This window comes from Equus przewalskii, unplaced genomic scaffold (genome assembly GCF_037783145.1).
Source record: "Equus przewalskii isolate Varuska unplaced genomic scaffold, EquPr2 ChrUn-1, whole genome shotgun sequence".
NCBI classification, from domain to species: Eukaryota; Metazoa; Chordata; class Mammalia; order Perissodactyla; family Equidae; genus Equus; species Equus przewalskii.
The window spans coordinates 155,699-216,646 of NW_027228758.1; the positions used below are offsets into that span (position 1 = coordinate 155,699).

A 60,948-nucleotide genomic window follows, 5' to 3' on the forward strand; every position below is an offset into this window, starting at 1 on the left:
GTAGGGAGAATAACGGCCTTCCAAAGATGTCCACATCCTAACCCTGTGATCTGTGAATATATTGCCTTACATGGAATAAAGTTTGCAGATTAAATTAGGGCGACTAATCTGCTGACTTTAAAATAGGGAGATAATTCTGGATTATCTCGGTGGGCCCAATGTATCCACAAGAGTCCTGAAGTGGAGGAAGCAGCCAGAAGAGATCAGAGAGATGCCATGTGAAAGGACTCCACTCAGTATTGTTGACTTTGAAGATGGAGGAAAGGGCACGACCAGGGAATGTGGGAAGTCTAGAGACTGGAAAAGGCTGGGGAACAAATCTCCCCCTAGAGCCTCCAGAAAGGAGCTGGGCCCTGCCCACATGTTGACGTTCAGCCCAGTGAGACCTGTGTCACACTTCTGACCTACATGACAAATCTGTGTTTTTGTAAGCCACTAAACTTGTGGTAATTTGTCACAACAGCAATAGGTAGCTAATAGAATTTGAATTCTGTATACAGTGTGAGGTGGTTTTTTGTTTTGTTTAATTTGTTGTTGTTTTGTTTTGTTTTTGCAAATGATTATTTAGTTGTTCCAGTACAATTTATTGAAAATTTTATTTTTCCCCATTGAATTGCCTGTGTACCCTTTTTGAAAATCAATTGGCCGTGTATGTGTGAGTCTATTTCTGGGCTCAGTTCTGTTCTATTGATTCAAACGCCTGTCTTTATGCCAACACCATACTGTCTTGATTAATGTAGCTTTATAATATATCTTGAACTTAGATAGTATAAATCTTCCAATTTTTTCTTTTTTTCCAAAACTATTCTGGCTATTCTAGATCTTTTCCATTTCCATATAAACTTCTGCAAAAAGCCTGCTGGGACTTTGATTAGAATCATGACTCTAGATCACTTTGGGAAGAACTGACAACAATATTGGCTCTTCCAATCTATTGTGATATTATAATTCATTTCTTATTACAAATATTTGGTTCTCCTCCCCTTTTCTGGTACAAAGCTCCTATAACCCTTGGAATTTCCTAAGCAATGAGAGTGACAAAGATGTCTTTTGTTGTGTTAATTAAGTGACTTTGGGACCCCTACCTGAGGATGGGGCTGGTTGCCAGGAGAACAAACTAAGTGATTAGAGGTTTGGAACGCAGAGTCCCTCCACCTGCCTTCTGGGGAAGGAGAGGGGTTGGAGATTGAGTTTAATCACCCATGGGCAATGATTTAATCAACCGTGACGAGGGAATGAAGCCTCTGGAAAACCCCAAAAGGGCGGGTCTGGAGGGCTTCCTGGTTGGTGAACACGTGGAGATTTCCGCTTGTGGAGAGTGGTGTGCTCCGAGAGGGCGTGGACGCTCGGTGCTCTCTCCCCATACCTTGCCCTGTGTATCGCTTCCATCTGGGCCTTCCTGAATTATAACCTTTTATAACAAACCCATAATCTAGTGAGTAAGTGAGTTTCCTGAGTTCTGTAAGCTGCTCTAGCAAAGTTTTTTTTATTTTTAAGATTTTATTTTTCCTTTTTCTCCCCAATGCCCCCCGGTACATAGCTGTGTGCTTTTAGTTGTGGGTCCTTCTAGTTGTGGCATGTGGGACGCCGCCTCAGCATGGCCTGATGAGAAGCACCATGTCTGCACCCGGGATCCGAACTGGTGAAACCCTGGGCCACCGAAGCAGAGCGCGTGAACTTAACCACTCGGCCACGGGGCCGCCCGAGCTCTAGCAAACTAACCAAATCCAAACAGGGAGTTGTGGGAACCTCTGATTTATAGCCAGTCAGAAGTACAAGTAACAACCTGGATTTGCGATTGGTATCCTAAGTTGGAGAGGGTCATTTGAATCTCTAATCTATGGCCAGTCTGTCAAAACAATAGGTGACAACCACGGTTCACAACTGGCATCTCAAGTGGTAGGGGGGAGAGTCCTGTGGGACTGAGGCATTAACCTGTGGAATCTGATGTTATCTCCAGATGGATAGTGTCAGAATTGAGATGCCGTGTAGAACACCCAACTGGTATCTGAGAATTGCTTGCTGTCGGTGTGGGGAGCCCCCACCCCACAGTGAAATTGGGTCCTAGAACCCCAAATATCCATTAATAGGTATATTTCTCCATTTCTTTGGGCCCTGTTTTTAGTTCTCTAAGCCATGTTTTGTAGTGTTGAGTTTAAAGGTCTTACACATATTTTGTCTAATTTATCCCTAGTTCATATTTTTATGCTATTATAAATGGTAATTTTAAAATTTCAACTTCTAATTGCTTGATGCTAATATATAGAAATATACTTGGTTTCACCTTGTATCGTGCAATCTTGCTAAACTCATTCCAAAATTCTAGTAGCCTTTTTTGTAGATTCCCTCGGATATTTCTACACAGAATATCATGTCATTTTAGAAGGGAGTTTTACTTCTTTCTTTCCAATCTATGTTTCATCTCTTTTTCTTTTCTCTTTGCATTGACTAGCACCAAACTGTTGAATTTATTGCCATAAAGTCATTCATAATATTCCCTTATCAACACATTGATATCTGTAGGATCTGTAGTGCTGTCCTCTCCCTCACTGTTGACATTGGTAATTTGTGTCTTCTCTGTTATTTTCCTCATCAATCCAGCTAGAGAGTTATCAACTTTATTGATCTTTTCCAAGAATTGGCTTTACTCCAATGATTTTTCTTTATTGTGTTTTGGTTTTGTGTTTGTTTTCTGCTCTTATCTTTATTTCCTTTCTTCTGCTTTGGGTTTAATTTGTCTTTTTCCATAATTCCTTAAGGTGGAAGTTGATATCATTTGATATTGTAAATCTGTATACCTTTCTAATATTAGTGTGTAATACTATAAATTTTCCTCTAAACATTGCTTTAGCTACACTCCACATATTTTTATATGTCGTGTTTTCATTTCTATCCTGATCAAAGTACTTTTTAATTTCCTTTGTGAATTTTTCTTTGACGTAGTGGTTTTTAGAAGTGTATTGCTTAATTTCCAAATACTTGGAGATTTTTCCAATATTTTTCTATTCCTAATATCTAATTTAATTTCTTTGTGGCCAGAGAACATATTTTGTATGATGTGAATCATTTGGAGTTTATTGTGACTTGCTTGGCCTAGATTGTCTATCTTGGTAAATGTTCCACGGGCCCTGGAAAATGCTGTGTATTCTGCTGTTACAAGACAGAGTGTTTTCAAAATGTTAGTTAGGTCCAGCTGGTTAATAGGCTTGTTCAATTCTACTATATTCTTGCTATGTTCTGTCTATTTGTTCTTGTTTTTTTTTATTGGCACCTGAGCTAACAACTGTTGCCAATCTATTTTTTTATATTCTGCTTTATCTCCTCAAATCCCCCCAGTACATAGTTGTATATTTTAGTTGTGGGTCCTTCTAGCTGTGTCATGTGGGACGCCACCTCAACATGGCCTGACAAGCAGTGCCATGTCTGCGCCCAGGATCCGAACCAGCAAAACCCTGGGCTGCTGCAGTGGAGTGTGAGAATTTAACCACTTGGCCACGGGGCCGGCCCCTGCTTGTTCTATCAATTATTGAAATGGCAGTGTTGAAATCTCCAGCTATAATTGTGGACTCATCTATTTCTCCTTGTGTTTCTATCAGTTTTTCTTTCACGTATTTTAAAGCTCTAATATTAGGTGTATAAATATCTTAGGATTAATGTGTCTTCTTGAGAAATTGACCTCTTTATCACTATGAAATGATCCTCTTTTTTCCTGGTGTTATTTCTTGTTCTGAAATCTACTCTGTCTGATATTGGTATAGTCACTAAGCTTTCCTTTGATTAATATTAACACAATATATCATTTCCATCCTTTTATTTTTAATCTGTCTTTGCCTTTTTATTTAACTTAAAGACGGAAAATAATTGTTTTTTAATGCAATCTGTCAATCTCTGCATTTTGATCAGAGTGTTGAGACTAGTTGTTTAATGTGGCTGATGACGTGGTTGAGCTTAAATCTATCACCTTGCTGTTTATGTTCTATTTGTCTCATCTTTTCTTCATTTTCCTCATCCTTTTTTTTCTGTCTTCTTGTTGGTTAATTATTTTTATGATTCTTCTTTATCCATTTTGTTAGCTTACTAGCTATACGTCTTTGCATTGTGCCTTTTGACTGTTGCCTTAGAGTTAATAACTTATACAGTCTACCTTCGAGTAATATTTTACCACTCATGTTAAATGTAAGATTCTTAGGGGCCGGCCCCATGGCTGAGTGGTTAAGTTCACTCACTCCAATTTGGCGACCCAGGGTTTCACCAGTCTGGATCCTGGGTGTGGGCGTCGCACTGCTCATCAGGCCATGCTGAGGCGGCGTCCCACATAGCACAACCAGAGGGAACTACAACTAGAATACACAACTATGTACAGGGGGGCCTTGGGGAGAAGAAGAAGAAGAAAAAAGAAGATTGGCAACAGATGTTAGCTCAGGTGCCAATCTTGAAATATATATATATATATAAGATTTTTACAAAGTATATTTGCATTTCTTCTCTCCCAATTTTGGTGCTATTGTTGTCATACATTTTACTTCTATGTATGCTGTAAACCTTATAATACATCATTATAATTTTTGCATTAGCCAGTAGATTATTCTTTAAAGATATTTTTAAATTATTTAAATTTTGTTATATGGAACAACAAAAGACCTCAAATAGCCAAAGCAATCCTGAGAAAAAAGAAAAAAGCTGGAGATATCACAAGCCCTGACTTCAAAATATACTACAAAGCTGTAGTAATCAAAATAGTATGGTGGGGCTGGCCTTGTAGAGAAGTGGTTAAGTTCACACACTCTGCTTCAGGGGCCGGGGGTTTTGCTGGTTCAGATCCTGGGTGCAGACATGGCACTGCTCATCAGGCCACGCTGAGGTGGCATCCTACATAGCACAACCAGAGGCACTCACAACTAGAATCTACAACTATGTACTGGAGGCTTTGGGGAAAAGAAGAAGGAAAAAAGAAAAAAACAGCAACAGCAGCCTGATACTGGCAGAAAAACACACACAGATCAATGGAACAGAACTGAGAGCCCGGAAATAAAACCACACATCTACGGACAGCTAATCTTTGACAAAGGAGCTAAAAATACACAATAGAGAAAAGATCTTAAGTCTCTCCAATAAACGGTGTTGGGAAAACTGGACAGTCATGTGCAAAAGAATGGAAGTAGACCATTATCTTACACCATACACAAAAACTAACTGAAAATAGATTAAAGACTTGAATGTAAGACCTGAAACCATAAAACTCCTACAAGAAAATATAGGCAGTACACTCTTTGACATCAGCCTTAGCAGCATCTGTTTTGAATACCATGTCTACTCAGGCAAGGGAAACAAAAGAAAAAATAAGCAAATGGGACTTCATCAGACTAAAAAGCTTCTGCAAGGCAAAGGAAACCAGGAACAAAATGAAAAGACAACCCACCAGCTGGGAGAAAGTATTTGCAAATCATACATCCGACAAGGGATTAATCTCCAAAATATATAAACTCACACAACTCAACAACAACAAAAACAACCCCTGGGGCTGGCCCGGTTGTGTAGTGGTTTAATTCACATGCTCTGCTTCGGCAGCCCAGGGTACATTGGTTCAGATCTCAGGCATGGACCTAGCATCACTCATTAGGCCACACTGAGGTGGCATCCCACATAATTTTCCTCTATTTAGAGGAAGATTGGCAACAGATGCTAGCTCAGGGCCAATCTTCCTCATAAAAAGAAAACAGGCACATGAAAAGATGTTCAACATCACTAATTAACAGGGAAATGCAAATCAAAACTACAATGAGATATCGCCTTACACTCGTCAGAATGGCTATAATAAGACAAGAAATAACAAATGTTGAGAGGATGTAGAGAAAAGCGAGCCCTCATACACTTTGGCGAGAATGCACCTGGTGCAACCACTATGGAAAACAGTATGGAGATTCCTTAAAAAATTAAGAATAGAACTACCATATGATCCAGCTATTCCACTACTGGGTGTTTATCCAAAGAACACAAAGTCAACAATTCAAACAGATTTATGCATCGCCATGCTTGCTGCGCATTATTCTCAACAGCCAAGTCATGGAAGGAACCCAAGGGCCCATCAGTGTGTGAATGGATAAAGAAGATGTGGTATATACACACAATATACAATATCAGCCATAAAAAAAGACAAAGTCATGTCATTTGCTACAACAAGGATGGACTTTGAGGGTAGTATGCTAAGTGAAATAAGCCAGAAGGAGGAAGACAAACACCATATGATCTCACTCATATGTGGAAGATAAACAAACACACGGATAAGGCGAACAGATTAGAGGTTACCAGAGGGGAAGGGGGTGAGGGGAGGGCAAAAGGGGTAAAGGGGCACATGTGTATGGTGATGGATAAAAACCAGACTATTGGTGGTGAACATGAGGTAGTCTACACAGAAACTGATATAATAATGTACACTGAAATTTACACAGTGTTATAGGCCAATATGACCTCAATAAAATAATTTTTAAAAATAAAATACACATTAAATGTACAGGTAATACCTGTCAGTATAGTATTACTGGAGAAATTGTCTTACAAAAAGAATTTTACAAGACAGTAATGTTTCAGGATACGTAGACATAGAAAAATACCAAGGAAGTTGCACATCCTGACAACAGCCTTGATTTCTCTGAAATGTTTGCTTATGAGGAATTTTAAGTTTTCTCATCCAAATTTACTGTATTTAAAAAATCATATTTGGGGCTGGCCCGGTGGCATAGTGGTTCAGTTCCCATGCCCCGCATCAGCGGCCCAGGGTTCGTGGGTTCGGATCCCAGACGTGGGCCTAGCCCTGCTTGTGAAGTCACACTGTTGCAGCGTCCCACATGGAAATAGAGGAAGACTGGCACAGATGTTAGCCCAGTGACCATCATCCTCAAGCAAAAAGAGGAATATCGACAACAATTGTTAGCTCAGGGCCAGTTTTTCTCACACACACACACACACAAAACATATTTTACTCTTTAAAAGAAAAAATATATATAAATTTTATATTTACCCACATGTTTACCATTTCCAGTCATTTCTTTTATTCTTTCATGTAGATCCAGATTTCCATCTGGTACCATTTTCCTTTTGCACAGAGAATTTCCTTGGGGCTTGCCCCGTGGCCGAGTGGTTAAGTTCACACGCTCTGCTTCGGCGGCCCAGGGCTTCACTGGTTCAGATCCTGGGCGCGGATGTGGCACCACTCATCAAGCCATGCTGAGGTGCCGTCCCACATGGCACAAACAGAGGCACTCACAACTAGAATATACAACTATGTACTGGGGAGGTTTGGGGAGAAGAAGAAGAAGAAGGAAAAAAAAAGATTGACAACAGTTATTAGCTCAGGCTCCAATCTTTAAAAAAAAATAATAATTTCCTTTTTTTCCTTTGATAAGAAATGTTAATTTCTTATACTGCCAGTCTACTGGCGAGTTTCTGTCTTTGCTTTAAGACTTCCTCTTTATCACTAGTTTTTGGCAATTTAATTATATGTCTTGATGTAGTTTTCTTCATATTTCTTTGGCTCAGGGTTCATTGAGCTTCACAGAACTGTAGATCTACAAAATTGTAAATCTCAAATTCAGAAAATTTGCTTTCTTCAAATTCAGATAATTTTTAGTCATTATTTCTTTAAATACGTTTTCTTCTCCTCTTTTCTGGGACTCTCGTTACATGAATATTATGCAGGTTGATGTCCCTCAGTTCACTGATGCTCTGTTCATAGTTTTTCAGACTTTCATAGTTCTATTTCTAATTATTTCTATCGCTATGTCTTCAAGTTTACTAATCTTTTCCTCTATGGTGTCTGACATGCTGTCAATCTCATCTAGCATATTTTTCATCTATAGAATTTGATTAGGTATTTTTTATGGCCTCCATATCTCTCCTTATCAAGTACCTGTATTCTTCTACATTCTTGAACACATGGAGTGTACTTATCATCACTGTTTTAATGTTCTGGTCCACTTAGTTCTATCATGTGTGTCATTTCTGAGTCTGTTTCAGTCTATTTATTTTCTTTTCATTAAAGGTTATATTTTCCTGCCTCTTTGTGTGCCTGGTATGTTTTTTGCCCTTATTTTTTAAATTGAAGTGTAATTGACCTATAATATTATATCTGTTTCAAGCATACAATGTAGTGACTCAATATTTGTAGATATTGCAAAATGTTCACCACAATAAGTCTATTTAACATTCATCACCATACATAGTAGCAAAATTTTTTCTTTGTGATGAGAACTTTTAAGATCAACTGTCAGTAATTGTCAAATATTCAATACATGCTATTGTCGCCATGGTGTACATTACATCCCCAGGACTTATTTATTTATTTTACAAATCAATCATCAGTGAATCCTGTCAGCTATACCTCAAGTTCAATCCTTCTTCACCACCTCTACCAGTACCACTCTAGTCTAAGCCACCACCAGATCTTCCAATAATTTCTTATCTCACACAGAGGAGATTCAAAAGTCTTTGTCATGGCTCACAAGGCCATTCATGACCAGACACTCCTGCTAATTCTCTGACTTCATCTCCTACTCTCCCACCCTCACTCTGATTCCACCACCCTGACCCCTCGCACACCCACTCCTTGTTCACTTGCACTTGCTATTTCTTCTTTCTGGAGCACTGTTCCCCTTGGCTTCTCCCTCTCTTCACTTGGGTCTGTGCTCAGATGTCACCTTATCAAAGAGATTCTATCACCTGTCTTGATTTAGTCATCTTTAAACATTTATAACCACTGGCCATGTTATTGATTAATTAATTATCTGTTTCAGCCCTACTTCCCACCCCCACTAGAATGTACCATGACTGAGAACTACTGCCACCAGCCAGATAATAAAATTATTTAAAAAATAATAACAGTAGCAGAGGAGAGTGACCAGCTGGATCCAATGCATTAGAGAAGTCCACACTGGTGAGTACTGAAAATTGTCTATTATAGTAGGCAATTGGGAGGACTGGCAACCTTGAGGGCAGTTTTTCCAGTTTGTTGGGTGGAGACACCAGATCGCAGTGGGTTGAGCACTTCTTCTCCCTTACAATCTCCTGATTCTTCCCTCAAAGAGCTCCTTATTCTTTGCAACTGTCAATCCTTGTAGTTACACAGTCACACTTATGTGCTAAACATTCCCCATGTGTCCTTGTCGGTCACTGCCTTGCAGCAGGGCACAGTCTGATGGAGGAGGGCTCAGGGAGCTCCGAATCAGATGGGGTATATATGTAGAAATAATCATCATTATAATCATCAAATCAAATCAAAATAATAATCATTGAAAAACAGCAAAAGTAAGAAAGCAAAGCAGGAATTCACCTAATGCGCAATAAATGCTTGCTAAAGGGGTGCCAGGGAGGAGGCAGACACAGGGAAGGAAGGCAGAACGCCCTCTGTGGCTCTGCAGCACAGGACTGACTGGGATGCGACATTCATAATGCATAGCCCATCAACCCTGGAGTGCCCGGCGCTCTGACCCCTGTGGAAACCGCCCTCCTCTCTGACAGCTGAGCCCGTCTCGGTGGACGCCTAGGGCAGGAAGGTTTCTGTGCGAGACGGACTCTGGTGCCCTGCAGCCAGGATGATGGATGAGGAGGCAAGAGCTGCTCAGGGCAGCTGAGGGCCATGGGGCCGAGCAGAAATAAATATATGGCAGCAAACACAGTTCCATGTGTAGAGTGCTGAAGGCAGAAGGACAGAACTCTGGGAGCACCAAGCACATAAAGGGTGGCTCACCAAGGGGAGTGCACGAAGAAAGCAGAGAAAGGCTTTCAGTGAAAAGTGGAGAAAACGAGAAGTGTGATGCGTCATGGAAGCCAAGACAGAGGACAGCTTCGCCGTGAGAGGGGACACCAACTGTGACTCCCGAATGTTCCGGAGAGGTCCCTGCCATAAGACCTGGGAAAACCTCCTCTGGACTTGATCATTAGGAGGCCCCTGGAGAGGTTGGGGAGAGCAGTCCCAGTGGAGAGGAAGAGGCAGAAACCAGGTTTCAATGGGCTGGGCAGCAAGTGGAAAGTGAGGAAGGGGTACAAGGCTAGTGGGGTTGCAGATTAGCAAACAAGAATATAGGATGTCCAGTTAAATTTGCATTCATCTGACACTTGAATTTCAGGTAAACAATAGTTTTTTTTTTATTAAGTTCATAATAGTTTACACTGGGGCCGGCCCAGTGGTACAGCAGTTAAGTTCACACGTTCCGCTTCGGTGGCCCGGGGTTCACCAGTCCGGATCCCAGGTGCGGACATGGCACTGCTTGGCAGGCCATGCTGTGGTAGGCGTCCAACATATAAAGTAGAGGAAGATGGGCATGGACGTTAGCTCAGGGCCCGTCTTCCTCAGCAAAAAGAGGAGGATTGGCAGATGTTAGCTCAGGGCTAATCTTCCTCAGAAAAAAACAAAACAAAACATAATAGTTTACATTATTGTGAAATTTCAGGTGTACATTATTTCTTGTCTGTCAGCACATAAGTGCTCCCCTTCAGCCCCTGTGCCCAACCCCCACCACCTTCCCCTGATGTGAGGCCACAAGCCCAGCTCGGCTAGGGCGGTGGGGTATCGTGCCGAGAGACCAAAGAAACGACCCGGAGACTGCAAACGAGACATATAGGTTTATTGGGTCCTACTTACGGGAGCGTGTCCAGTGGCGGCCGGGTGGACGGAAATGTGCACCCACAACCACCCCCCAAGAGAAGCTTCCTTAAGTAGGCAGAGGAACAAAGGCTGCATGCTTGCCAACGGGCTGTCCTCGGTGCGACCAGCATTCCCAGAACAGGAGCTCACACGGAGGGGCTTTGTGTCCCTGTAAGACACGCTGTTCTTCTCGTGGGATGAAGGAGGATCCTGGCCAGCCAGGCCCAGATCGTTACAAATCCCGGTAGTTGGGCTGCATGCCCAGCAGGGAGCCAGAAGGTCACATGGTTGCAATGGGCCTGGGGGCTTTTGAGGAGCAAGCAAGGCCCAGGCCCTATACCTGGTAACCACCGAACTATTCTCTTTGTCCATGTGTTTGTTTATCTTCCACATATGAGTGAAATCATCTGGTGTTTGTCTTTCTCAGACTGGCTTATTTCGCTTAGCACAATTCCCTCCAGTCCATCCATGTTGTTGCAAATGGGATGATTTTGTCTTTTTTTATGGCTGAGTAGCATTCCATTGTATATATACAGCACATCTGCTTTATCCAATCATCAGTCAGTGGGCACTTGGGTTGCTTCCAGGTCTTGGCTATTGTGAAAAGCAGTGCAATGAACATGGGGTGCATATGTTACTGTGGATTGCTGATTTCAAGTTGTCTGGGTAGATACCCAGTAGTGGGATGGCTGGGTCATATGGTATTTTTATTTCTAGTTTTTTGAGGAAGCTCCACACTGTTTTCCATAGTGGCTGCACCAGTTTGCATTCCCACCAGCAGTGTATGAGGGTTCCCTTTTCTCCACAGCCTCTCTAACATTTGTTATTTTTGGTCTTAGTGATTATAGCCATTTTAACAGGTGTAAGGTGGTATCTTAGTGTAGTTTTGATTTGTATTTCCATGATGATTAGTGATGTTGAACATCTTTTCATGTGCTTATTGGCCATCTGTATATCTTCTTTGGAAAAATGTTCATATCTTCTACCCACTTTTTGATCAGGCTGTTTGTTTTTTTTATTGTTGTGAGTTCCTTATACATTATTGAGATTAACCCCTTGTTGGGTATACGATTTGCAAATATTTTTTCTCAATTGGTATGTTGTCTTTTTGTTTTGATCCGAGTTTCTTTTGCCTTGCAGAAGCTCTTAAGTCTGATGAAGTCCCACTTGTTTATTTTTTCTTTTGTTTCCCTTGTCTGAGAAGACATGGTATTCGAAAAGAACCTTTTAAATTCGATGTCAAAGAGTGTACTGCCTATATTCTCTTCCAGGAGTTTTATGGTTTCAGGACTTATCTTCAAGTCTTTGATCCATTTTGAGTTTATTTTTGCGTATGGCATGGGATAATGGTCTACTTTCATTCTTTTGCATGTGGCTGTCCAGATTTCCCAACACTATTTATTAAAGAGACTATCTTTTCTCCATTGTATATTCTTGGCACCTTTGTCAGAGATTAGCTGTCCGTAGATGAGAGGCTTTATTTCTGGGCTTTCAGTTCTGTTCCATTGGTCTGTGTGCCTGTTTTTGTACCAGTACCATGCTGTTTTGATTACTATGGATTTGTAGTACATTTTGAAGTCAGGGATTGTGATGCCTCCAGCTTTGTTCTTTCATCTCAGGATTGCTCTAGCAATTTGAGATCTTTTGTTGCCCCATATGAATTTTAGGATTCTTTGTTCTATTTCCATGAAGAACGTCATTGGGATTCTGACTGGGATTGCGTTGAATCTGTAGGTTGCTTTGGGTAGTATGAACATTTTAACTATGTTTATTTTTCCAATCCATGTGCATGGAATCTCTTTCTATTTCTTTATGTCATCATCTATTTCTTTCAATAATGTCTTATTGTTTTCATTGTATAAGTCCTTCACCTCCTTGATTAAATTTATTCCTATATATTTTGTTCTTTTTGTTGTGATTGTAAATGGAATTATATTCTTGAGTTCTCTGTCTGTAAGTTCCCTATTAGAGTATAGAAATGCAACTGATTTTTGTAAGTTGACTTTGTACCCTGCCACTTTGCTGTAGTTGTTGATTATCTCTAATAGTTTTCTGATGGATTCCTTCAGGTTTTCTATATCTAAGATCATGTTGCCTGCAAACAGCAAGAGTTTCACTTCTTCACTCCCTATTTGGATTCCTTTTATTCCTTTCTCTTGCCTAATTTCTCTGGCCAAAACCTCCAGTACTGTATGTTGAATAAGAGTGATGATAGTGGGCATCCTTGTCTTGTCCCTGTTCTCAGAGGGATGGCATTCAGTTTTTCCCCATTGAGTTTATGCTGGCTGTGGTTTTGTCATATATGCCCTTTATTATGTTGAGGTAATTCCCTTCTATCCCCATTTTGTTTTTTGTTTTTGTTTATTTATTTTATTTTATTTATTTATTTTTTTAATTGCAGTGACATTGGATTATAACATATAGCTTTCGGATGTACATCATAATATATCTCGAATTCTGCGTAGATTACATCATGTTCACCACCCAAAAACTAATTATCGTCCATCCCCTCACGTGTGAGCCTAATCACCCCTTTTGCGCTCCTCCTTTCCCCCATGGTAACCACCAATCCAATCTCCAATGCTATGTGTTTGTTTGTCATTATTTTTATCTTCCACTTATGAGTGAGATCATAGGGTATTTGACTTTCTCTCTCTGACTTATTTCACTCAGCATAATACCCTCAAGGTCCATCCATGTTGTCATAAATGGCCGGATTTCTCCATTTCTTATGGCTGAATAGTATTCCATCATGTATAAATACCACATCTTTATCCATTCATCCCTTGATGGGCACCTAGGTTGCTTCCAAGTCTTGGCTATTGTGTATAATGCTGCGATGAACATAGTTCTTTGGATAAATACCCAGCAGTGGGATAGCTGGATCATATGGTAGATCTATTCTTAATTTTCTGAGCATACTCCATACTGCTTTCCATAGTGGCTGCACCAGTTTGCGCTGCCACCAGCAGTGTACAAGGGTTCCCTTCTCTCCACATCCTCTCCAACACTTGTTGTTTCCTGTTTTGTTAATTATAGCCATTCTGACCGGAGTGAGGTGACACCTCATTGTAGTTTTGATTTGCATTTCCCTAATAGCTAATTATATTGAGCATCTTTTCATATGCCTGTTGGCCATCTGTATATCTTCTTTGGAGAAATCTCTGTTCAGATCCTTTGCCCATTTTTTAATTGGGTTGTTGGTTTTTTCGTTGTTGAGCTGTATGAGTTCTTTACATATTTTGGAAATTAACCCCTTATCTGATATATGGTTTGCAAATATCTTCTCCCAATTGTTAGGTTGTCTTTTCATTTTGTTGATGGTTTCCTTTGCTGTGCAGAAGCTTTTTAGTTTGATGTAGTCCCATTTGTTCATTTTTTCTTTTGTTTCCCTTGCCCGGTCAGACGTGGTACTTGAAAATATGCTGCTAAGACCAATGTCAAAGAGCGTACTGCCTATGTTTTCTTCTAAAAGTTTCATGGTTTCAGGTCTTACATCCAAGTCTTTAATCCATTTTGAGTTTATTTTTGTGCATGGTGTAAGGGAACAGTCTACTTTCATTCTTTTGCGTGTGGCTGTCCAGTTTTCCCAACACCATTTATTGAAGAGACTCTCCTTTCTCCACTGTATGCTCTTAGCTCCCTTGTTGAATATTAGTTGTCCATAAACGTGTGGGTTTATTTCTGGGCTCTCGATTCTGTTCCATTGATTTGTGTGTCTGTTTTTGTGCCGGTACCATGCTGTTTTGGTTACTATGGCTTTGTAGTATATTTTGAAATCAGGGAGTGTGATACCTCCAGCTTTGTTCTTTTGTTCTCAGGAATCCTTTGGCTACTCGGGGTCTTTTGTTGTTCCATAAAGATTTTAGGATTCTTTGTTCTATTTCTGTGAAAAATGTTGTTGGAACTTTGATAAGATTGTGTTGAATCTATAGATTGTTTTAGGAACTATGGGCATTTTAACAATGTTAATTCTTCCAATCCAAGAGCATGGAATATCTTTCCATTTCTTTGTGTCTTCAGTTTCTTTCAACAATGTTCTATAGCTTTTGGTATACAGATCTTTCACCTCTTTGGTTGAGTTTATTCCTAGGTATTTTATTCTTTTTGTTGCAATTGTAAATGGGATTGTATTCTTAATTTCTCTTTCTGCTACTTCATTGTTAGTGTACAGAAACGCAACAGATTTTTGTACGTTGATTTTGTATCTCGCGACTTGACTGTAGTCCTTTATTGTTTCTAAAAGTTTTTTAGTGGATTCTTTAGGGTTTTCTAGGTATAAAATCATGTTGTCTGCAAAGAATGACAGTTTCACTTCTTCTTTTCCAATGTGGATCCCTTTTATTTCCTTTTCTTGCCTGATTGCTCTGGCTAGGACTTCCAATACTATGTTAAATAAGAGTGGTGACAGTGGGCATCCTTGTCTGGTTCCTGTTCTTAGAGGGATAGCTTTCAGTTTTTCTCCATTGAGAATGATATTTGCTGTGGGTTGTCATATATGGCCTTTATTATGTTGAGGTATTTTCCTTCTATATCTATTATATTTAGAGTTTTTATCATAAATGGATGCTGTATCTTGTCAAATGCTTTCTCTGCATCTGTTGAGATGATCATGTGATTTGTATTCTTCATTTTGTTAATGTGGTGTATCACGTTGATAGATTTGTGGATGTTGAACCATCCCTGCATCCCTGAAATGAAAGCCATTTGATCATGATGTATGATCTTTTTAATGCATTGTTGTATTCGATTTGCTAGTATTTTGTTGAGGATTTTTGCATCGATGTTCATCAGTGATATTGGCCTGTAATTTTCTTTTTTTGTGTTGCCCTTGTCTGGTTTCTGTATGAGGATAACATTGGCTTCGTAGAATGAGTTAGTAAGCCTTCCTTCCTCTTCAATTTTTTGGAAGAATTTGTGAAGGATAGGTATTCAGTCTTATTTGAATGTTTGGTAGAATTCACCAGGGAAGCCATCTGGTCCTGGACTTTCATTTTTTGGGAGGTTTTTGATCGCCATTTTGATCTCCTTATTGGTGATTGGTCTATTCAAATTTTCTACTTATTCTTGGTCCAGTTTTGGAAGGTTGTATGTTTCTAAGAATTTATCCATTTCTTCTAGATTATCCAGTTTGTTGGCGTATAGCTTTTCATATTATTCTCTTATTATCTTTTGTATTTCTGAGGTGTCCGTTGTAATCTCTCCTCTTTCATTTCTTATTTTATTTGAACATTCTCTCTTTCTTTCTTGGTGAGTCTAGCTAAGGATTTGCCAATTTTGTTTATCTTTTCAAAGAACTAGCTCGTGGTTTCATTAATTTTTTCTGTTGTTTTTTTAGTCTCTCTATCATTTATTTCTGCTCTGATTTTTACTATTTCCTTCCTTCTGCTGATTTTGGGCTGTTTGTTGTTCTTTTTTCCAGTACCTTTAGATGTGCTTTTAGATTGTCTATTTGGGATTTTTCTTCTTTATTGAGGTAGGCCTGAATTGCTATAAACTTCCCTCTTAGAACCGCTTTTGCTGTATCCCACATATTTTGGCATGTCGTATTTTCATTTTCATTTGTCACCAGGAATTTTTTGATTTCTCCTTTGGTTTCTCCATTGACCCAATCATTGTTCAGTAGCATTTTGTTTAATCTCCACATTTTTGTGTCTTTTCTGGTTTTCTTCCTGTAGTTGATTTCTAGTTTCATACCTTTATTGTCAGAAAAGATGCATGGTATTATTTCTATCTTCTTAAATTTATTGAGACTTGTTTTGTGGCCTAATCTGTGATCAATCCTGAAGAATGTTCCATGTGCCTTTGAAAAGAATGTGTATTCTGTGGCTTTTGGATGGAATGTTCTATTTGTATCTACTAAGTCCATCTGGTCTAATGTGTCCTTTAAGGCCAGTGTTTCCTTATTGATCTGTTTGGATGATCTATCCATTGGTGTAAGTGGAGTGTTAAAGTCCCTACTATTATTGTGTTACTGTCTATTTCTCCTTTTACGTCTGTTAATAATTGCTTTACATATTTAGGTGCTCCTATGTTGGGTGTGCAGATATTTACAAGTGTTATATTTTCTTGTTGGATTGTTCCCTTTATCATTAAGTAGTGCCCGTCTTTGTCTCTTGTCACAGTTTTTGTTTTAAAGTCTATTTTGTCTGATATAAGTATTGCTACTCCAGCTTTCTTTTCTTTGCCATTTGCATGGAATATCTTTTTCCATCCTTTCACTTTCAGTTTGTGCGTGTCTTCAGGTCTGAAGTGTGTCTCTTGTATGCAGCATATACATGGATCTTGTTTTTTATCCAATTGGCCACCCTATGGCATTTGATTGGAGCTTTTAGTCCAGTGACATTTAAAGTAGCTATTGATAAATATGTATTTATTGCCATTTTGTTACTTTTTTTTCTGGGTGTTCTAGTACGTCTCTGTTCCTTTCTTTTTCTCTTGCTCTCTTCTCTTGTAGTTTGATGGCTGTCTTTAGTAATATGTTTAATTTCTTTTGTCTTACTTTTTTTCTTGCTTATTATAGGTTTCTGATTTGTGATTACCATGAGGATCCTATTTAATGTTTTATGTATATAACAGTCTATATCGAGTTGATAGACTCTTTAGCTTGACCTCTTTCTAAAAGCTCTACTTTTTCGCTCCCCTCTTCCCACATTTTATGTTTTTCAAATCATATACAGTCTCTTGTTTAGTGTGTTATCATTGAAACAGGTGATTTTGGTACATTTGTCTTTTAACCTTCATATTATCTTCACAGGTAGTTGATCTGCTACCTTTACTATATTTTTACCTTACAAGTGATTTTATTGCCTGGTTTTTTGTTGTTGTTTTGTGGGGTTTTTTGATAATTTCTTTTTATCTCTATTTGTGGTCATTGCTTTTCCACTTAAATAAGTCCCTTCAGCATTTCTTGTAGAACTGGTTTCTTGGTGATAAACTCCTTTAATTTTTGCTTATCTGGGAAGCTCTTTATCTCTCCTTCCATTATGAATGACAACCTTGATGGATAGAGTATTCTCGCTTGTAGGTTTTTTCGTTTTAGCACTTTAAATATGTCGCGCCATTCTCTTCTCGCCTGTAGGGTCTTGGCTGAGAAGTCTGCTGATAGCCTGAGGAGCTTCCCTTTGTATTTCACTTGTGGCCTTGCTCTTGCTGCTTTTAGGATTCTCTCTTTATCTTTAATTTTGGACATTTTAATTATAATATGTCTTGGTGTGGACCTCTTTGGGCGTCTCCGTGCTTCCTGAACTGGGATGTCTGCTTCCTTCTTCAGGTTAGGAAAATTTTCATCTATTATTTCTTCAAATAAATTTTCTGCCCCTTTGTCTCTCTCTTCTCCTTCTGGGAACCTATAATCCAAATGTCAGCACGCTTGATATTGTCCCAGAGTTCCCTTAGACTGTTCTCATTCTGTCTAATTCTTTTTTCTTTTTTCTGTTCTGCTTGGGTGATTTCCTCTAGTCTTTCATCTAGCTCGCCGATCTCTTCTTCTGCTTCCTCTGCTCTGATATTGAGTCCCTCTAGTGAATTTCTCATTTCCAGTATTGTATTCTTCATTTCTGATTGGTTTTTTCTTTATATCTTCCAGTTCTTTGCTGATGTGCTCACTGTGTTCATCCAGTCTTCTCCCCATATCTCTGAGCATCCTCAAGATATTTTGTTTGAACTCTTTGTCGAGTAGATCACTTGTTTCTGTTTCATCTAGTCCTTTTTCTGGGGTTTGTACTGTTCCCTAGCTTGGAAGGTATTCCTTTGTCTCCTCCTTATGCCTCTTTCTCTGTGCTTATTTCTATGTATTAGGTGAGTCAGCTATGTCTCCTGATCTTGGAGAAGTGGCCTTATGTATGAGATGCCTTGTGAGGCCCAGGAGTGTGCTTCCGTCTTGTCACCAGTCCAGAAGATCCAGGAGTGACCCCTTTGTGGGCTACTTGTGTCTTCTGCTGTGGCAGGGTTGCTCCCACTGTCGGAACCAAGGGAGTCTAGTCTTTCCTTCCCTGGCCAGCTGTTTCTAAATCTGGTTTAGGAAGCCTCAGCACCATTGGCTACAAAGTCTATCAGCACATTCCTGTTGCAGTTTTCCTCTTAATTGGGTTGGTACCCAGTGTAGCTGGTCGCTAGGCTCAGGGGCTTACAGTTGTGATAGGCTTCAGGCCTACAAGGCTGTTGACAGTTCTCTTAGGAGTGCAGCTGAGTGGGGCTGGCTCTAGGCACAGGAGCACTCAGTTGTTTCAGGCTTTGGAAGTGGGGCTGATCCTTTTTATGGCTATGGGTGAAGCACAGGTCTTCTGCTGCTGATAAGCCTCACCCCCCACAGGACGACACACACCATCAACACTGTCCTGGTCTGTGCACAATTCTCAACCCCCTGGAGTGTACCCTGACACCACACTGCAGAGGCCCCCACCTCTCCACCAAGGCCCCCCACAGTTCACCTGGTCCTCATACAGGCCCTGGCCCACAGAGGCAGACACCCTTCCCTGCCTGTAGAGGATCAAGGTACCCAGTCAATGCAGGCTGAAAAGTAGCCTGAGGGCTTGCTGTTAGGTGGGGCCGGTCCCTAGGGTGGCTTACCTGCCTTGGCTGAACTGAATTAAATCTGTGATCTAGTGGGCGTGGCAGACCCCTGGGCTAACAGGCCAAGGGATGAACCTCAATGGTACCCACGAGGTCTGTGTCAGAATGCTTGGCCCTCACTAATGTCTCAGTCTCCAGAGAAGTCCCCCTCTCACCAAGATGCCCCCAGAACCCACCAGGTGAGTCTTGTTTCACCAAAGGACTGTCAGCCTTCTCTCTGGTGATTTTCGGTTGCTGCAATGAGTGAGTTTGTGTGTGGGCCCTTTAAGACCCAGGTCTTTTTGGGTTTCAGCCAATAGCTTTTCTGGGGGTATCTTCACTGCAGTTAATAGCCAGCAAACCAGACAGTAAGACCCCCGTCTCAGCTGGGCTGAGTCTGAAGGATGCTTATAGCAGTATCAGCCTCCATCCGGACCTCACTCCTCCAGGGAGAGCTGTGTACCTTAGGGCGGCTCCTGCCTGGCCAGCTGAGAAGCTCTGCTACTCCCAAAGCTGGCTTTTTTCCTCTCCATCAGGAATTTCTGCCTCTTCTGCCTTAGTCAGGACTGTCCCTGTTGTGGGGGTTCTTTTTACCCAGTTTACAGTTTCCAATCCGGGATAATTTTTCCAAAAATAGTTGTAACCTGGTTGTGTTCATGGGAGAAGATGAGTTCAGAGTCTGCTTACGCCACCATCTTGACAAGATCTCCCTATTTTGTTAAGAGTTTTTATCATATGGCTGCTGGATCTTATCAAATGCTTTCTCTGCATCTATTGAGATGATCATGTGGTTTTTATCCCTCATTTTGTTAATGTGGTGTATCATATTGATTGATTTGCAGATGTCGAACCATCCCTGTGTCCCTGGAATAAATCCCACTTGATCATGATGTATGATCTTTTTGATGTGTTGCTCTATTTGGGTTGCCAGTATTTGGTTGAGGATTTTTGTGTCTATGTTCATCAGTGATATTGGCCTGTAGTTCTCCTTTTTTGTGTTGTCCTTGTCAGGCTTTGGTATCAGGGTGATGTTGACCTTGTAGAATGTGTTAGGAAGCGTTCCATCTTCCCTGATTTTTTGGCATAGCTTGAGAAGGATATGTATTAAATCCTCTCTGAAAGTTTAGTAGAATTCTCCTGGGAAGCCATCTGGTCTTTGGCTTTTATTTTTGGGGATGTTTTTGATTTCTGTTTCAATCTCTTTACTTTTGATTGGTCTGTTCAGATTATCTATTTCTTCTTCATTCAGCTTTGGGAGGTTGTAAGAGTCTAAGAATTTATCCATTTGTTCTAGATTGTCCATTTTATTGGCATATAGCTTTTTGTAGTATTCTCTGATAATCCTTTATATTTCTGGGGTATCCTTTGTTATTTCTCTTATTTCATTTCTAATTTTATTTATCTGAGCTTTCTCTCTTTTTTTCTTTGTAAGTCTTGCTAGAGGTTTGTCAATTTTGCTCATCTTCTCAAAGAACCAGCTCTTTCTTTCATTGATGCTTTCCAATGCCTTTTTTGTTTCAATTGCATTTATTTCTGCTCTGATTTTTATTATTTCTCTCCTTCTGCTGACTTTGGGCTTTGTTTGTTCTCTTTTTCTAATTCAGTTAGGTGTAGTTTGAGATTGCTTATTTGGGATTTTTCTTATTTGTTAAGGTGAGCCTGTATTGCAATGAATTTCCCTCTTAGTACCACTTTTCTGAATCACATATGAGTTGGTATGGTATGTTTTCATTTTCATTAGTCTCCAGGTATTTTTTGATTTCTCCTTTAATTTCTTCACTGATCCATGAGTTGTTCAATAGCATGTTGTTTAGTCTCCACATCTTTGTCCCTTTCTCAGCTTTTTTCTTGTAATTAATTTCTAGCTTCATAGCATTGTGACTGGAAAAGATGCTTGTTGATTTTCTGTCTGGATGATCTATCCATTGATGTGAGTGGAGTGTTGAGGTCCCCCACTATTATTTTGTTGTTATTAATATCTCCTTTTAGGTTTGTTAATAGTTGCTTTATGGACTTTGGTGCTCCTGTATTGGGTGCATAGACATTTATAAGTGCTGTCTTCTTGGTGGAGTGTCCCTTTGATCATTATATACTGCCCCTCTTTGTCTCTCTTTGCCTGTCTTATCTTGAAGTCTACTTTGTCTGATGTAAGTGTTGCAACACCTGCTTTCTTTTGTTTGCCATTAGCTTGGAGTATTGTCTTCCATCTCTTCACTCTCACCCTGTGTTTGTCGTTGGAGCTGAGATGGGTTTCCTGGAGGCAGCATATTGTTGGGTCTTGTTGTTTAATCCATCTTGCCACTCTGTGTCTTTTTATTGGAGAATTCAATCTATTTACATTTAGGGTGATTATCGATATATCAGAGCTTAGTGCTGCCATTTTATCACTTATTTTCCAATTCTCCTGCATTGCCTTTGCTGCTCATCCTGTGCGTTTCAGTCTACCAATTGAGTTATGTAGTTTTTTGTGTTGTTTTTCTTTGTTTTCTCCTTATTTATTACTTGTGTCTCTGTTCTGCTTTTTTGTGTAGTGGTTACCATGACGTTTGTATTCAAACTCTCGTAGATAAGACAGCCTGTTTTCTGATGGCCTCTTATTCCTTAGTCTAAACTGCATCAGTCCCTCTCCTCTTCCCCTCCTGAGTTGTTTTTCTCACGTCTTATTCCATCTTATGTTGTGAGTTTGTGGTTAAAATGACAAGATCATCTTTGTTTTTGGTGTTTTCCTTCCCTTTCAGATAAACAACAGTTTTTAAAACATAAGTATGTTCTATTTATTCACTGTTGATCTGAAATTCAAATTTAACTGGGCATCCTGTGTTTTATGTGGCAATCCTAACAGGGTGGCATGTGGCCTTCTCTCTCAAGTGACACAGCTCAGAAGGAAAGATGAGTACTAGGTTCAGAGCTGGAAGCCTGTCCAGGTCAATGGAAAGTGGTGTCTGGGGTAGAATATTGTCTGAGCATGGAGAGGAGAAGACAATGCTCCCTGATGCCTGTCTGTAAGCTGAAGGGGAAAAGCCCCCAGTGAGAGAGGCTAAAGGCACAGTTAGGGGAATAATTCATTATTTAAACTATGGGCCTCTAGTCAGGACCAGAAATCATTTCCTTGGACCCACTCATAAAGAACAGACAGTCCCTCCCCAACTATACATCCCACAAAAACCTCAGAAAACACAAATTTCCAATTTTAATTTGCCAGTGGATTGATCCTACTTTGAAACTGTGGCACTATGGATTTAACAATGGCTCTCACCAGCAAAACTTTTTTCTTTTGCTCTTTTTCTTGATGTTCTAATGGACCACCAGAGCTGCAAACATGTTTCTAAAAAGAGCAATCCAGTGTTCCAACTTCATTTGTTAAAAGCCCATCACCAGAGCAAACCATTTGTAAAAGCTGGATTTCATCACCAGTTCAGGCCACGGGCCTGGGTCTTTTAAAGCAAATGACTCAGATGAGTGCCTCCTTTCTCCTTCTCCGGGTTTAATCTTACTGTGAATGGTGAAGGTGTCAAAGCCTCTTCTGCAGATGAGAGAATGATGTCATCAAAGTCATCACATGACATATTCAACAGCTGGTTTTCTTCCTCATTCCATCCAATTCCAGGGTCACATCTGGTTTGAAAAACTGGAAGACTGATGTCCTTTTGTTTATTTTTGTTCCTTTTCCTCTGATTCCTTAGATTCCTGCCAGACTGGTAGCCTTCATCTGTCTTTTGTTTCTGTGTTTGTGTGACAGAAAGAAAGAAAAGGTTTTTCTCCCTTTTTACAATTACTAGCCCTAAGTCTGTTTTCTTTTAGTTCATTTTGGGTATAGTTCAATCCACCAAATTAGTTCTTGGCCGGGTTTTAGGCATGTAGACCCCACAGCAGAAGCTGCACGGTGGCCTCCACTGCCTTTCTTCAGTGTGTCCCTGGCTGCTAACTGCTTGGATATTAGCAAACGTCCCTCCTTCTGAGGGACTCTAAGACTTTTGGTGTGGGAAAAAACTTACAACATAGGGCTGCAGAAATTTCTTTTTTCCCAAATTGCCTGTTCTATAGCAGCTTCAAAACAAGAGTTCCCCAGCTTTGTGTTAAGGAAAGCACCAAAGGACTGCCCCAGTGCTGCTGGTCCTGTTTCTGATTGGCTCCAGGCTGCCACAGGATCCGTAGATGTGGAGGATGATGGTCTGAACAGATAGCCTCCAGATAATCCACAATTCTGCCTTTTGGTCCTCTCCCTTAGTACGCAGGTTAGAGCTTGCCTTCTTTGGTACTTGGCACACAGGATTTGGCAGGGGAGGTTACATTTGGGACTGATCTCAAATAAATTATTCCACCCAGTGAATGAGTAATTTAAGCCTCTTTCTGTGGTGCCTATCCCAAGAGTGGACCAGAGCAGACAGGCCTGGAGCTAACACTGGGACCAGGACAGCACAGGACAGGAGAGTTTCTTTATGGATCAAAATGTTTTCAGTCTCAGACAGGCCCTCTGGGTGACTGCTGTCCTGGTTGGCTGACCCGGGAGCCAGGGTGGCATGGCCCAATACCTGGGAGGACATCCTCCAGAACATGCGGCCTGAATCACTTCACCTGGAGTTTGAAGGTCTTAGACTATTTAAACCTAAAAGGACTTTGACATCCCTGTAATCCAGGGGCTCCCAGACTTTTAACTTTATGGCCTATTACAACTTGGGAGGAAAGAACATAAAAAATTAAAAATTGTCAACTTTTATTTTGCCGATTACTGGCCTTTTTTTTTTTTCATGAAGAAGGCTGGCCCTGAGCTAACATCTGTGCCAATCTTCCTCTATTTTGTAAGTAAGATGCCCCACAGCATGGTTTGATGAGTGGTGTGTAGGTCTGTGCCCAGGATCCAAACCTGTGAACCCTGGGCTGCTAAAGCAGAGCACACGAACTTAACCACTATGCCACTGGGCCAGCCCTATTTTGCCAACTGAGCAACTAAAATACTCAGAAAAGGACACTTCAACATAAAAAATATGAAAGACTTAATCTCTTACTCGTAATGTAAAGAATATATCCCAATCTTTTCCTAGAAAGTTAGGGTTAAACCTACACCAACCTTACACAGATATATTAAAACATGTATGTGTGTACTCGTGTGCACCAATATCCACACACATTCATCATCATCCTCTGTCTTTCCTTATCACAAGGGCAGGTACAGTGTATTGACTTAGTATGTGGACTCTGGGGCTGGAATACCTGAGTTCAAATCCAGGCTCCACCACTTATCTGAGGAACCTCAGATAAGTTACTCAACTCCTCTGAGCCTTGATTTTATCATCTATTAAGTGAAGGTAATAATAATAGTGCACACTTTTCCAGAGTAGTTATGAGGATTAAGTGAGTTAATATGTGAAAGGCACTTAGCACAGAGGAAACCCCCATAAATGATGGCCATTATTATGATGTTGCCCCGGACCAGTGAGGTCTTCCTAATCTGGGCTCTGGGAGCCACCTTTTCCTCTCCAGATGAGGAAAACTAAGTCCAGAGCAGGCATGACTTGTCCAGCTAAGGTCTATGGCCAGTTAGTGACCAGAACTAGAGTAGAACCCAGGTCCCCTCACCAGGTCTGATATATCTCTGAAGTCACCTTGAAAAAAGTGAATTTGTCCAGTGGCTGGGGGTCAGGCACAGATCCGTTGGCAGGTGTCCTGGTGCCTGGGGAGCAGCACTCTCGTGGGGCACAATGACCAACTTGGGGCCACAAACAACCAGGAAGTCTGGCCTGCTCTCCTTTCTCTTTCCTCCAACCCCAGAAGAAATGAAAACAAGAGTAGGTTGCAGCCCGGGCGTGGGAGTCCCCCAGGGCGAGGGAGTGCCCCAGGGCGTGGGAGTAGGTGTGCAGCGGCAGCAGTTGGCAGTTTTTCCTCCTCTGCCTTTGGTCCAGCCACAGAACACCTGCCGAGCCTCCTGGGTCCTGCTGCTCATGACACTGCCCATGGCCCCCTGGGCGCAGAGCCTGCACGTCCTGCCCTTCCAGTCACCAATCACCAGAGACACAGGGCTGCAATAACGCCCCAACCCTCTGACTTGTTTTTGCTGCTGTGGTTTGGGGGCTATCTCCCATTTCCTAAGCAGATATCGCCTTGGCGAGGGCCGTTGGATCAGGCGGGATTGCATTCAGCAGCCAGAAGCAGACCCACATCACTGTGGCGGCTGTCTGATTTCACGCAGCAGGAAACCAGACTGTCCCAGGCAGGCTCCTTCGCTCTTCCTCTCCACCAACCTTCACACAGGACTCTCATCCTTATGAATGCCTCCTGATCACAGGCTCCAGGCAGGAAGAAGAGAAAAGAAATGACCAAAGGAAGGGGCGGGTCTACACAAGAAAATCAAACTTTCCCACAGACCCTCTAGCAGCTCCTTGCAGATGCCTCATTGGTCAGAGCGGTGTCACACAGCTGCTTCTAGCTGCAAGGGAGGCCAGGAAATGTCCTATTGTGTCCAGGCAACAAATTGTGGTTTTACTAATAAGGAAGGAGTGAACTGACACTGCGTAAGCAGCATTATGTGTCAGGGAAGTGTAACGAGAATAAAATCAAGTCTTTGCTTCTCTTCCAAAGCCTGCTGCAGTAGGGCCACATTGGAAGGAAGCATTGGTCCAGCTCCAGAAGCCTGACGTCTGTGCAGGTCTTCGCAGAGACCCTGGCACACATGTGCAGTGCATCGCCCAGCACACAGCACCCAGCTGACCGTTTTTTACAAGCCTCTATACTTTCCTCTGCCTCCTCTCAACAGCTGCTCCAATCTCCCTCGCTTGAAAAGCAAAATAAAACAGACAAAGCAGAAAGAGACCACCCCACTGCCTGAGCCACTCCTCCCTACACCCTCTCGCCTTTTGACTCCTCTTCTGTTTCCATATTTTCCCTCCTCCTGCTCCATGCCCTTTCTTGTGAAAATCGATTTGGTCTCTGGGCTTTTATGAGCCTGGGCCTCCACCTATCACACCCATAAGCACAACAGAGGCTGCAAACAAAGGATCAGGGAGATTAGTTAAGGCCCGAGGATTAGACTTTGATATTTCCCCTCTACCCAGGTTGTGAGCGAGCCAGTGTAAGTCCAGCACAGCGTGTTCAACACCTGCAGGGCCTGTCGGGGTCAGTCACCCCTCTCCCCAGCCACGGAGACCTGCCTTTCCCTCCCCCCGCGGCCTCCTGCTCTCCTTGCTCTCAGTTTTAGTCTGAGTTGTCCCTCCCCTCTTTGATACCCATCCTAGTACCTTCAGCCACATACTTTCCATCTGCTCTTTCCAAGGCCCACTTAAGACCAAGTCTCTGAGCAGGCTCTTTCAGCTAACTTCGCTTGGCTCCAAGCCAGCCTGTCCACCATGCTCCTCTGATAAGAAAGCCCCTGGTTTATGTTATTTTTATTTGACTTGGTATTCAACTTTTGCATCACATGTCTGTTTTCTTCATAACTGTTCTGTCTCCACCGTTAGGCTGAGAGAAACCTGAGGGTAGGGGCAGGGTCTCCATCAACCGCTTGGGACAAGGTTACTCATTTTTTTTGTTTTTGCTTTTCAGCTGGTATGTTTTGGGCACCTTCCATGTGTCAGACTCTGAGGTAGGTGCCAAGGATATAAGGCAGACCCAGTCCCTGGCCTCCCACAGGACCTGCCTCTCGTGGCCCTGTTCTTGCCCCAGGACAGCACTCTGTCTATCGGGACGAGTGACCACTGTGTTGATGAAGATGAGGAAGGGATTGGGATTCAACCCCCACACTGAGCCCCATCTCTATGTTCCTGGACTCCAAGTTCATACCACTTCAGTGGCTGCTGTGAAAAATTCCCGGGCCTCCTCCCGGTGCCCCAGCATCTGAGGTTACTGTTGGCTGGACCTGCCCGCGGGGCCGCCAGGGCCCAAAGGAGTTGTTATTCCAAATGAGGGCAGTCAGCTGAATTTCCAAATCAAAGATTTTTCCACTTCAATTTTTCTCCTTTCCTCTTTTGTCTAAATTTGTTCATTTCATGGGAAAGGGATGGGGCAGTTCTCCTTCTAAGGGTTAAAGACTTTATGAGGAATGCCTGGGGGGATGGGCAGGGCTCAGGCAAAACCCTTCTCCTGTTAGGAGGGAAAGAGGAGGAAGTCAGTGGGAGGGATGATGAAAAGCCGAGCTTTTTCTCCTCCCTCCCCTGCTCTCCAATCCACTCCTGCATGCGTCTCTTTCCCTTCTTTTATCCTCCTCTCATCCTCTCCTCTACCTTTCTGTTCCCTCCTCCCCCTCTCCTTCCTCTTCATTCATTCATTCGCGCATGCATTCTTTCAGCAGGCATTGCTTTAGCAGCTACTATGTGTCAGACCCTGTGCTGCAAGCTAAGAACACAGGGACACTCAATGAAGGCTCAAGGCTCTCACAGTCCAGGGCTCGTGGAGGGTGGGCACTCAGATGGCAGGCCAGGGTGAGGAGTGACAGTTGGCAAAGAGAGTTAACTGGTAAGTCTCCAAAACCATTCAGAGGCCCAGGCAGTACATCTAAAGCATGGGAAACTCCGGGATTGAGGAGACAAGGCTTAGAGAACTTCTGCTGGGTGTCTGGTGCAGCCTGGCTCATAACCCTCTCCTGTCCTACCCTGGGGGAGGCATCTCAGTGGGAAGGGCATGGACTATGTGAGCAGGCTGCCCCTGTTCAAACCCCAGGTCTACCAATTTCCGTATGATCATAAACAGGCCCCTAATATTTTTATGACTATTATTAATTTATTTTAAAAACTTTATTTTTTAGAGCAGTTTTAGATTCACAGTAAAATTGAGCAAGAAGTGCAGAGTTCCGCTGTACCCTGCCCCCACACGTGCACAGGCGCCGCACTGTCATCCATCACATCCGTACGCACAGTATCCCCCACCAGATGGTACATCTGTTCCATCAGTGAACCTACGCTGACACATTATACCCAAAGTCCACCTTCGGGTTCTCTCTGGGTGGTGCCTGTTCTGCAGGTTCTGATGAAGGTATGATGACACGTGTCCACCATCACAGTATCATGCAGAATAGCTTCACTGTTCTAAAAATCCATGGGCTCCACCTTCATTTAATCTTTTTATCCTCAGTTTCTTCTTCTTTGAAATGGGGGAAATACCAGCTCGTGGGGTGATCATGAGGATACAACGAGGTCATCACGTACACGGGTGCTTTGCCTTAGGTGTGCGTTATTGTTGGACTATCTCATGAAAGGCCAAGAGCCCCCCACAGTGGCCCCTGATTGTAGCACAGGCTATCGGAGGACTGGGAGAGCCAGGTGGGGGGGGTGAGCTTTCTCCAGAGCAGCAAGGAGACGTTGCCTCATCAGGTTTGGTTGGTCGGCTACTTGGGAAGCAGCGGTGGAAGGAGGATAAGGAGGTCCACGGGATTCCAAAGGGACTCTGGACTGCCCCCTGCTCCTAAAGTAACCCATCCAACTTTATTGAGGCACCGCTCTGGCTGCTCTTGGCAGGGGCTCAGAGAGCCCAAGTGAGTCACTTCCACGTGGCCAATGTGGGGAGTGAAGGAGGGAGGGCTGAGGAGGGCCTATGCCTGGGCTGGGCCACGCTGGCTTGGAGAAGTTGTTCCTAAAATTCGCTGGCAGAAAGTGGGCTGCTGTGGGCTCTTAACCTGCCATGCAAATCGACAAGTAAACAGTCTCCAATGAGAATCCCAGATGCCCTGTTCATTCCAGAGACCCAGACACTCACTGTGGGCTCCAGGTGGGGGCCAGCTTGAGAGAGCCCTGTGCACAAGCCAAAGCAGGGCTGCGGTCTCCCCCACCGCCAGTATCCAGACAGTGATCTTGCCCAGGAGACCTCATTCTCCTCCTGCACCCAGACAGACAGTGACCACACAGGGAAAAGGAGCCCTGGCAGTACAGAGGGCACAAATGTATCACCCCTCATTCAGGGTGAAAAAAACTCATTCTGGGGTCTGCTTGGATGGTCTAGACAGAGCAAATTAATGGGTCACGGAGCTGGAGACATGGGTGGGTCATGTGGTAGGCTTGTATGGGTACCCACAGTCTCTGCCTCAGTAGGGTCTGTCACCAGGCAGGGACACAGCCAGGTTTGAGGGGATGCCACGCACTTGCTGTATATACGCTCGGAATTTATTGCGGTGAGGAGGGGTAGGGAAGGAGAGGATGGAATGCAGCACATCTGGTGACCTGATTTTTATTTTCCTGCTCTTGGTTAAGGGCCTTGGCTCTTCTTAGTGTTGGAGGAAGGAGTCAGAGAAATGGGGAAGGGGCACGAGAAGGAAAGATGGGAGCAGGGACCGCATGTTACTTGGCAGGGCTCAGATCCTGGGAAAGCCTCTACTCCTCAAGGTGTGGGAAGGGACTCAGTTTCCCTCTATGAAGACTCAGTGAGGAAGAAAAGTATGATCACATGAACATTTAGCAGCATCTCCAACAAAGATACAATGTGTAATAATATCCCTACACAAAAGCAGAAGAAGCACATGAACACCCACACCTTTAAGTATGGGTGCAAATGCAGCCAGCAACTATACAGACACGGAAACCTCCCCCTTCTTACACACATACTGCCACTGAGACACCACAGACGAGACCAGAGGTAGTCACACTCTTCTGAAGATCAAGGGAAATATGCCTTGAACCATCGTCGCTGCCTGGATTTTGCAAAGTCTAATGCCCATCTCAAGTTTTCTGCAGACTTCCAGAAGGCACTCCTGCTTCTGGTGAATCATTCAGTCCAGGGTCCTCTGGCCATTCCTCATGACTGTCCCTGTTCCACGGGCAGGGCATCCTCCATGCAGAGGAGAACATGGCAGAAACACTCGCAAGGCTTCTGTGATGTGGCAAACTTGGGAAGATTTGGAGAAATGAAGAAATTTACATTATAGCAATGCAAACAGCTTAGTTAAATAATAGACATTTCTGTTCCTATTTTTAACAATCCGTTGGTCATTTTTACAACTCAGGATCCAGACTCTCCATGTTATGCAGCAAACTTCTTACCCTTCTTCTCTGTTGTCTTCTTCTCAGGGGCAAAGCCCAAATTCCTCTCATTTTCTTAGATGGAGCAATTCAGCTCTCTCCCACCTCTGTCCCCAAACTTGGCTCCTGAACCCCCTTAGCATAGCCAAAAATTCACGGGAAAATCTGAAAATAGCCCCTGTGCCTTGCTAATTAAGGTTCTAAAACAGAGGCCATCTGCCTCCCCCATTTTCCTCTGCTGGGGGTAGTTTATATTTTTCTAGTTATACACAAATATGCAACTGCATACTGAGACACAGAAACACAGAACCATCTATCCATTTCCCCAAGTAGACAGAGAATGAACTTATCTATGCCATGCTCAGGCTGGTGAGCTGAACCTAAAACTGTGCCTCCCCCCACTTCCCATGTCCCACTTTTAGGGCTCCTGCCACCATGGACATATTAATTTAGAAAGCCAGCATCATTGAGATGCCAAGCACTATATGCCAAACACTCTCCCTGGGGTGAATGAAACAAAGCCCAGAACTCAAGGAGCTCAAGTCACAGGTGGAGTGGCAGGTAAGCAAACACATGATCAGGACATAAGGAGATTAAGCTGGAACCCAGGGGACATGCAATTTAGCCAGCTTGGGGGTGGAGGTGTGAGGAAGGTGTGCAGGATGAGTAAAAGCTCATCACTTAAAGAGGGGTTGTCACTGGGGGCCAAACCAAGCCATCATTCATCCTTCATTCATTCACTTTTTTGTGCTTGTGTGAGGAAGAGTGGCCCTGAGTTAACATCTGTGACCATCTTCCTCTATGTTGTATGTGGGACGCCACCACAGCATGGCTTGATGAGTGGTGCTAGGTCTGTGCCCAGGATCTGAAACTGTGAACCCCAGGCCACCAAAGCTGAGTATGCAAACTCAACCGCTGTGCCACCAGGCAGGCCCCTCATTGACTATTTTTTAGTTCTATGCTAAGCAATGACTAAGACAGACAGACTACTTGGTAATAAAAACTGTAGGCTTTAACAAATATGTGAGTGTTCTGGAAGGGGAAGCTGAGTCAGGTAAACCTCTCTAAAGAGGTGACACTTAGGCTGAGGCCCAAAAGAAGAATAAAAGTTAACTAGATGAAAGAGAGTGGGCACACATTCAGGAGGAGGAAGGGACATGTTTGAACCTAAAAGCAAGAAAGAGTTTGATGCTTGTGAGAAATACTTAGCAGTCCAGCATCGTTGATGCTGAGAACTGCAGAGGAGAGTGGCATGAGATGAGGCTGGGGAAGTAGGCAGGATCCAGACATATTAAGGAATTCCTCCAACGCACGCACTTCCTCCTGAGACAGTAGAGTGCAGAGTTAGGGGAACTTTAAGAAAGAAGAGCCTGGACTTGGACTCTCTGAGTAGGATTCAACCCTATGAGATTAAAGAGCTTTGGGGAGAAAGCGGATCTGACCAGCATGTGGCTGAGTCTGGGAGTCCCTCTGCATCCAGTGACCTTGGCCTGGGAGATATGGTCTAGAAAAAGTACAAGTGTACACTGTAGCCCAGTGTCACATGCAGGTGTGGGATTCTCCTCCCTTAGAGACGCCCCTGCACAGCCGGTGCAAGGATTTGGATCAACAAGGATGCCAGGCAGCATCAGACAGGGATGTATCAGTCGAATGTGACCAGCTTACAAACGAGACACCATGCAACAATGGTGGCACAAAGGGAGGCCCTGATGGTAGCCTGGCATATCCTCAAACTCTCCCTTCTCTTGGCATCTGAAGGCAGATTGACTCCTTGAACTGAGCAGCCACTGTGATCCTTAGGCCCAAAAGGGATATAGATTGGAGACCAAGTGGTGAGTGTGAATAATAATAAGAGGCAGGTCCTTATTTTTACTCCAAGCTAGTGAACTTGGTCATATAAGTTACACTAACCTAAAGGATGGGAAACCATCAAAAGCATTTAGGCAAGAAAATGTCAAGATCAGAGATATGTTTTAAAACATTACTTTGAACACTGTGTGAGGAAGGGATTAAAGGCGAGAAAGAGAGCAAAGCCAGAGAGATGAATTAGGAGGTTATGTTAGTTAGAAATGCTTTCAGCTTCAAGTAAGAGAATACCCAACATACCTTAAACCCTGTAGCAACATTTATGGTTTACCAACAGGAAATCGGGAAACAATGCCTCCTCAGGAACAGTTTGGGAGCTCTGTGATTTCATTAAAAACCCGAGCTTTCTCCATCCTTCTCCATCACCATCTTCCATGTGTTGGCTTTTTCTTCTCTCCTGTCGTCTCCTGGTTGCAAGATGGCTGCCTTAGCTTTCAGACACAATAATCTGATTCAAGGCAGGAGGAAGGGGGAAGGGACAGCGATAGCTACCATCTGTTCCATTTCTCTAGAAAGCAAAACTTTCCCAAAAGCCCATCACAGATGTCTTTTTACATCTCATTGGTCAGAACCAGGTCACATTGCCCCTCTAACTGCAAGGAAGGCTAGAAATTTGATCAGGCTTCTTCATTATGATTCAGTACCTGGAGCTGGACACATTGTTGCCTGGAGCAAAACTGGAGTTCTGATAGCCAGGTAAAAAGAGAAATGACTTTGGGGTAGGAAATCAACAGTGATGGTCACAGAGGCCAGGGAAGATGGCCCTGACTAAGATGCTGGCATTGGACACAGAGATATTTAAGAGGTGGAAGTTACAGAACTTGGTGATGGGATGTGAGGAATGAAGGAGGGGAAGGAGAAAAGGATGATTTCCAGGTTTGAGCTTGGGCAGCCAACAGATTGTGATGTCATCTACTACAACAGAAAATATGAAGAAGAAACACAGGTGTGAGGAAGATGAAAAGTCCACTTTTAAACATTGTGAGTTTGCAGTGTCTGCATATATTCACGTATTAACACCATGTATGCAGTTGGATATATTGCTCTGGAGCTCAGCAGAGAGGTCCAGGCTGTAGATATGGCCTTAGTCATTGGGAGCCAGGCAGTGGATGGGTTTATTAGACAGGATACTTTGGGTTGCACAGAAAGGAATATAAATTGAACAAGGTTAAGAAGAGAAAAAGAACATTTTTGGCTCACACAGCAGGAGCTGCATGGGATGGGGCTAAATTTTGGCCTAAGAGCATCTGGTACTCAAATTTGGAGGTTGACTTTTTCTCTTCCCCCCAGCTTCCACTTTTCTTTATCCTTTATAAGATCACAAACCACTCCTGGGTACATTATTTCATTGTATCCTCATGATTAGCCTTTGAAGCTGGTATATTATTGTCTCCATTTTAAATATGAAAGAGCAGTGGGCCAGCCCCGTGCCATAGGGGTTAAGTTTGTGCGCTCTGCTTCGGTGGCCCCAGGTTTGCAGGTTCAGATCCCAGGCATGGACCTACACACCACTCATCAAGACATGTTGTGGCAGCGTCCCACAAACAAAAATAGAGGGAGACCGGCACAGATGTTAGCCCAGCAACAATCTTCCTCAAACAAAAAGAGGAAGATTGGCAACAGATGTTAGCTCAGGGCCAATGTTCCTTGCCAAAAAAAAAAAAAAGAGAGAGAGAGAGAGAGAGAAGGAAAGAAAAGCCTGAAAGATTAAGTGGCCTGTCTTCACTCAAGAGAGGCACAGAATTTGAATTTGGTCTGCAGGGGACATGAATCCCTGACTCTCGGAGCTCCTGGATCCCCAGCTATGCTCAGAAAGGGCCTTTCAGTGAAGCTTGAATTGTTTTCCTTGCTGTCACGTACACCAGCATGACTGATGACTGTCTTTCTCTTGCAGCAACTCACTGAAGGTCAGCAAGAACTGACCAACACAACTCAATATCCCAACGTTTTTCTACCAAGTCCCCTAGATTGCTGCCCTGATGTTGTTTAACGTTTTACCATGGGAACGCTTTGAGCACGTCTAAATACTGAATAAGATCCAGGAGAGTAGCAAAGATTGGAGATACAGGAAACAGAGGGCTGAAGGTGGCAGGGCATGGGCTCCATGTCACCAGTGGAAAGATGGACCTCCCACAGTCGCCTTCCATTGTAGCGGGAGGCAGGGGAAGGATGGGCAAGGTGCAGGGGGATTGTACATGTCTGTGTTGGCTCACTCCATTCCTTTTCAACCCCGTTCTACACTACCTTCCTCTGTTATAGAAGCTGGAAAGGAAAATGCTCAAATTTCCAGCATCCCTTGCAGCTTGGGGTGTCCATGGGATGAGTTCTAGTCAATGAGAATATCAGAAATCCCAGAGGAGGTCTTCCCTTCCTGAATAAAAGGGTAAAGCAGTGAGATTTTCCATTCTCTCATTTTTGTTTCCTCTTTTCTTCTTGCCTGAACATTGGTTTTGATGCCCAGAGATCCAGCAGTTATCTTGCAACCATGAGGAGAATGGCCACACACTAAGGAGGATGGAACAGGAAGGTAGAAAGAACCCGGTACCTTGATGCCCTTGAGCAGCTGCACCTGCCCTGGCGTGCCTACCCTCAGACTTCCTGTTGCATTGGAAGAAAGGAAGGGAGGGAGGGAGGAAGGAAGAAAACAACTGTCTCAGTTAAGCTATGGCCTGTAAGGGTTCTGTTACTCGTAAGCAGGAGCCTGGCTTGTGCACCCCCGGGGCCTGCGGGGCCTCCCTTCCTTCCCAGGTGCCCTCCCCTGACAGCTGTGGGTATCAGCCTCCTGTCGAAGTTTGGCACGAAAGCAGGTTTTGCGTTAGAAGTCTCAGAGGAGCCTCTTTTTGGGAAGGAGTAGTGAAGACAAGAGAGAACAGAGAGACACACGGAGTAGCAGAAGGAGCAGCTGGCTGGGGTTGATTGATCTGGTCCTGGCCCTCAGCCTGCCACTAACCAGCTCTGTGACCTCTCTGGGCCTCAGTCTACAGAACAAAGGATTTGAGCTGGAGCAGTGTTTCTCAACTTCATAACCATCAAAAAGAAGGACCTCGTATTTCTTTTAAGATTTTTCTCTGCCAAACTGCATTTATCAAATAATTCATATTTCCATGAGAATACTGTGTTGATACAATTCCGGCCAAAAGCAAAGAAAAATAACTTTTTAATTTAGCCTTGTTAGTCTTACCATAGGATGAAACTTCCATTAGTTCTTTGGAAAAATTGGAAATGTTTCTCGGGTCCACATGATTATCTTGAGGACTTGTTGTGCCCTAGGGCTTTCCTACAAGAGTGCTGGCCTAGGAGTTCACTGGGGTCCAGTTCTGCTTTCCGTGATGCCGGAGCCTGTGCCCCTTAGGAGCCAGTGGAGGTGCATTTTCCCTCCTGCCCCCAGGCCCAGTGCCAATTCCCAGTGCCAGGAGCTCGCTTCCCTCGTGAAAAACAAGCCTGTCGGAATGGCACCTTCCTGCTGACCTGAGGGCACCTCATTCACCCTCCTGCCTGCTATCCCTCCTCACAGGCCCTTTCCCCCATCCCACCTCCCCCCCATCCCAGGAGGGAGTTGTCTCACCTAAGCCTTCATCTCCATGAGCCTGCTCTGCGGCCTTCTGACCTGAGAGACCTGGAGACGCTTTCAGCCAGTCAGAGGAGGAAGCCTGGTCATCTCCCTCAGGCAGCTCCATCGCCTGGTGAAGAGGGAAGGGCAGAGGCTCCCAACCCAGCTGATAAATGCTGTCACAGAGGGTCCAATCTGCTGCTGGAGCCCTGAACGGTCAGCTCTGCTTGGAAGTGCGAAAGGTCAGAGAGAGGAGGGAAGATCTGAGTCAGGGCCTGAAGGATGAAGGGAGAAGCCTTTGAAGACCAGAGCCCCAGGAAGGTCAGCTGGGCTGGGAAGGGCAGGGCTTCATGCTGGTTAGCAACTCATTTGCCTGATAACTTTATTTAAGGCCTCTCTCCCTCCTTCTTCCATCCTCCCACCAATATTTATTGAGCATCTTTTTTGTGCCAGTACCATGTTAGGTGATAGAAATAAATTCATATTCATATTTCATATCACAGGGCGTGCACTGTCCTGAAGGAGCTCACAGATTAGTGGAGAGAGAAACATGGAGAACTTGTAGCCTCTGGTCCTGCATTAGGGGAAGCACCTTCAAGGAGACACACCCTAGACTCCAGAGCAGCAGCTGACAACCCCTGATGACACCAGGCAGCGTGCCACCAAACCACAGAGCAGCCTCAATAGGTCCTAGCCCCAGGCCCCTCTTATATCTGACGTTTGCCCCGTCTTGGTTGAAGAGCAGCCCTGAGTCTTCTGTCCGCTCTGGAAGCTGTGGAATTTTCCCGCCTGGAGGCTGGAGACTGGAGCAGGTGACCTCTTATGCTCCACGCATCTGTAGTGGGAGGAGGGCTCTGAGGAAGCCTCTGAGCCTGCCCTTCCGTTCAGGCGGCAGCGTGCAGGGCAGAGGGGGAGGAGCCTCCCGAGAACAGGCTACATCTGCTCTCCTAATCCTGCTCCTGAGAAGGCGTGACAGGACAGTCCCCCCTCAGGGCCTCGCTGCCCTGCCACAGTCCAGGCCTGGACAGAGGATGAGGACTGTGTGCATCACAAAGCAATCCTCAGAGGTGCTACAGTCCTGGGATATCCTGGAGGAGAGAGACCAGTGCATTATACAAATATAAAGGGTTTATCTTTTTCTTCTTCTCTATCCTCTGTTTCAGCCCTTCTCCTGCCCCGCCCATGCTCTCCAAGCCAAACCAGCAAATTGGCAGAGAAAACTAACCAAGATCTATTTGAGGAATGGGAAACTTGGGAAAGAAGATGCTTCTAGAATTTCTTCCCCATGCTCTAGTCTGGGCAGGTTGCTCCCGGGAGGGTTGGGCTGTGGGTTGCCACTGTTAGAATCTAATAGGAGCTGCCTTCCTCTCGCTCCCGGCCCTGCCTAGTTATTTGCAAGCCTGCTTGTTAGGGAAATTCAATTCCCCCTGGAACCCACCACCTGGAAAAACACCTCGCAGCACACATAGTGAACAACGAGTGCATTAACGGGGGAGGAGGAGACGGTGGCAGGCACTGGACCAAGGCGCCATCAGTTCTGGAGGCTAGTGAAGTCTTCCAGCTGAACCGAAGCATGTTGTTGTGCCTGGCCGGGAGGACAGCCGCACTCGCCTGGCGTCTGAATGTGCCCCTCCACTCCCCGCTCTCCAGAGTCCGGGGGCACCGTGGAATGAATGCGCCATTGCTTCACCAGGCTTCCAGGTTTGGCTCTCTTTGCAGGCCTTTGCTAAGTGCCAGGGTCGCCTTCAAGTTCAGCTCCCTCCGTGAACAGAGCCCAGTAGGTGCTTGGAGAGCAGGGGGAGAAGGATGAGAACTCCCAGGATACACAGGCTCTGTCCGGGGAGCTCTCAGCCTGATGGAGACACACCTGCCCTCAGGAAGTGAAGGCAGAGAGAGTCCCACAGGAGGGAGGCTCTGTATTGCACGCAGTCGAGCATGAACATCAAAGCCATCCCCGTCTGCTGTGAGGAGACCACCTCCAAGGTGAGGACAGGGACTTTGGACAGGGTCAGAGGAGCAGAAGAGTAGGGCAGAGCACAAACCCCCCAGGCAGTGTGGAAGAGGCTGCTCTGCCCAGCAGAGAAAACAGTATGTGGGAGGGAGGCTGGTAGACCCAGGGGCCCCTGTGGAAGCAAGAGAAGAAAGACGGCTTTATGCAGCTGCACCTCTCTGTCCCTCCGGCCCGCGTTCTTCTCTGGCCGAGATCAGGGAATGTGATCGAGTGGTTTGGAAAGAGGTAAGAACCTAACATAGTGGGGCCTTTGGAGTGAGATCTGAACTGTGGCCCGAGCCCTAGCCCTGTGTCACTGGCCAGCCCACTAAGTGACATTGAACAAGTCCCTCTGACCCTACGTCTCAAAACCCAAAGCCAGGGCTGGACTTGAGGGCAGGGAGCCAGGATGGCTGTGCCGGATCCGCCTCAGGTGAGGCAGCGTTAAGCTGTATCCCCAGCTCCAGCTCAGCCGCAACCCGGCCCTGCTCCACCTCCCAAGACCAGGCCGCTCCCCGGGGGGTGAGGGGGCAAAGGCATTCTCCGTGGATGCCTTGGGAGCCACAGAAATGAACCGAGCACGCATCACAGGACCTTCCCCTCATCAAAGGAAAAGGAAACCGACAGGCTGGCGCCACCGACTGCGTCTAACAAAATGAGATTTAACAGGGATAAATGTCCGGCCCTGAACTTGAGTTTAAAAATCCAAGGGCAGGAACATGGAATGATGGAAGCAGGGCTTCAAACTGGCTTGTATAGGAAAGCTTTTAGGATTTTAGGGGATGATAATCTTACTGTGACACAAGCTGCTGGCGGAAATGAACGTTCGCCCTTCGGATGTATGAATGGTAATGTTTACGGTGTGCTCAGCACAGTCCTCAAAACAACCTTGGGGTAGGAACCACTCTATTATCCCCATTTTGCAGAAGAGGAAATGGAGACAAGAGAGATTTAGGAAATTTACTCAAGAACTCATAGCTAGTCAGTGGTGGAGCCTGGATTAATCTGGATCCAGACCCTGAGCGCTCCAAGACGGAAGTGTGGGACTTAGGACAAGGAAGCGACAGTCATTCTCCACTCTGCGCTAGAAAGGACCTATTTTCAGAAGTCTTCCATTTTTTTCTATGACCATCACCCCAAGTCTTCAGTAGGGGTAAAATGAGCACATTCAAAACAGGGTGTTTAGGCACATTGAAGAAAGGAGCGTTTGGGAACATCACATTCTCCATCTTCTTCTACCCAGGGGCTCCAGCCACAGCCGGGGGCAGTCATCGCTGATACCACCCTCAAATCCATCCCCCCAGATCCACCTGTCACTGGCCCCTCGAGTCACAGCGAGCTTAACAACCCGAAATCCTAGCAGCTTTCCCACACGTGCCATTTCTAAGCCCGGCACTTCCTGTAAAACACACCTCAGCTGGACGCAGGTCTCTCCATCCATGGCACTTCTCCAATCTAAGGTTCCAGCACCTCTCCCTTGATCACTGCAGACCCTTCTAACTACCCTCTTCTCTACTTCCTCACCACCACGCCGCTGTCCACACCACAGCCACAGGGGGCTCTGACACCCAACATGGGACCGTGCCGCTGTGCCACTTAGAGCCCTTCCCTGTGTCACACTTTACGTGGAATGAGACCCCAGCTCCTAACCCTGGTCCGCCCTCACTCTGCAGCCTCCTCTCTCCCAGCTCCACTCACTGGGTCCAGCCACTCAGCTTTCTTCCGTTTTTGCTACATGCTCCGCCCCTTCTTGCCCCAAGGCTCTCGCACAGGCTGTTCCCTCTGTCAGAATGCTCTTCCCCCTCCAACCACTATTGCTGCTACTCCTCATCCTTCAGGTCTGGGGCTGAATGCCATTTCCTCGTGTAGGTGCTCATAGACTCCAGCCCCTGAGTGGATTTGCCCTGTTATTCTCTGGCATGATATCCCAGTCTTTTCTTCCTCTACAGTGGACCACACACTGCACTACATACACACTGAAATTATGTATTTATTTGTGCATTTACTGTAAATTCCATGAGCAGAGGGACCATTTTATTTTGTTCACACAGCAAACCCAAGGCTGAACACAGAGGCACATGATAAGTGTTCAGTCAATACTTGTTGAACAGGTGAACGGCCCAGAGGAGCAGGGCCAGGAAGCCATGGGCCATCCATGCCTGAGAGAAGGTTGGGAGCCGTGTGGTCCTAGATTTCAGGGCCGGGACTGCTTTGTTTAGCCAACACTCACACGGCACTGACTGTGGACCAGGCACTGCTCTCAGCGCTTTCTAAAGGGTAATCAATTCGTTCTCCTAACAGCCCCATCGTTACCACTGTTTTACAGGTGAGGAAACTAAGGCACAGAAAAGCTGAGTAACTTGCCCAAGGCTCCACGGTCATTAAGGGGTCGAGCCAGATTTTAAACCAGAGTCTGTACTCTCAGGCACCTCCATAAGAGACCAGGATGTGGAAGCTTCTGGGAGTCCTTCTCTGGATCCACAGAAGGCGTGCTCTCTAAGCAGGTAGTCCCATAGGCGGGGCCAACTCCAGAGGCCTGGGGAGCCAGCGCACTGGGAGAGAGTCCAGCATGGGCACAGCTGACTCTGGGACCCCTGGGGCCTCTCTCCCCACTACACCCCATCCAGGGCTGCTGGGGCGAAATGGATTCATGGAAATGAGGGTGCTGGCAATGTTGGAAGATGCTCCCTACACACAAGGCCGTAACTTCCCCAGACTGGCAGGGCTGGGACATCAGTGAGGTCTTCTAGTCGGAACGAAGGTCAGGGGACACAGCCAGGCAGGGAGATGGCTCCTGCTAAATGAGCCCATCACTTTCCTCCCGGCCCTGCCTGCCTGCTCTCCGTGCCTGACCTTTCCCCAACTCTCAGAGGGAGAGGGGAGAGAGGGAGGCTGAGGAGGAGCAGGGAGGCAGCCAGCACAAGAGAAGACAGGCTGCTCTTAAAATAGCAACCCAAAATCCTCTCCTGATTTATGAGGTTTGGTCCAAGCTGGGAGCTTTTGGATCAAACGAAAACTCCTTGGCCCACCCTGCCGCGGCTCAGCACAGGGTTTGTTTTCCAGGCAGATTGCCTCGGCCTGCCCTGGAAATTTTTGGGCAAAGGGGCCAGTACAGCCCAGGGGCAGAGGTCCGGGGCAAGGAGAACCAGTGGGACCCGTTCTGTGGACTGGGCAGAGGCCCAGGGATTTCTGGCATTTTGTCAGAGGAGCCAGGAGGGCAGCCTCAAATCGTACTTCTCCCCATGCAGACAGCTGGGCGGGAAAGCCCGCAGGATCCAGCCTGCAGACCATTTCAGCTGCAGCGTTTCGCTAGCCCCAACCACTCAGGCTGCATGAGGCAGGAGCGGGGCTCACCACCAGAAGTAGGCGCCCAGTGTGACAGAGACAACTGGGTCCGGCGGACAGTCGGGGCGGGCTGTGTATGGGAAACATCTGTAGTTGCCCATCTAAAGACAAAGACAGAGATGGGAGGAGGGAGAGAAAGGGTGGGGGTAACTTCTGAAGCCCTGGGGAAGGATAAATTAGGACACTCACGAAAAAATAAACACAGAGAGTGGAAAAAGGAAGGAGGAAGAAAAAAAGAGCCTTTTGCATCCTCTTGAAGGGCAAAACAGAGAAGATGGCCTCATCCCTAAACCGCAGCAAGAAGTGTTGGGTTAGACCTGAGGAAGATGGGAGGCCCTACCTACTTTGTATCCACTGGCATGAGGCACAGCGCGAGATGCGTCCTTAGCAGTTTGGGGGAGGATGGGGTGCTCTGGAGGGGTGGGCAGGATGGGCCCTGGATAAATGCAGGGAAGAGGGCCTGAAGATCTCCAGAGGCCCTTCTAAGTAGACTACGTGATTTTCTAAGAGCCAGGGAAAAGACAGAGAAGAAAGAACCGGGAGGAAGCGGGACAGAACTGACCTTTATCCAGGGTCACTGGATCGGCACCGTGTTAGGGCCCTGCCCACGATGTTATCTCGCTTAGAATTCGATCACTGGCCCTGGGCAGGTCTCTCCTTCACAAGAGAATAATTCAAGAGCTGTCCAAGGCCAAAGGGCAATTAATTAAGCAGAATCAGAATTTGAACTCAGATCTGACACAGGCGCCCATGATCTTTCCCCAGGCTACTTCCTGGGGAGGCTCAGAGGAGGGAGCCAGCCAGGGACAGGGGAGAGAACGTGGACCTCCAACACCAAGGACAAACGTCTGCGTCTGCGAGAGATGACTTGTGACCCCGGACAAGTAATCTCTGTATCCTAGTCTCGGCTTCCCATCCTGAGGGTGAGGGCCCGCGCTGGCTGCTCTCTGAAGCCTTTTCCCCTCCAAGCATACAATGTTGAGTTGGGAACCTGCTTCCCTCCTATGCCGAGGCCTTCGTGTTCCTACGTTCTATTTTGGGCCTTCTCTCTAGGGGGTCCCCCTTCCTGCAGCCCGCTAAGGATTGAGGGCAGAGCCTGGAATTATGACAACACCTTCTCTAAGTGGATGTGATCAATTAATTAACCAATAAATAAACAATTATTTATTAACTCTACCACGTGCCTGGCTTGGTGCTTAACTGACCATACAAAGAATGAGACTTGATCTCCAGCCCCAAGGAGCTTACCTGCTAATGCGATGTCCACACCCATCAAGGACGTTTGCTGAATGTGAGCAGAAATTGCTAACGCGTTATGGAGAAGCTTTGTCAGCCATGCCCACAGCAGCCCAGCCCTTCCACTTCGGGACAAGGAAGAAAGATCTCTGTGAGCCGAGGTCGAGGGTGTTTGGGACCTCACGATCTGTGTTGACGGCTACACTCTGGCCCCTCGGATGCTGGCTGCCTCTGACATTGGAGCCCTCATTCCTGAGGTCACAGTTAGTCGTCTCTGACCTCAGTTGGCAGCCTCTGGGAGAAGCTAGTGCACCTTTAATATGGCCAGTGGACAGTGAGGAGTGTGAGCATGGGGCAAGCATGGAGCAGTGTGGCCACATGTAGAGAGGGCTGACGAACCTGGCTGCAGGGGGCAAACCATGGAGGTCTCATGTAGAGGAGGAGGGGATGAGAATGTTCACAGGCCTGGAGGAGAGGAGGCGGGTCTTGTTCCAGGGACTGCAAATAAGAACTTGAGTGACCTGGAGAGTAGAGGACCAGAGAGTTGTAGTAAGAGACAGCAGCGAAGCAGTGGGCAAAGCCAGCTCAGAAGGGACTTGGAAATGACGCTAGTGGGCCTGGCCTTTACCCTGAGAGTCACAGAGGAGCTCTTCCTCCTGCCCTTGTCCAGATTAGCCTTTCTGTGACCAGTCCTCTTTCCTGCCTTTCTTTATAAGGCTCCCAACTGCTTAAGACAAATCCCCTTCTGCTTGGCCTGGTCAAATCCTGCCCACCTTCTAAGACCCTGTTCAGATTCCCTTTCCTCCCGGAAGCCTTCTTGGGCCACCTCATTTCATTCATTCATTCATTCAAAAATGTGCCTTAAGTTCCTTTAGTGGGCCAGCCACCATGCTAGGCACTGGCCGTGAACAAGCAGATATGGTTCCTACCCTCATGCAGGATAGAGTGCAATGGCTTAGAAGCCTCAGAGATCTCTCCTCTTTTGATCTCCTCGAGATGCCCGGCCAATGAGGCTGTCAAGGATCCCTCCATAAGCTCAGTCCCTTCCCTCCTGGACAGATAGTTCCTTGTGGCTGGCACAGTGCCAGGCACTTGGGGGTGCTCAGCCCATATTCTAAAGATGTCTGGCTTTCCCACAACACAAAACAAATGGAAAGTCCTCCTGGCTGACACCTGCCCCTTTCACTACTCCACCAATTCTAGCCCAGCTCCTCTGCAGAGAAGAGACATGGAAGCTCCAGCTGAACCTGGGGCCCCAGGACGCAGAAAGAGAACGGAGAAAGCAGCAACTGGTGGGGAGGAAATGCCTGGGCTGGGCTGGATGCCAGCCCCAGTGCCTCGGGCCAAGTCTCTGCGCTCTGGAATGTGACAAGGGCTTGCCAGGGCATCTTGAAGAGGCTCCTCCCCAAGCCACTCCTCACCCTGGACAGAGCCACGCTGGCGGCTCCTCCTGGGCCCTCCTTGCAGTGCACTGGTGCCCCGCGGCGGACAGAAAGCAGGCCCTGATCTCATGCCCTCCACAGAGTGTGTGCCCCACTGATGGAGAGGCTGAGAAGCCCGCACGTCCGTGTGCTGCTTCCACACTTGGATGGGGGAGCCCTGGGCACGGCCCCTGTGCTTTCTCCACCCTGACCTCAGACAGCTGGCCTGGGCTTTCGGGTTTTTGCCTGACAGTGTGGCACTCTCAGTTCAGGTTAGGCTGACCCCCGCCCCAGTGTTGTCGTCCTCCAAACCGGGCACAGACCCACCCCCTGCTGGTGGGCATGTCCCAAAGCAATCTTAAGGACAGAAACTAGCTCTTCTGAGGTTAGTCTAAATGCCCACATATGGGGGCTGGGCCATGCTCTGTGATCCTCCCACCTTCGGGCGCGGGGGACATGGGGAGTGGTCATGCTGACAGACACCAACGCTTCTGCCCCCCTGCAGTTCACCATCTCCAGAGACCATCCTCTGCTCTGGGCACAGGATGAAGGGCAGAGTCAGAGGGGATGGCAACTGAGAACCATTGAGGCTGGCGGGGGAGGCGAGGTGGAAGGCTGGAGGAGGATGGAGTTCTCCTGGGGCTGAGAGCGTGCCCTGGAATGCTGCGTAATGTAGGAGCATCAAGTTTTAAATCTTAATTAATAACAGGCTGTGTGCAACTGCTGGAAAGAGACGGGTGTTAACCCTCCAGAAGCCACTGGATAGTCCTAATCCTATGGCTCATCTCTGGGCTCTGTGCTGGCCCCTCACCTCCCAGAGTGTGAGCCTCCTGAAGGGCCATTGCCACCGTCCTATCAAGGAGGCTGAGCGGAGCTAGCAAGAGAAATGCTACAAGGAAGTAGACAGGGCCAGGGAGCAGTAACCAGGTCTGGAAGACGTCCGGAGGAAACAGGGCTAGAGATAAGGAGGAAAGAGCAGGAGGGCAGCTGGAGAGATCGAGGTGTAAGGAAGAGTCAGATCAGCTGCGGGAAAATGAGCAGGGACTGAGTTTATCCGCCAGAGGGAAGGAACGCTGAGCACCCCTGAGATGTGAGTGCTGGGGGCTGCGTCCGGGGCTTTTAGACACGTTTCATTTAAGCCTCCTTGCAGCAAGGGCCTGACCTCTTTTACAGGAGACTGAAACTTATGTACGGAGTTTAAGTAACTCTCTTAGTCCCGTGGCTGGGGTGGTGCAGTGGGGCTTTGGATCCAGGCCTACCGGACTCCCAGTGGGCTCCCCATCACTCTCAGCAGTTCACCCGAGAAAGAAGGTGTGGCTGGATGGGAGCAGACAAGAGGGCTGGAACTCCAGAATCCTAAAAACTGAGGACTGAAATCCAGGGATCCGGCACTCTGACTCTGCTTCCAGGAGGAATTAGATTTCAGCCAGAGCAACGTCCCATCTTAATTAGGCAGCCAATTCATTTCGATGGGACGAACCAACCAACCTGCTTTCTTCCCTCTCTGCCTCTCTCCCTCCCTCTCTTCCTGCCTGCCTGCCTGCCTGCCTTCTTGTCTCCCTCCCTCCCTTCCTTTTTTCCTTCCTTCTTTCCCTCCTTTCCTCGCTCCTGACATGATTTATGGAGCAATTATCACCTGTCAGGTGTGGTATTAAGTCTGAGGAGCAAACATGAATAAAAACCAGCCCTTGCCTTTGCAAAAATCACAATGCCTTGGGGAATTCCAGGAAATAGAGGCAACTCTTTACACAAACACTCCTGCTCTCAGTACAGTCTTCTCCTCCCTGTCATGACTTTTGAGTTCCTCATCAGGTCCAGCAAACTGCTGCTTCCCGCTCCAGCCCCAGCTCCCTCTGCTTTGAGAGAGAGACAGAGGGTCAAGCTCCTGCCGGCCCCTCCTGTCCCTCAGCTGCTCCAGGGGCTACAGCCAGAGTGGTCAGTGACACCACAAACAAACAGGCCTCTGAAAGCCTTTGAGCTCCTCGCACACAGCTGGACACAGCTGGGGCAGCCCAAAGTCTCCAGGTCATAAGTCACGCTGACTTCCAAGCCCGGAAGTCAAATAACGGTTCCCTGGCTTCCAGCCTCTTCCCCTCACAACCACAGACCCAACTGTCTCCTACACATGGAACCACTCACCACACCCCATTCCTCTCTGCTGTGAGGTCACAGTGCAACAGACAGCCGTCACCCACAGGGTCTACTCAAAGTGGCTGCCATCAAATAAACTCAGTCTGGCAACAAAAAAAAATTTCCAAATGACTTATTTGTGTGCATTCTTAAATACTGTGAAGAGCATGAAGTAGATCAGAATAATACTTCTTAAAATCCTGTTTTTCCTCTCCCATTTCTTTCTTTCTTTTTTTCTTTTGTAAGGAAGATTCACCCTGAGCTAACATCCATTGCCAATCTTCCTTTTTTTTTTCTTTTTTTTGCTTTAGGAAGATTTGCCCTGAGCTAACATCTGTGCCAATCCTCCTCCACTTTGTATGTGGGACACCTCCACAGCATGGCTGAAGAGTGGAGTAGGTCCGTGCCCGGGATCCGAACCCCTGAACCCAGGCCACCAAAGCAGAGCATGCTGAACTTTAACCACTGAGCCACTGGGCCGGCCCCCTCTCCCATTTATTTCTCTGCATACCAAGTCTGATCTTGCACCTCTCCTTTCCAAAATTCCTACCTCCCAAACTCCTCTTCCAGCTCTAACCACACACTCCCTCTTCTTCTCTCCCCTTTCCTCCTGATCTGGTAACACAAAAGCCCCAAATACGCAGTCTGGCAAGGTCAGACCCTCCCTTGAGAGAGGAGGGGAAGAGACGATGGGTAAAGCCCCCTTTCTGACGCAGGGGAGGGGCAAAGGCTGGACGCATCCGTGCACCAGTCACATTTCCCCCCACAGTAGCCGTCAGCGCAGACAGCCCTTCCTGACCTCACCAAGCCCCAGCGGGACAGAACGATTTCCAAAAAGAGCGACAAAGTGATCTAAATATTATGTTCCAATTCCAAGCGACAATGGGCTACCATTAGTCAATTATCCCAATTTTGAGTAGGGAAAATATGGTCACCATATGTCTGGCCCACCCTTCCTCTTAGCAGCCCTGGTATCTCCTGACTGTGTTAAATACTTTCTATATTGCAATAGACGGAATGTCCACGTCCCGCTAAAATTCATATGTTGAAATCTGAACCCCCAACATGATGGTGTTTGGACGTGAGGCATTTGGGAGGTGAGTAGGTTATGAGGGCAGAGCCCTGGTGCATGGGATTAGTGCCCTTATAACAGAGACCCAGGGAGCTCCCTTGCCCCTTCTGCAATGAGGACACAGTGAGAAGACAATGAACCAGGAAATGAGCTCTTACCAAACACCAAATCTGCCAGTAACTTGATCTTGGAGTTCTCAGCCTCCAGAAACGTGAGAAATAAATTTCTGTTGTTTCTAAGCACCCAGTCTGTGGTATTCTGTCACAGCAGCCCCAATGGACTGAAACACAGATTGCTGTTGATTCCATTAGCATCTGCTTGCTCACCTAGAGACTGTGGACTCCTTAAGGTCCCAGAAGGGGTTTCTTCTTATTCTATCCTAAGCCTCACACACGGGTCAACAATAGTTACCCACTGCTGCATCGTCTCAAATATTAGTGACTTAGAACAACAATAATCATTTATTACCTCTCACTGTTTCTAAGCATCAGGGATCTGGAAGAGGCTTGGCGGGTAATTCTGGCTCTCATAAAGCTGTGGTCAAATGTGAGCCAAGGCTGCAGTATCTGGAGGCTTGGTTGGGACTGGAGGATCCACTTCCTATCCACATGGCTGGCAAGTTGGTGCTGGCTGTTGCGGGGCGGGCTTGTTTCTTCCTCAAGCGTACCTTTCCATGGGGCCTGGGCTTCCTTGCAACGTGGTGGCTGGGTTCCAAAGGTGAGCATCTTGAGATAGTGAGAGCCAGACAGAAGTGAATCCTTTTGTATGACCTAAGCTTTGGAAGTCACAGGGTATCACTTCCGTTGTGCTCTATTGGTCAGGGCAATCCCCAGTCCCCCCAATTCAAGGGGGAGGAAACGTAGACCCCACTCTCTGTGGGAGGAGTTCCAGTCACGTTGTAGGAAGAGCTGGTGGGATGGGGTCAACACAGAGGCAGGGCCCCTGGAAAACAGGCTGCCACAACATCTCTGGGCCTTGCCAACCCAGAACAAATGGTCACTGGTGAATTTGGTGTTCACTGGCACCCGGAACTGAAACTGCCATGTCACAGGGTGCCAGAGATAAAGAGGAAAATAAATTCGCAGCCCTAATTCTTTAACTCTTCCTGTATCCACACCCTTTGCCATGAAACCTTCAAGCACCTTCCCCGCCCTGACTTGCCCCGACCAGATGACTTCCCTCGGCCCACAGGTGTTAGCAGATGTAAGTTGAGCAGAGGCTTTAAAAGGTACTTGCACATTATTCCCGGGGCCACTGCACTTCTGCCTTTGACGTAAAAACAACCCTGGGCTAACCCGTTGGAGGAAACGAGATGCTCGAAAAGGAGCCGGTTTGCCTCAGTTGCCCCAGTGAAAGAGAGCCTCCCACTAACCTAGGAGCAAGTCCAGGGGGAGGAGAAGAACGGCCCAGCACCCTGCGAGTGTGTGAGCTGAAGGAATGCTACGGTTTTAAGCCTCTAAATTTGGGGGTTGGTCAGTTATGCTGCATTTTTGAGGCAATAAATAACTGATATAGCCCTGTGCTCATGCCATCACAGAAAGAATCTCATGAGCTGGGAGTCTGTGTTCCAGGTCTGGCTCAGTGTCTGTGGTAGACAGAATAATGGACCCCCCAAGACATCCAGGCCTAGTCCCCAGAACCTGTGAAGATGTGACCTTACCTGGCACAGGGACACTGCAGATGGGATTAAGTTAAGGATCTTGAGATGGAGAGATGATCCCGATTATCGAAGTGGGCCCAATGGAATCACAAGGGTCCTTGTGAGCAGGAGGCGAGAGGGCCAATGTCAGCGAGGAGGAGAGATGGTGTGATGACCGAGCAGAGGTTGGAGTGTGTGCTCTGAAGACGGAGCATGGGGCCACAGCTGTGGAGCACAGGCAGCCTCTAGAAGCCACAAGAGGCAAGGAACGGATTCTGCTCTGGAGCCGCCTGAAGCCACCAGCCCTGCTGACACCTTGATTTCCGCCTGTAAGACATTTCAGACTTCTGGTCTCCAGAACTGGAAGAGGAGAAATTTGTTTATTTAAGCAATAAACTTGTGGCAATTTGTTATGACAGCAATAGGAGACTAACAGTTTCTAACAACTATCCGACCTGGAAGCAGTCAGGTGCCACTCGGCTCATTTCCTCCTCTGGCAGGTGGGGGTGTGTGGTAGATAAAGATGGTCACAAATCTTCGCTGCTGCACCTTTTGAGACCTGAGTCGGTCTTAATGGCTTGCTTGCCTAGTACAATGTGGCAGAAGTGATGTTCTGGAACTTTCAAGTCATGTAATAAGTAAGCTTGCAGCTTCCTCCCAGCTCCCTCAGAACATACTTAGGGATCCCAGCAGCCACCCCTGTTTGAAGCCAGGCCTGTCTCCTAGGCAGGTGGTTGGTCTTGCTCAATCTTTCACCAAAATATCTACCCCCTAGAGATTCCTGAACCACCCTCCCTCACTCCCCCCCACGGCAAGTCCCTTCAGACTCTTTGGGGAGGAATAAAACTTTGGGCAAGTTCCCGCTGACAGACTGGACAGGGAGCCCCACTTTCCACTGGGGCAGGGCTGGGCTCTCCTCCTCTTTCTTTCGTTTCTTCCATTGGCTTCTGGAGACAGGGCAGCCTCGGCAGCTCCCCATGGAGCTGTCATCTCAGGCTCCGTCCCCCCCTGCCATTTCCCTGGAAGACACTGGGTTGGGCCCGGGCTTTGGTGGGGCTGGACAGGGCAGGGAGCATGCCTCCACAGAAGGCCTGGGAGTCAGAGAGCTTGGAACTGGAGCTGGGACAAGGGAGGAGGAGGCAAGCTCCCCCCTTTCTTTAGAGGAAGCTGTTAGTGCATTCCATACCTCCCAACTCATTTACTCCAACTGCCCTTTGCCACAAGCTTTTTGCAGCCATGACCTCCAAGTCTGTATTTGCCGAACACGGGGACAGCATCACTGTCTTCTACAATGGAAACTTCAACCTCCCCTAAGATGCCATCTGCGGTTTTAAAATAGATTCTTCACTGCCCCTCTTTTCATGCACTAGTCTCGTTCTCTCCCAGCTTTAAAGTGATGCATTCCCCTAGGAAACGGCAGAGTCTAGCAGTTAAGACTGTAGCTCTGGAGTCAGATGGACCTGGTCTAAATCTCAACCTGCCTCTTAGCAGATGTACGGCCTTAGGTGAGCTCCTTCATCCTGTCAGACTGGGCTTTCTCTTCTGAAGGATGGAGCTAATAATTGTCCCTACCTCACAGGGCTGCTGGAGGAATTAAATAAGTCAGACCATATCACTGGCCTGGCACAGCAAGTGCTGGAAAACATCCGGTGTTGCTTAGACTCACACTGCGTGGTTAGCTCTGTCGTCACACGCTGACTTTCTCCTGGGCTCTTTATCTGGGAGACAAGAAGCTGGGGAGACGGGGAAACAGGGCTGGACAGCCTTGACCCAGGGCACTTCTGTTCTCCACTCCCACTCGGGGGCGGGAGGAGGGACACGACGCTAGTGAGTTCAGAAATGTTCCTAAATTTGATAAGAGACCCTGGGACAGAGGTTAGCTCGTCGTCTTCTCTGTTCTGCCCATTTCTCTGCTCTAGTGACAGAAACTGCTCTTCCAGCCTCAACCTCTTACCTCACAAGGCAGGAGAAAATTCTTCAAGGAAGGCTTAAAGAGAAAAGCTGCCTTTAAAGGAGTGGGGCACCATTTAAAGACTTGAGAGAGCAAAAATGTATGCCTGTGTGGGTGTGGGTGTGGGTGTGGGTGCATTTGAAAGTGGAAGACATTTGAAAAGTACAAAACTCTGTGATGGCATGAACCAAGCAAGCCGCCTGCCTCCGCACAGTCTCACCTGCCTCCACACGGTCTCACCTGCCTCCACACGGTCTCACCTGCCTCCACACAGTCTCACCTGCCTCCGCACAGTCTGAGCTGCCTCCACACCACCTCACCTGCCTCCACACGGTCTCACCTGCCTCCACACAGTCTGATCTGCCTCCACACGGTCTCACCTGCCTCCACACCACCTCACCTGCCTCCACACCACCTCACCTGCCTCCACACGGTCTCACCTGCCTCCACATGGTCTCACCTGCCTCCACACAGTCTGATCTGCCTGCACACGTCTCACCTGCCTCCACACGGTCTCATCTGCCTCCACACAGTCTCACCTGCCTCCACACAGTCTCACCTGCCTCCACACGGTCTCACCTGCCTCCACACGGTCTCACCTGCCTCCACACGGTCTCACCTGCCTCCACACCACCTCACCTGCCTCCACACAGTCTGATCTGCCTCCACACGGTCTCACCTGCCTCCACATGGTCTCACCTGCCTCCACATGGTCTCACCTGCCTCCACACAGTCTGATCTGCCTCCACACCACCTCACCTGCCTCCACACCACCTCACCTGCCTCCACACCACCTCACCTGCCTCTGCATGGTCTCACCTGCCTCCACACAGTCTGACCTGACTCCTACCACCGAGGGCCAGTTATGTCCCCCATTTCCCCTAGGGACATGAGGCAGTACTGTTTGGTCCAGACGATCTAAAATTGCTCCTTGAGAGGCTGGTCCAGTGGTGTAGAGGTTAAATTCACGTGTTCTGCTTCGGCAGCCTGGGGTTCGTGGGTTCAGATCCTGGGCACAGACCTACACACAGCTCAACAAGCCATTCTGCGGCAGCATCCCACATACAAAGTAGAGGAAGATTGGCAACAGATGTTACCTGAGGGCCAGGCTTCCTCACAAAAGTAATTAATTAATTAATTAAAATGTTCCCTGATGTCTACAGAAATCCCCTCTCCTGTAGCCAGCCAAACCCCTTTCTCCTTTGAGATGTCAAGATAGTGAGCGGGCAATCAGGGGTCCCCCTGTTTCTCAGCAAGGAGTCTTTCCAAGTCCTGTTTGAAGCCCACCCCAGTGGGAGGCCCCTGTCAGCAGAAGGTTCCATGGCTCCACCTCACAAACGCCAGGGCGGGTACAGGGCGCTCCAGGACGCCCTTCAGAGGAGGGCGTGAGGCGGCTGCTCCAGACACCAGGGCGGCAGGGACGTTACATACCCAAAGGTCAGCGGAGCCTGCGTCTGGAGCCTCCTCTGGGCTCCTTCACCAGCAGCCACCAAAACACCGCGTTCGTGACCCATTACACCAGTGAGGTGGCGACAGCTAGGAAGTTGCAAAATATTTTCCATCCCCAGCCCCTGTTCTGGTAAATTCACTCTTCATTGCTAAATTCTTCCAGCTTTTCCATAGTTGCCTGAGATGAATGAATGACTAGATTCAAGAGGGTTTTTTTTTTCTGTGAAATATTTGGAAAATGACTGCTAGCACTACAATAACCCTCTTTTTCCTGTTTGGTTTTTTCTTTTTGAGGGAGTGGGGTTGGAATAATTTTTTCTTCTTCTTTTTTATTTAAAAAAAAATTTTTTTTAAAGATTGGCACCTGAGCTAACATCTGTTGCCAATCTTCTTTTTTTCCCTTCTTCTCCCCAAAATCCCCCAGTACATAGTTGTATATTTTAGTCGTGGGTCCGTCTAGTTGTGGCATGTGGGATGCCACTCAGCATGGCCTGATGAGTGGTGTCATGTCCGTGCCCAGGATCTGAACCAGCAAAACCCTGGGCCGCCGAAGCAGAGCACGTGAACTTAACCACTCAGCCACGGGGCCGGCCCCTCTTCTTTTAAAAGGCATCTAAAACCTCAGATTTGTAGTACAGTGACCACCTGTCTTATATTTTCTCAGAAAGTCCCAGTTTTTTAAAAGTCAATTTGTTAAATCTATACATAAGTATGATTTTAATTTTATAATCTTTGTTCACAAACTTATGTGTACAAGAAGTGTGACTTTCTCTTATTTTCTTTATTTTCTTTAATTTCTTTTTTTTTTAAAGATTGGCACCTGAGCTAACATCTGTTGCCAATCTTTTTTGTTCTTCCTCTTCTCCCCAAAGTCCCGCAGTACATAGTTGTATATTCTAGTTGTAGATCCTTGTGGTTGTGCTATGTGGGACGCCACCTCAGCATGGCCTGATGAGGGGTGCCATGTCTGCGTCCAGGATCCACATCGAAGTCGGTAAAACCCTGGGCCGCCGAAGTGGAGCGCGCCAACTTAACCACTCGGCCACGGGGCCGGCCCCATTTTCTTTAATTTCTATTTCAACTTTTCATTCAGTTGGGCTGGCAGAATCTTCAGGAACAACACCCTTCCCCAGGGGGTGTCTAGCGTTGGGGCAGAGCAGCCCAGATCTGGTTCTAATGCTGCCTGTGTGCAGAGGCCTCCTCTGAGACCTCTGCTGCCCTGGTCTCAGTGGGTGGCCTCTCAGGGTGTGGGTTAGCCCTTTGTCCCGCCCCGTGGTCCCTTAAGGGTGATGGCTCTCTGTTACTTCTCTGACTCTCCTGGATGATTCTGCAGCTCCACCCTGTGCTGGAGCAAACAGGAGATTCCATGTGGCCCTTACCTGCCTAGATGTTCCACGCAGTGTTTCTTGTCTGCAGCCTTGTTGCCTCCTGGAGCTGCCCCAGGATGGAAGGCCCGGATCCCCTGCTCTTGGATCCCTCCTATCTCCCTGGTATCTCACCCTCCCTGGGGCTCCGCCTGGTCACCGAGTGAAGAGATGGGTGCAGGGCCGGCTTCTCCAAAGCTCGTCAATGTCTATGTTCTCTTGTCCCCCGCAGTGCCGTCCATCTGGGTTTTAGGAAGTGTGACTCTGGACAGGGGCCAGGGAACCTTATATTTCTCTCCTAAATCTTTTGCCTAATCTAAGTTATCTTGTCAAGGGGGAGAGTGACTTTGCTCTGCTCATGCGACGCTGCCCCAGGGCAGTGAGCAGAGGACGGCCTGGCTTTGGAGGACGGGCAGAAGAGGAGGTAACAACAGGGGACAGAGGTAATAGTGCTCTGAGTTTTCCTGCCGGCCTGAAGACTCACAGCCTTTCCACACAGTGACCGCATGTCCAGTATTTTCTACAGCGGTCCCCATTCGAGCAAAGTTATTCTTTAAAAGGAGGTCCTTTGTTTACTCTGTAACTAAATTTGTTTAAATGCATCCTTCGCAGGGCTTTTCACAGAGACTTGCTAATGAGCACAAGTCAGGAGGGGCTGGGAGGACCCTGAGGGCATTGCTCTGAATCCCTCCAGAGAAAGGGGGGTGTCCCTGAACACTCCCGGCTCCTGAGGGACAGTGAACGTGCTCCCTGCCCCCCAAGCCTGCCAGGGCAGCCGCCCCTCACCCAGACAGCTGTGGAGTCCTACACTCTTCCAGGACTCTTTCCAGAATGATCTCAAGAGCCGATGGCACCTGAACGTGGAGTCACGGTGACTCTTCCACTCCCGTCATTTTGTCCTTACCCCCAAGGGTAGCATCCCTGACTTTCCTCCTCGGTTGTCAGTGGTTTATGATCCGGGTCTGCTTTACCTGGTGAGGTGTTCTTAAAGCTGTAAAGTAGCAGTGTAGATGTTAGGGCTGTCCCAGCGTTGTTTTCCAGGAAGTGATATACCAAGAGCTTAAAAGGGTCCTGAACTCTAGACTGAGCCTGTACACGCAAGTTCCCCCACCTCACTGTGCCTCAGCTTCCTCATCCATAAAACGGGGCTAATGGTAGCGCCTACCTCCCCGGGCCGGTGTGAGGACTGGACGAGTCAGTGCGTGTAAAGGGCTTAGAACAGTGTCTGCCACACAAGCAGGAACTCATAACCCGATCCTCTCCTTAAATAAATCGATGATCGTCACACGATTTCATGTGACTCTCACAACACTGGAAAGTGGGTAGATAGCTCCTCTTCCCAGAAGAGGAGACCAGGCTCAAAGAGGTGAAGGGACTGGCCTCAGGCAACAGCTAATAAGCGAGCACAGGATTACTCAGAGCTGGGCTTCTGAGCCGCACAGACGCAGCCTGTGGAAGCCCTGAGCTCTGGCGTCCCTCCGTCCCTCTGTCCCCCTCCTCTGGCGTTCCTGCGGCCTCCCCTCACATTCCTGAAGCCTCCCAGCAATGGTCTGCATTTCCACCCAAAACCCACCATGGGCTGGGCGATCGGTGACCCCTCGCCACACTCCTGCCTTTCTGGTCTCGGGCAAGGAGCCCTGCAGGAGCCACAGGGCGTTCGACTGGCAGCTCTGCTAGGCGCTGTGGGCGGGCAGGAGCCACGGCCCTGGGCTGGCTCTCCTGGGCCCAGCCTGCACAGAATCCTGTAGATTACCTCCTGGCATCAATCCGCCAGGCTTTGCTGACACAGCCTCAGGGCCCAGTACAGTGGAGCCTTGTCAGAGGGGAACGCCACAGACCCCAGGACTCTGCCCCTGAGACAGCCTGATAGACCAGACGTGGCAGGAAGGAGGCTGGGGAGGGATCCCTGGGCACTGCGGACAGGGAGCGCTTGAGGAGCTTGCTCTGCCTGGGAGCTGGCTGTTATCTGAGAGGCAGCATGATGTGTGTGGCGTATTTGGGTGCGACCCTCAGCCAGGGCCGCCTGCACAGAGACCACAACAGCCCTCACGGAGGGAGCTGGACGGCCCTGCACAGCCGCGGCCTCGGGGCTCAGAGCTCTCTCCCTTCTCTCCATCCCAGTGGGAAGTGCAGCTGTTCCGAGGTCCCGCTCCTGACCTTGCCCTTGGGCAGACACACACAACCAAAGACACAGCCCGGGACTGCGGGGGCGGGTGGGGCCTGCTGATTGTTGCCAGGTGGGAGTGCAGCCCCAGGATTGAGAGATCTTCTGATTTTTCCAGAGAAGCTGGAAATCTGGATTTTTAAAATGTGAAATTTCTCATTTTTTAATGTTGGCAATTAATTTAATTTATTTTAAAATGTCTAGTGGGCTAAATAAAACACATTCTTGGGCTAGACTTGACTCCAGGCTGCCAGTCTGCAGACTTGGGCCCACACATTACCTCTCATGCCAGCTAGGAGGCCTGCCCTCCTCAACTGAAATAAGACATTCAAATATCCCCGGGTGGGTCACCACAGGGAGTGGATGGGGAATTCTTTGTTGGGTGCCTACACGTCAGACTTAGTTTGGGGTATGGGACGTAAGTCGACAAAAACAGACAAAACCCCAGCTTCATGGAGCTTATACTCTAACTGAAGAGACATACCATACAGATAAATTTGAAAAATTTGTAGCGTGTTAGTAATAACTACTAAGGGGAAAAAGAAAGCAGAAAAGTCGTTTGAGAAGTTTTGTGCAGGGGCCGGCCCCGAGGCCGAGTGGTTAAGTTTGCACACTCGACTTCGATGGCATCTTTGGTTCATCTAGGGAGTTAAAGAGTTAACGCTTAGATTTAATTTCCACCATCAAAAGCACAGTCACATTTCCAGCCCATCCTTGTTTTACTGTCTGCCCCTTCTCAGTGTCCTGCACATTGCTTAGGACTGTCTTGTCAACCACAGGGGTGTTTTCTCCAATTTCAACACAGCTTCCAGGGTGGTAGATGGACAAAGCCTTGAGGAGAGAGCAGCACCCTGCTGATCTCTGGTGCTAATTGAAAAGATGTTTGTGTAGTTACGCCATCTTTCCTGTCAGCGATCCTTCCACATATAAAATGAAAACAAGTTCGCCGGTTCGGATCCTGGGCGCGGACCTAGCGCCACTTGTCAGGCCACCCTGGGGTGGTGTCCCACATAGCAGAACTAGAAGGACCTACAACTATGTGCTGGGGCTTTGGGGAGAAAAACAAAAAAAGAAGGAGAAGTTTTGTGCAGGTATTTCAATTTTAGAGAGGGTGGCCAGAGACCACCTCACTGAAAAGGTGAAAGATGATAAGGAGGAGAGGAGGGAGGGAGCATGCAGACACACCCGTAGGAAGAACACAGAAGGAGGGAGCAGCAAGTACAAAGGCCCTGAGGCCCAAGGACAGCACTAGAGTGGCTGAGAGGGAAGGGAGCAGGAGTGACGGGAAGAGGGTGCGCATGGGAGGACTGGAATGCAGGGAGCTCAGAGGCTGAGGAGGGGAGGCCAGAATGCCTAGGGCCTTGGGTCTTACTCTGAGTGAGACTGGAAGCCATTAGAGTGACAGGATCACGCCGGCTGCTGAGTGGAGACCAGACTGAAGAGAAGCTGAAAGACCCTTTAAGAAGCGACTGCGATAATCTGGGGGAGGAGATGATGGTGGCTGGGCCCGGGGGGTGGCTTTGAAAGTAGTGACAAGTGATCAGATTCTGGACGTATTTTGTAGGTAAACCCAGTGGTGTGCCTGGTAAAGGTTTAACAACTAGCTCTTGGGTGGGGGTGGGGAGCTGATTTCCATGGTGTAAAATATTCCTAATATGGCTGATTACCAGCTACCAAAAGGATTTCAACTGGCTCGCAAGACTTCTAAAAGTTTTACAACTGGCTCTTGCTCGCCAGGCTGAGCCAGCTTCACACACACACTGCCACAGACCTCACATGACCCTGCTAAGGAACCGGGTGTGAGAGGTGAGGGGACAGAGAGAACTCGGACATCTGGGCAACTGATGAGATGCAGTTGCCATTTATTTAGATGCAGAAGAAGATGACGGGATTAAGTTCGAGGCAATATCAGAGTTCGCAGTTGGGACAGTGTAAATCTAAGACACCATGATGTCGTTTACTTTTAGGCCTCTCAGGGCATTACTAGGACTGTTTTCTGCAGTCAATGTTCATTTAGGTTTACTCATGTACTTGCCACTGCACTTGCTCTGCGCTCTGTCTTGCCTCTCACACCTTCCCTCTGGGGTCATTTTGCTTCTGCCTAAAGAGTGGAATTTCCTTTAGTGAGAATCAACTGGTAGCACCCTTCATTTTTTGTTTGTTTTTTAAGTTATTTTTATCACCTGAAAGTGTCTATATTTCACCCTCATTCTTAAAATGTATTTTCTCTGAGAAAAGAATTCTAGGTGGGCGGTTATTTTAGCATATTGAAAAAAAATTTTTAAGGTAATCTGTCTTTAATATTTTTCTTTGTGTTTTGATTTACCATAGTTTTAAACTGCTGTGTCTGGCTGTGGATGCTTGTTTCTCCTGCTTGTGATTAATTTGCCTTCTGGAATTTGTGAGCTGTTATCTCTCATCAGCTCAGAAGTTGTCAACTGTTACCTGTTTATCTATTGGCTCTGACGCAGTGTCTCCTCTGTGTTTCTGGGACTCCCCTTGGACTTATGTTGGCTCTTCGCACTCTGTCCTCTACGGCTCTTAAGTTTTCTTTTATAGTTTCCATGTTTTTGTTCCTCTGTGCTAAGTTTTAGATAATTACTTCTATCTTCTAGTTCACGAATTTTCTCCAGTTGCATCTTTGGAGATTTTATTTTCATTAATTGAATTATTACTTCTAGAAGTTGAATTTGGCCTTTTTCCAAATGTAAATCAATTGTTACAATTTCTTATTAACTATAAACATTTTCAAGTACGTCTTTTATTTCTCTAAACATAGTAATCATGATTGTTTTGTAGTTTGTGTCTGATAAATACAAAATCTGCAGCTTTTGCTGTTTGGTTTCCCTTGTCTGTCGTATCTGTAGGTTCTTGCTCATGGTCTCTGTTTCCTGGCATATTTGGTTATTTTTTGTTTGCTGCTCATCATACTTGAAAAGCCATTTGAGACATGGGGGATGAGAGTGCCTTCCTCCAGAGAAATGTTTTCATTTTTTGTTTTGTTCTGTTTTTTGCTTTTGCCAAGCACTTGTAGGCAGTACTGATCTGGAAACACTTTAAACCAAGTTCAAGCTATTAAGGTTGCCAGAAGGACACACTGATGAGAACTGTCGAATTGTTACCAGTTGGTTTAATCTCAGTTTGGCTTTACCCTCAGAGCATAGTCCTTTGGGGTCCTTGCTTGTGGAGGAGAATACCTCTCCACCTTTTCAAGCCCTGAGCTTCAGCTTCGCTTCAGGACGCGTCCCCCTTGCCCTTGCAGGCACCAAGAGTTCAAATTTACTGGGATCAGCGAACACCCTCAGGGCAAACTTTCAGTCTCTGACTCTGGGGTTTCCTTATTTTCCCCTCAATTCAGCCTGGTTGTTTCATTCTGCTTTACTGACTCTCGTGTTAGCTCTTGTTTTTTAGGGAAAATGTTTTAGTATCCTCTCTGTCCATTTTACTTGTTTTCAGCGGTGGTGTTGGTCCAAGCAGCCTCGTCCAGTGTTAGGGGAGACTGGGGTTCCCGCTGAATGGTTCGGGGTAGAGGAGGACATGACGGAGTTCTCAGGGTGATGGACAGATTTTAAATCTGATCGGGGTGGTGGCTATGTGAGTCTGTACATTTGTCAAAGTTCATCAAACTGTGCACTTAAAAGAGGTACATTTTACTTTATGCAAATTACAACTAAACAAAAAGTTGAATTAAAAAGTAAGAAAAAAAATACCTCTTCCTCCTGGGGAAGAATGGACTATAGAGAACAGGAGGCCCTGCCCGGGACCCTTGATGGAGTAAAAACAGGGCCCAGCCCAGCCATCAGAGGGGCTAGAGCCTGACTCCAGGTGGAGGTGAAAGCCCCTCGCCTATAAATGCAGTGTTAACGAGCTGGTACGATTGTTAGATGGATCAGTCTGTAGCACGTGGGGTGGAGTTGTTTATCAGACTAAATCCAGAGCTAAACGGAAATGGGTCTGAGGACCGAGAGATGGTGGGATGACCCCAGAGATGTGTCTTAGAGAAAACAGCCTTGTTTGACGAGAAGAGAAGGGCCCAGGGTGGCTTGACCCTGGTGCCCTTGTGGGCAGAACTTGATGGAAGGGCAGGTAGGTAGAGAGACAAGAGGCGAAGACAGTGACAGGTTCGGGGAGGGGGTGGCATGGCCTGGAGAACAGAGCAGGTCCCTGTGCTCCTGACGGGGCATTGCCAGGTGCAGAGAGGTGCCTCTAAGCACAGGGCAGGAGCTCTCCAAGGGCGGGAAAGGTGCCAACCCCACTCTTGCTGGACCCAGCAGAGGCCTGGGGACAGAGCTGTGCTTCTGGGTCTGGTCTTCCCCACTAACTTGGCTCTCTGCCCCATTTTTTTTTTTTTAATTTTTTTAAAAGATTTTATTTTTTTCCTTTTTCTCCCCAAAGCCCCCCGGCACATAGCTGTATTATATTCTTCTTTGTGGGTCCTTCTAGTTGTGGCATGTGGGACGCTGCCTCAGCGTGGTTTGATGAGCAGTGCCATGTCCGAGTCCAGGATTCGAACCAACGAAACCCTGGGCCGCCTGCAGCGGAGCACGCCAACTTAACCACTCGGCCACGGGGCCAGCCACTGGCTCTCTGCCCCTTTTGTAAGATCTTGGAGACCCCTGGCCATGGGGCCATGAAGGAGTGTAAGACACAGACCCTCTATCAGTGCTAGCTGTGTGGCTTTTAACAAGTTATTTAATCTGAATGTCAGTTTCCTTATATTTAAAGTGGGGATAAAAATTAAAATGAGGCAATAAGTTAAGGTTCTGAATATATTGCCTGTCACATGGTAGCCATTTAATGCATGAAAATTATTATTATTATCATTATTATTATTTTTATTAGGGAGACAAGATTAATACAAGGGAAACAAATGAGAGGTCAGCTTAGGACAGGATATCATGAAGGTTATTTTCAGGTGGTGCAGCCCAGCCCAGCCTGCAGGCTGGGAGGTGGGGCCGAAGTGCACTCCTCACGTGCGGCTCCTGGCTGTGTCTCCGGGCTTCAATGTCCTCCTCATTCATGGCACCACCACCATGTGTGACGCGCTTAGATTGACTTACGTGTTTATTTTATCTTTTCCCAGCTCTATTAAGGTACGATTGACAAATAAAAGTGGTACGTGTTTAGGTTGTACAATGTCATTTTTTAAGTTGTTTGTTTTCTGTACCTCCCACTGGACTGAGCCCTCCGGGGGGCAGGCCCCACGTCTGCTTGTCCACAGCTGCGTCCTCAAAGCCCAGCGTGGTGCCAGCACGTGGTCCGTGCTCGAGGAACTTTTGTTGGACAGATGCCAGGCCTGTGCAGGCAGCTGGGGTGCACCGTGAGCCCTCATAGAGCTTTTAGTCGCAAGGAGAAGCCAGAGTAATTGGAGTTATTCCTCTGAAGGCAGTTTCCAGATCGCTGTGAGAGCAGAAGGTATAGGGCAAGGGGTCTGAGATGACAGGGACAGGGCAGTGGAGGAAAATGACAGGGCTGGCACAGGAGCCCTGACAGGAAGACAGGTTTCGGGGTTGGGGGGAAGCAAGAGAAAGGGCCCAACGCTGGGCTTCGAAGCGGGAGTGGGGCCAGGAGGTGGGGGTGAAGCACCCGAGAGCGAGGCTGGCAAGTGGGTGGCATGGCCTTCAAGCCACCTCCACTGCCAC

General features: G+C 46.8%; 2 long non-coding RNA genes across 3 annotated transcripts; both read right to left on the reverse strand.

Moving 5' to 3' along the window:
* Positions 1-27,908: 27,908 nt before the first annotated feature.
* Positions 27,909-36,571, reverse strand: LOC103563865 (uncharacterized). 2 transcript variants are annotated; one of them, XR_547957.2, is made up of 4 exons: positions 36,002-36,571; positions 35,561-35,768; positions 32,236-32,402; positions 27,909-29,995 (listed from the first exon to the last, which is right to left on the reverse strand). It is a non-coding gene; the product is annotated as an uncharacterized lncRNA (long non-coding RNA). The 2 variants fall into 2 exon arrangements; XR_011537067.1 differs by having other exon boundaries at positions 36,154-36,546.
* Positions 36,572-47,177: 10,606 nt separating this feature from the next.
* LOC139081775 (uncharacterized) lies at positions 47,178-53,257 on the reverse strand. The gene is made up of 3 exons (XR_011537068.1): positions 53,158-53,257; positions 48,400-48,738; positions 47,178-47,464 (listed from the first exon to the last, which is right to left on the reverse strand). It is a non-coding gene; the product is annotated as an uncharacterized lncRNA (long non-coding RNA).
* Between the last annotated feature and the right edge of the window lie 7,691 nt (positions 53,258-60,948).